Genomic DNA, 72,089 nt, shown 5'->3' on the forward strand with positions numbered 1-72,089 from the left:
AAATAGTATAAAAAGGTGTCTTAGCGAGTCTAAGGGAATGAAGGAAGAACTGAACAGAAGGGGATTTTGATATGTTAAGAGTTTTGTACAATCTTTCTTTGTTTTGGCGAAGGGGAAGGCTCCTGCAACTGAGTGCGCGGAGACCTTGGTAAGTCTGCAACTGAGTGCATGGGCCCCTGTAGCTGTGTGTGCAGGGTCTAGAAAGTCTGTATAAGGAATATCTTAAGTAATAAAGAATATTTGAAGCAATTATGTGTCTATTTTTGTATATGTGTTTATTTTATGTATTTATGTACTTGATTAGATATATTATTTTATATATGATTATATGCATGATCAGATGTTACGCGAAGTTTATAACTCTGTTTAACTAAAAATCACTTAATTTCATGAATAAGGGTTCGTGAAGGTCAAATCAGAGTTGAAACTGAATAAAATGCCTTAACCACATCACATAGCCTTATGGATGTAGAATCCTGGTTCTACCATCCCCCAATACTACCTCGGGTGAGACTGTAGCCTGTGCTACACGGATTTTTGTGGAAAGGGCCAGTAGTGTAGGGTTTCTTTGGTTAGCACAGCTAAATCTGAACCTGGGTCCAATCCCCCTCAAGCTAACAGTAGGAGTCTGAATAGGAACTTGAGTCTAAGTCTTATTTATCCTCTTGATAATTTTGGTTCTGCCTCTTTTTCTTTTGGTAGGAACCCTCCCCAAAAAAGGAAATGGTTCTATCAAAATTTTATTCAATGCCTTATGATAAACAAAATGTGAAGAAGGATTAACCCTGGCCCTAAACCTAGCAACCATGTGCTTGAGGCTTTCCAACAAGTAGAAGAAGGAATTAATCCTAATATGCCCATTTAAATGTGTTAAGAAGTAAAAATGATACAAATTGACCCTATTATAATGTCCTTCATAAATAAAAGATTGTTGGCAAAGCCATACGGGGACATACAATTTGACTTGTAGCCAATCCTTTTGAACCCCAACCTTCCAGTTCTCTACTCTGTGCTCTTCTTTGAAGAAAGACGAAATGTCTACGCCTTCTAGAATATGGCTGCGAAAAACCCTGTCACCATCCATGGGCAGAGTTTTTTCTTCAGCAAGTATGTTCTCTATAACCTCAAACATTAGACCACTGACTTCTACCCAGCTCACATCGAAATTTTCTGCAAATTATTGAGCTACCAAATTGTGGTAATCAGAACGCCGATAGAAAAACTGACTCCACCCTGCCTGTTGTAACAAATGTAGGAGATCAGGATAGACATCTAACAGGTCCAACGCTTTAGGTTCATATTTTTCTATCATGCCTCCCTTTCCTATTATGGTTGATATTATTTGTGGGATTCAATGTTGTGCCCCTTTCATGAAAATAGTTTCAATTTCCAAGTGGAAACTCAGATAACTTACCCACATAAATACTTACAGAACATAAGGTTTAAGATACAATGAATGTAATTATGTGTTAAGTTAAAACTTAACGTCACCCTTAGTTATTATTGTGAATCATAGTTCGTTTGATACGAAGGAATCAATCACATGGCATTTTCATTAATTACATTGGTAAGTACAATTAAATTTGTACTTTACACTTTTGAACATGACAGAGACATTAGCACTCAAAATACTGACGTTGACGTGGTCAGCATAGTCCACACTTCAAATATTTAAAAATAACTTAATCATTGACAATTGGCATGTCAAAGAAATGAGAAAACAATGTTATCCTCATTGTCACCGATATTCACTTTTCCAACTGTTAGGCCCCTATACTACCAGTGTAACCCCTTATTATTATTAGTACAAACCACTTATTATGTTGATGTACCCATGTAGTGCCCATATTGTTACACTAGTAGTATAGGGGCCTAACACCAACTATATCAGTTTTCGAAACATTACTAGGGGCATTAACCTATTTATTACAACCTTAAATGCTCACAACGCAGTTGTCAACATTTTTATAAAAAATTACAAAAAAAACTATTTTGATGATAATAGAACAAGTGCCAATGAACTTTCCTATCTATGTAGACACACAGTTGTTTGTATAGAAGGACATGAAGATTACATGGCAAGAAATAAAGGACATATTTGTAGGCAGATTCAAGGAAGATATGGAAGATCAACAATTCTATGTCAACATCCACAAGTTAGGCTTGTACAGGGTTTCATGCAGGTACCCTACCTTCCCATGTGTGGATATCATTCGCTAGATTGTCTCACATACAAATCCTAAGATGATGACATTGAGTAGTGCCAGTGGAACACAACTTGCCACCTTCAGGTCAGAAAAATACCATCAGATGTATCACTTGCCACAACTAATGAACTACATGGATCCACTCTTCTATACTCCCAGTAGCAATGTGAATGCTAGAGATGTCATGAAGCATTGGGTAAAAGAGTGATCAAAGTTCATGGTGACACCCAAATAGGTCTACAAGACAAAGTCACTTAGGAAGGCCTACCAACTCTTGGTCATCTTTCCCTATTTCTTGTAGGGTCAAGAGAGCATGGAGACCTTTCCACAAAGTTGGGTGGTAGTATTAGATCAGTTGGAAAATGAAGGAAGGCCTTTTAAATGATTGGACATGTTGGCTCTTTAGATAAATGTGCATGTGTCTAATGCCTATAATATTCCTAAGGAAGAGCAAGCAAGATTCTATATGCACTACAAGAAAAAGGTCATTGGTGAGGGTCATGCTTATGACAGACCTTTAAGGTCCGTCATCAATGTCACATATCGTGACGATCTTTAAAAAAGCATTGTTGTAAGTGTAGATAGTGATGGTCCTTTACGGTTTGTCACCAAAGCCATTTTCTATGACACTTTTGGTGAGGGTCGTTAAAGGTCCGTCACTAATTCTCTCTTTGGTGACACTTTTGGTGAGGGTCATTAAAGGCCCATCACTAGTTCTCACTTTGGTGACACTTCTAGTGACGATATTTTACTGACCGTCACCAAGGATATTTTTTGGTTACTTTTGGTGACAGTCAATAAATGTTTGTCATCATTTATCATTCCAATGAGTTTTTGATGATGCTTCATGCTTGTGACGAACCTTTAAGGTCCATCATGAATGTCGCATATGGTGACATTATTTAAAAAATCATTGTTGTAAGTGTATATAGTGATGGTCCTTTAAGGTTTGTCACCAAAGCCATTTTCAATGACACTTTTAGTGATTGTCGTTAATTGCCCATCACTACTTATCTCTGTGTTGACACTTTTGGTGAGGGTTGTTAAGGGCCCATCACTAATTCTCTCTTTGGTGACACTTCAAGTGACGATCTTTTATTGACCCTCACCAATGCTCATTTTTATTGCTTTTGGTGACGATCAAAAAATGTTCATCATCATTGATCATTCCAATGAGTTTTTGATGATTCTATGTACCTGTTACTATATTTTTTGTCAAAATATAATGATTTAATACCATTGTTGTGGGGTCTTTTTCATTATGTGTCCAAGGTCATAGTGGTTATAATAGCCAATGTTAGGCCCCTATACTACTAGTGTAACTCCTTATTGTTATTAGTACAGCCCCCTTATTATATTGTTGTACCCATGTAGTCCCCATAGAAGCCCACTATTGTTATTATTGTGCCCCATAGAAGCCCAATATTGTTATTATTGTGCCCTTACATTATTATTGTTATGTCAGCTCTGATCATATTATGACACCTTAGACTCCTATATATAGAAAGGAGGTCTTATCATTTGTATCATCCAAGAATTATTCATTTGTGTAATGTAAAGGAGGTTTCCCCCTTGAAGAGGCTGAATTCTAAGGCGTCCAACTATCTTTTCTATCTTTTTGTGAGCTAGTTTCATAACATTTGGTATCAAAGCTTTGGATTCTAGGGTTTCGCTGCTCCAAATAGGTCATCGTGGCATTTTCGCTATAACTCTTTTCTATGACATTTCAGAAGCGAACAAAAAACCCCATTTGAGATGAAATCGCATTGAACCTTGGGTCCAAATTTCATAGTTTTTCACGCTATATTTGCGGAGATATGATCTAAGGAAGTGTTGAGGCCCCGAAAATCGGGTCGACAACAAGGGGGATACCTCCCCGGTCCGGACCTTGGTTGGCAGCTCCTTATCCGTTTGGTATAGCGGGTCCGACTGGGGATAATGGGACCAGTTTTCCAATCTATGGGTGTGTGTGTGTAGAATTAGATGTTGCTGATCTAACAGTAACTATCTAAGCTATTCTAATTCAAACTTTAATCTAATTCTATGCTATGGTAATCTAATAAAAACAACACATATAATCTATGCTAACCCAAGATGTAATTCTTCTATTATGTGATCTAAAGAGATTTCATATAACCACTGGTAATAAAGATCATTCAACGATTATAAGAAAGGAAATCAATTAAGATGAACTATTTCACATAAGAAGTTAGGCAAAACAGTTGTGAACAACATATCGCATAATAAGCTATTCATACATTAAACATAAATAAATAGTTCCACCATACAAAAGTGCCAAATGGTAACTCAAGCATTCATGCAATAACATATAAACAACTAAAAACTGTATATCACTTTAACATATAAGCAGAAATGGTCAAGAGATAAAAGTACCATTTATGACTGGTCCTACTCATAAGATTCAAGCAATAATGATTTATTTCTCCTTGCTCTAACATCTACTAAGAGTATAGAAGTGCAACATCAGTAGCAGATATCAAATGCAAACATCAACAAATCTTGATCCATTCATTCACCAAAACCTCCTCTGAGGGTGCAAAAGTGCATGTTCTAAGAACAAGTTTTTGATAAATTTCTAGACCCTTCTCTAAATGCATGAGAATGGTTTAAATACTACTAACTAAATAACTTAATTACACATATTCAAGATACGGTTTAAATGACCGCCCTTTTTCTAAGCAAAATTATTTCTAAAAATTAAATCTAATATCTAACTACTTCTGCGTTTGCTCCTTAATCTTGCGAGCATTCAATATTTGCCTGGGTAGAGTCGGCTGACTGTCTTCCGCTTTTGGTTGAGCTAAACAAACAGAAATGGCAAGTGCTGGCACCATTTTTTCCAACAAAATAGCATATATGATTTAGAATCATCTCTAGCTATGTGGATTTACTGTGTATGCTCAATAATAACCCAAATTCCACTTGGTTAACCCTTAAATTGTATCTGCCTTTGCTTTCTTGCGTTTCCAGGCTTACGAGTGACTAAGAAGTTAAGGACTTTGCTTTTTGAGCAATTTTCTCAGCGATGCACGATTAGCGCCTAGAAAACTGCCTCCGTTCTTTGATATGGGCCTTTCTGGTGCGTTTTTCCCCTTTAGCGCCTTTCCTTTATCGGGTATAAGCTTTAAAATTTTGCAAACATACTGCTTTTGTGAACTTCTACCCTTGAGCATTAAAACACCTGTTGATATCAACATTGTTCAACCATTCATTGAACCATGGCTCTGACTGATAGATCTGTAATGAATAGCTCAGTAGTGATTGAAATTTGAGGCTCTGTTGCATGCAGTATCCGTTCATGAGGGCATTTCTTTGCTTCTGAGCTCTGGAGCTTTACCTTCTTCCTTAATCGCTCCCTGCACATTGCTTCATATTGTTTCTATCCTTCCTTCCTGCAGTTCACACATAAGGACAACGTAATGATAATAAAAATTGACAAGAAAGCTGTAAGCTCTACGGATGTACAAAAACATGCCACCTGACGTGAACTAACTCTTCGAAAAACACAAAACTATCTTTCATTAACACTTGGCGTACATTCATTAATTTTCATTAACGCACGTATTCAACTTTTCTTGAATGTTGAGCCGGGGAAAATCTGCGATGGACGATTTCTGTGATTCGCATCGCATCATCGAATTATCGCATTTTTATCAAAATTTGTTATCGTAGGGTTGACCGATCACGCCGATCGCAGGATTGCAGGTTGCTATTTCGCGCGATCACAGGATCACCGATTGCAGTATCGCATTATCGCAGATTATTACAATTCGTCAAATAGTTATGCGATGTTGCGATATGCGATATCGCATATCGGTCGTCGGCGATTTCTTAAAGTTTTCATTTATGAGCGTTTCTTAATGCATGAGATGCGTTGGATTTCGCGTCGCATTCTCGCAGTTTATCATTCTACTCACAAGGAAATGTCCTATCTTCTTCGCGCGATGCGATATTTTCTTAAGGAGCATAATACATGAGTTTTTATTACATTTTTTGAATTTTTTACTAGGGGTCCCCACTTATCTAGTGTTATTGCTAATACTAAATAAGGAGGGGGGTTGTTGGTGGCCACAATAGGAAGTTAGGGTTTCTGCAGACTCCCAAATTACATTCCAAACAGGTGACCTTAAGAAAATCGTCATAACTTTTTTTTTGAGCATCAGATTGCAATTTCATAAGAAGCTACCGAAAGAGGATGAACTGTAGTTTCCTGTTTATATTTTTTAGACCTGAAGGTCAAAATAGTGACACGTGGCACTTCATATAAGTTCACTCTTTTGAAAAGGTATATAATCAGGTCATCTTGGGAGATTGTGCACAACACTTTCTTGGAGAATCTAAATTCGATCATACTGGTGGCATTAGAAAGAGGACGCAGAGGGCTACCATAGGATGAAATTGCAGAACTGGAAGATCCGAAATTACAGAGTTATATTCATTTCAAGATCGAGCTCCTAAAATCAAGAAAAGGTGATATGACGAAGTTTGATGGCAAGGATTCGGTAAATTGGATACTTCAGATGGATTAATATTTTGATCTACATGGTGTACCACTGTTACAAAAGGTATCTATTGCATCTTCATATTTAGAACTAGATCAATTTTTATGGTATAAAGGGCTTTTTTCTCGTAAACAACTTGTTACGTGGTAAATTTTCACGGAGGAAATGATAGCACATTATGAGGATACAAAGAGAAACACCTTCTTTAGCCAATTGATAAATCTCAAACAAAAGTGTTCAATGGAAGATCACATTGAGGAAATTGAATAGAAGGGTAAATTATATTCCAGAGAAGCAAAGGATTGATGTCTTCACAGGGACTTTAAAGGATAACGTTCAACATGAGGTTCGTTTTTGGGAACCTGATTCATTGGAGGAGGCATTCGAGTTGGCAAGAAAAATTGAAAGCGAAATTATGGAAACAATGAATTATACCCCTCACAAATATAAACATGGAAGTGTTGTTTCTCCTAGCCTTCCACAACCTACAAGGGTGACACCACGACAATTGGAAGAAAAAATAGAAAAAGGGCTTTGTTACAATTGTGATAGCAAATACACTAAAGGTCATAAGTGTCCTGAGAATAAATTATTTTACATAGATTATGAAGAGGAGGAAGAAAAAGATCAATAAACATCAAAAGAAGAGGATATACACTAGGAACCAACCCCAGAGAAAGAAAAATGAATCCGACCATATCTTGTAAAGCATTGGAAAGAATTACCACTCCTCAAACTCTTAATATAGAAGGACATATCAAGAAGAAAAATGTTCAAGAAGTGAAAGATCACATCAAGAAAGAAGAAATGAATCCAACCATATCTTGTAATGCATTGGCCAGAATTACCACTCCTCAAACTATCAAGATAGAAGGACATATCAAGAAGAAAAATATTCAAGAAGTGAAAGGTCGCATCGAGCATCAAGAAATGAATCCAACCATATCTTATAAAGCATTGGAAGAAATTACCACTTCCCAAACTCTCAAGATAGAAGGACATATCAAGAATAAGAAGGTTCAAACAGTGAAATATTAGGAAGAAAAGTATCAAGAAACATCAAAAGAAAATGATACTCACCAGGAACCAACCCTGGAGAAAGAAGAAATGAATCTGACCATATCTTGTAATGCATTCATCGGAATTACCACTCCTCAAACTATGAAGATAGAAGGACATATCAAGAAGAAAAAGGTAATAGTGTTGACTGATTCAGGTAGTACCCATAATTTTATTAATTGTAAGATAGCCAAGGACTTGAATTGCTTCCTAGATCCAGCACCAGAGTATCAAGTGATGGTTGTAAGTGGAGGAACCATAAATTTCTTTGGAAAGCGCTATAATATCAAGCTATCCATGGGAGAATATTTATTGAATAGCCCAATGTTTTCTATTCCAATGGGTGGTGCTAATGTTGTACTGGGGGTCCAATGGCTACAATCCTTGGGTACAACAGCTTTTAATTTTCAAGAACGTTTTATGAAATTTTCTTTGGAAGGAAAGGAAGTTGAATTGAGGGGTATCACAGGGAAACAAGGAAAGATAATCAACTCTGACGGAATGACAAAGCTTATAAAGAAAGAACAACGAGGCGTAATTGTACAATTATGTTCGCTAACTATTCGCACATCGAAATCATGTATTTCTCCAGATCTCCAAAAAGTCTTGGACAATCATTCCAAGGTATTTGAGAATCCCGAAGGTCTCCCACCTATTTGTGATCATGATCATGCTATTCATTTTATTCTAGGATGTGTTCCTCCAAACGCTAAGCCTTATAGATATCCATATGCCCAAAGGAGTGAAATTGAACATATGGTTGCAAAAATGGTAGAGGTTGGTACAATTATCCAACCAAATTTGATAAACAAAGGAAGGTATGAATGGAAGAATGGCGAAGCAGGGTGGGAACTCATTCAAAAGTTGTTGAATATCTTAGTTCCAAAAATATTGCTAGAACTTGACAAGGAAGGAAAAAGAATATTGGAACCTGAAGCATTTACAGAACTGAGAAGTCAACAACTACGAAATCGATCAATTTCAAAGCATCTCATCAGGTGGAAGAACTTACCGGTTGAATATTTCACATGGAAGGACAAGAATTTTATACAGAAGCATCAAGAACTACTCAAGCATTGAGGACAACACTTTTTTAAGGAGAGGGGCATGTTAGGCCCCTATACTACTAGTGTAACCCCTTATTTTTATTAGTACAACCCCCTTATTATATTGTTGTACCCATGTAGTCCCCATAGAATCCCACTATTGTTATTATTCTGCCCCATAGAAGCCCATTATTGTTATTATTGTGCCCTTACATTATTATTCTTATGTCGGCTCTGATCATATTATGACCCCTTAGACTCCTATATATATAAAGGAGGTCTTTTCATTTGTATCATCCAATAATTATTCATTTTTGTAATGTAAAGGAGGTTGTCCCCTTGAAGAGGTTGAATTCTAAGGCGTTCAACTATATTTTCTATCTTTTCGTGAGCTGGTTTCATAATAGCCAGTCAATTTGTTAAGAAGTAATTAGTGTGTATCACTTCCCTCAAGTCATAAGAATATAGTCTTCCTATGAGTCAAAAAATGATTAATCTCTATTAGATTTATGATCTAGCAAATTTCATTTAAATAAGGTTCCACTAGTGTGTGTAGGAACTATATTATTTAATACATAATCAAGCTCTATCAATTCTATTAATGAGAGAGACCTAGCACTCCTCAACACTCATGGCACACCTTAACATGCTTTGGAACAAAACAATAACATTCCTTGGCACCTCGCATATCTTGGAAAATATTTGTACCTAGAACATCTTTCCATGAGTAGGACGCAAAAGCACATGTTGGCATGCCATAACATAGCATAACACTCCCCTATCATGTGTTGGTATTCCCTGTAGTCCCTAGCATGCCTTAGAACTCCTTGGCATAATATTGCATTGACAAAAATTAGCACTTGGCATGTATTGGAACATATCATTAGTGTGCCTAGCATGCCCCTTTTGAAAAAGATAAAGTCCCGAATTATTAACCCTCTTATGTGTTCATTTCCTTTCATTTTAGCTTGGTTATTCCTTTTGTTGCCTTAAAACTCCTTGACACATATTGGCATACTCTGGCACCCTACACATCCTATCATGTCTTACCACCTGGAATGCCTTGGCACTATTTGGCACATGTTAGCGCACCCCGAAACTACCTAGCACACTCTAGCACTTCTTGATATTCTCTGATATTCCCTGGCATGCCTTATGCATTCTTAGCATACCTTGTCACTCCCTCCTTGGCATGACAACTAGCACTAATTGACACTCCCCATCACATCCTCATATTCATTCACTTCCATGCATTTTGACCTAGTGGTCCCTTGTGTTGTCATAGTACTCCCTAACACTCCTCAGCATGCATTGGCACTATCTAGCACACCTTAGCACTCATAAGTGAAAAATGAAACTTGTAACCAATGTTACCAGACTCGGAATAGACAATAAATCAATGAGGCAAAAGAGCTAAGAGTTTTAATCAGATTGGGGAAAAACCGGAAAAAATCTGGAAAAAATCAGTGAATTCAATAAATAAAAATATGCACATATATTGAATTTAAAAAAAAAAAACATTTTTGATTGATATTTATTAAAGCCATGTCAAAACAACTCATAATATAAATATATGTCCAAAATATCATGAATGAATAAGCATCTCATATATGTTATGGGTCCAAACATGATCCAAAGTACTGAGTCATGACTCCTAACTAGTGACTACATAGAACTAGAAGAAACTTCTTCTAAAAGTTTACAAACAACTACATACTAATTAAAAAAAAAAATCAGTAACTAAGAGTCTAAGACTCTTAAGAGTGAGAACTAGAAGTGATTCCTCCCACTCCTCCGCTTGCTTGACTCTCAAAGTTCTTCAAGTCATGTAGGCTTAAAAGCGGAGCCTCCTCTAATTGGACCCAATCTGTTGCATTTGTAGCTTGCAAATCTATCTCTTCAAGGTCTATTAATGAATGATCCAAACCTATCATTATCATGAGACATTGAAATGTGAATTTAAGTTTGACTTTGAACTTTAAAGTTTAAACTTTAAATTCCAAATCAAATTATGAAACCTTTAAATTCAAGCTCTCACCTAGTATTTTCTTGTTGCGTAGTTGTAGATTGTAATGGAAAAATACAAGGTCATTTAACCACTTTTGTTTCAACTGGTTGTGCTTCTTAGAATGTATTTTCTCAAACATGCTCAAGTTGCACTCACAACTTGAAGCACTGCATGCTTGGTTTAAGATTCGAATGGAAAATCTCTTCAAATCTGGTGTATCACTACAAAAAATTTTCCACCGAAGACCTAGCAAGTGGCAAGGGTTCGTGAGTAGACATACTAAATACTAAATAGTAAAACTTGAAAAGACAACAAAATTTAATAAAACATTTAACATACAAAATAAATTTTAAGAAAATTTAATGAACTGATAAAGCCTTCAAGCCTCAAAGGGTACTTGGCAACACCTTAGACCTTTCTCATATAACACTGGTATAGGAAAATAATTTAGGTGGTGCTCTATAATCCCATAGTCAGGAAAATACACGACTTTGATATTCTAGATCAAGGAAGCACCTTTCTATGCATGTCATAAGTCCTCTGTGAACCTCCCCATCCTCATTAAATTTGCTCTTATCATAAAAATACTATGGGTTTAAGAAGTACCTAGTAGCATGTAAGGGGGAATGAAATTTCCTATTCCAATGTGCATCAATAATGTCCCAAAGAGGCATATACTTTGCCTCCTCATCCCCATATCTTCTTTTGATGGCCTCCTTTACGAGATCTATCGCCTCATAAATGTAACCCATAGCGGGTTTGTCACCATCAACCATCCTGAAATTTCAAGCTTTCAAATTTAAATTAATATGAAACATTGAAAATAAAAAAAATCTTGAAATGAAATTTAAAACATGAAAAATTTAAAATACATGAAGTACCTGAGAACTCTAACAAGGGACTCCATCACAGCAATAATCTCTTCGGCATCTTTCTAGAAACCGTCTTTAAACACAAGTGAAATAACGTCAATGCCTTCAAGGGTCTTGGAATGTTTATATGCCATCCACTCAGGTCCCAAGGACACCCTCTTTAGATTTATCTTTTGCTCAATCACAAATTGCAAATATATGAAATTTGTTGCAAATCTAGTTACTGCAAGTAAAACAATTTCTTTACCTTCAGTGTATTTTCTCATGGTGTTTAGGACAATAATGTGGTTTTATAGGTATTTGGTTATGGATTTTTCCTTCTCCACAACCTAATGTATCCAATGAAGCTTACAAATGTCGTAAAACATTAAATCTATACAATGGGCAACACAATAGGTCCAAAAAATAGTGGGGTGCCTAATCTCAAAAAGTCTACCTGCAACCATATAATTAGCTGCATTGTCGGTGATCATTTGTACAACATGTTCTTCTCCCACTTCTTGAACGACTTCCTCCATAATTCTATAAATAAGTTGTGCAGTCTTAACCCTGTTTGAGACATCCACTAATTTGAGAAACATTGTACCTACTGGACAAGATACAAGGAGATTTATTAAAGTTCTATTCATCTGGTCTGTACATCCATCACTCATGATCGTACACCTTATTTATACCCATGATGAACGAAACTTAGAGAGCACAAACATGGCATCTTCAACACTTTCTAATAGCAATTTGTTCTAATTCTCTCCAATGAAGGATCTTTAAACCTAGGACCTACAACAGCAACTGCATCAATCATAGCTTGGACTTATGGCACAGTGGAAAGGTATGTCACAATAGTACCAAAAGTTAGCAGTGGCCTTCCTTGCCTGACTATGGATATTATTTTTCCAACTAGTGATATCCAAGGTAGGTTGGGAATCGAGTTTTGTGCAAGGAGAATAAAAGGTGTTTATGTTTTCACCTCCAATGTTGAATGCAGGAGGATTAATTTGACCTTGAGTCTGGCTTGGACTTGGAGGCATGTGTGGGAAACTTGGGAACTACATTGAGGATTCAACAGAGGGAGATGAAAATGGGGTAGTGGAAGAAAAATTGTCACCTCCAGGAGTTTCTATTTCTTTTTTTTTTCTTTTCTTTCTTTGTGTTATGCTGACTCAACATATCAATGGCAAAGGTTGCTTGGTGTTTGAAATTTTCATCAATGTTTTTGCAGATACCTATATCATGGCAGGGTATTTGTGCAAGGTGGTACTTGCATCTATAAATGTGTCCGCTACATTTCACTTTACAAAATTTACAAAGGATCTTAGGGTCTCCAAGAATCTTCTAATAATAAGCCCAAGAAAAGTCCTTCTCCCTCGGTATTGTTTTTGTTTTGGACTTGTGTTTAAATTTCATCTTCTATTTAGATTTGGAGTTTTTCCTTCTATTTAATTTGGCTCCTGTAAAGTACAATAAAAAATTAAAATTAAAAATTCCATATATAACTTTGCAAAAAAGAGGGTTGGTTTTAAAGGATATGAGGTTTTGTTAAGGATCAAAGAGGATTATGTCCAGCAACACAAGCACATTTCGACCTAATATATCATATGACCTTAAAACACAATTATGTATATATGAGGAAATGCTACCTAAAGGAAATATTATCAACATATATTGCATTGTAATATTGAATTTGCAAGTTCGTTTAGCATAAGACAATTGAACTAATACATCAATAACAGATTCTGGAAGAACAAAAATACCCAAAGTTGTGAATGCATGGTTAAAGCCTTTGAAGTCGGGAAGACATTGACCAAGGAAGGAATGCTTGATGACTTGGTCGATGGTTGGTATGAAACCATTTCTTAGTGCATTTTTAAAATCTATTTATGCCCCATTTATAGGGTTCAAAAGTCATAACCAAAGGAATACGCCGAACATTCGATTTCTAAACAGTGAAACTTGAAACTTGCCATTGAAAACGACATTGAAACTTCAATATAGTAATATACCTATTATTTAAGCCAAGTGCCAATGTACCTCGATTGTTGAATAGTGAAGCGGCTAAGCCTAAAGGTAACACACACTGAAGGTGACACGTGACTGCCCGAGGTTCGATATGGAGTATGGATAGAGCACACATTGTCAACTTCCCAATATGGAGTCATGAATTAGGCTCACCTTGGCGGTTCTCGATATTGAGTCTGGATTGTGTAATAGTGAGTAGTGATTGATTACTGAAGGTCTCGACATATGAGTTTTGGGCCTGAGAAATGAGAAATAAATTTTGGAATGACTGACATTTAGTTTTTAGCAATGCAAAATACCTAAACTTGAAAAACTTGCATTGATCATGAGTTAAGCTTGGCCAACGTCAGTTTGACTTGCAAATATTTAGATTGGATTGTTTGGAGATCGAGCAGATTCTAACTCATGATTAATCATGATTGATTGGCGAGTCCTGTTTCACTGCTGGTAACTGAAATCTGAACTGAAAATAGGAGATCTTACAATTGAACTAATTGTGAATTTTCTAAACTGAAATTGGCCCATCGGCATTGTTTCTATTTGCAGCTAAGCTCATCAATGGAAGAGATTCATTTTAAATCAAGTTCATGGAGAAAATATTTTATGGAAGATGTTTCTTTTATGTCAAGGAAGACATAGTAATATTTTTTATTAAATTTGAATAATAACAGTATCTACTATGTATCTCCCGTGTCTCATTATTTTTTTCTCCTGTAACTCATACAGAAAGTGGGGTAATAGTGGACATGTCGCATCAAGCTCCACTCCTTTTAATCCAAAGTTCTACATGCAAAGCTTTGTGTCACTTGCGCCGCAAAGCCTTCACTATAGAGTGGGGAGTTAACACCTAGCTTTGCATGACAAAAGCTACACATACCTTTTGACTTGGTTTTTTCACCTTTTGTCCATTCTTTGTTTGGAGTCTAGGACAACAAGCTCCACATATTTTTTTTCCATACCTCTATGTGAGTGTAACTTTGCACATTTTCTTTGCTTCAACCAATATCAAAACCATTTGTGAACTTCTTTCAAGGCATGAATACATGCTTCAATCATGGAAATTAGTAAAGTTTCTAAAGAAAAAAATAACCATGGAGTTATCCTTTTCCATTTCAAATATGTTAGGATTATATTAATAGTTTTTTAGAGATAATTATTAACTGGCCCTCTACTTTTCCCTTTTCCTTAATATAAATTGCATCTCTTATTACATTTCTAATCAAGATATTTACATCAATACTAGATCAAAGGGCCAAGGACTTTTCATAATTGCTTCCTTGTCCAGTAGAAGAATAAATGGTCAACATGTCTACTTGGCTCCAATTTCTTGGGAATTAATAATTGTTTTGAAAAATGACTACTCTTGTTTGAATCTAGAACTATGTTTAAGCTTTGAAAATGGATTTTCCTCCAAATTGATCTTGGAAAGGTCCTTATTAAAGGCTTCTCTATATCCCCTCCACTAGAATGAATGGCTCGTATGTTGAAAATTATAGCAGAGCTCCCTTCTAAAAATCCTGAACATCCCATTGTCACCAAGAGCTCCTCCTTTTTCCCTAAATTGGACCTAAAACAACATTGAGTACTTAATTATGATCCAACCTAAGAAATTTTGGTTGACATTGCAACTCAAGAGCTATTAAATTTAAAGTGTGCTAATTGTAGAGCATTGGGAAGGTATGTTTTAATAAATAATTTAGTGATGTTTTAAGCAATAGTTGTAATCTTTTCTTCATTATAAAGTAGGGAAAATGCAACGAGAACGAGTCTAAAATAATCCAATCACTAACAATTGTCTTCTCTACGCAGGAAAAGGTAAAAGCAGGAAGGCGCAATACAAAACGAGGATTTGATGAGAAGATAACGGCTGTCCCTCCAATTCTAAATAAGGTTCAGACCAGGTCGAGTAAATCAAGGAAGATCAGTCCGGAACGAGACGAAGGACTGCCAGTTCGGAAATACAGGCCGAGTGAAGGAAAGCGTTAACACTTTAGCGGATCCCTCAGGATCTTCGATCCTGAGGGATCGCTATGATCAATCGTTTTGTCGACCGATGAACTCCGCCGTTAATTGTATAAAAGGAGGGTAGCATTGGAAACTAGGATGACTTTTGTATCTTTAACTTTCTGTTCATGAATTTTATTGTCAGTTGAACTCAGACTATTGAGTCTCTCTGAGACTTAGTTTTGTACTCTCATTGATGCGTTAATATAATATCTCGGTGTTAATTTCTCCGTGCGTCTGAAGTAGTTTACGGCAGTGCGCCATTGGAAGCTTTGGGCCCGGCTCCAACGGACACTGGCTGATTGTACCATTACAATTCTGCTTTGTGTGGTTTGTTTCTCATAATCTGTTATGGTTGCATGTTGTTTCATATTTATTCATCTGTAGCTTTCCTGTTATAAATCTCTGTAACAAGTTCATATCATACTTTCAGGATTCTTCGCATACTGTTGATCTGAGTTGTTTGCATTAATTACAGGATTCATAAGTAGAATATTTCAGCTACAGGTGATTGGGGTTAATGGATTGTTGGTGACAATTGCAGATCGTATACATATGATTGACGTTTCCTGTCTTTAATGATTTGTTGTTCCATTTGATATATATATGATTGACGTTTCCTGTTTTTAATGATTTGCTGTTCCATTTGATTAAGCTGCAAACCTGTATAAACGATTGCTTCCCTTTTTGTATGCAAGTGTGTGCCAAGGATTGGAAGTGTAGACCTCGCGAGACTTAGTTTCTTTACTGTCGTTCCATTTACTGCCGTTCCTTTTATTGCTGTTCCATTTCTGAAGTTGCTGTTTCATTCTGTTTTCTTGCTTGCATTTATTGAAGTGGCATGAGAGGAGGTTCAAGACTGTTGTGAGATACAGCAGACGCTATAATGCTCCCAGATCATGATCCATACTCCTTCATCAGTTTCTAGGGGGATAGGTTACTAATTCCATACCCTCGACCGACGAAGTTGCTGCGTGTGTGATTTCTTTATGCAAAAGTAATTTAGCATTAGCATCCGTTTACTCTTGTATTCTTTAGATCTATACTACGAAGCATTATCCTGACAAATAGCCTCAAATTAAGATGTCCTTTACAATAACAAAACGCTCCCGGATTGACTTGTAATGTGAGATAACTAGAGGTGAAAAAGACCCTTGTTACAGCTCCACATTTTGGCGCCGTTGCCGGGGAAGGGGCATAGCCATTTGTTTTTTTAACAGGGTAGTGTGTGAATCTGTTAGGGGAGAACTGGATTTTAAAAACGGAAGGTAAGAACCTACGTGCGGAGCATGTAAAAGCCCTGCTCCACCGTCCGCTTTCCTAGCAGAATTGATTTAGTAATTTAATTGGAGTGCATGACTAAGCAGAAAAAGCTAGAAAAGAATCAAAAGCCTCCATCCAAAATCGAAAAAGCCAAGGGGTCGGCGACCCTTGGACGAAAGACCTTTATAGACGAAATTTACAAGAAAGCCGGATCTCCGCCATCAGTAGGTTATAGGAAAGTAAACTCTAAACAACTTGCTAGTTCCCTTCAGGCCTCAGAATCACCATCTGAAGCCTTTGCGGAGGTGCACAGTCAGACAGAGGGGCAGGACTTTCAAGAATTTGACAATTCGACTCCTGGACCAGTGCACGAAGGAAATTTTAGCAACCTTTGCGAAGGAGAAGGAGAAACAGGGGAAATCGAGGAACCTAGATCTCCTATTGAACCAAACCAGCCTTTAAATAGTCCGGATAAAGGAAGCGCTGCAAAAATCCTTGTTGAGGGAATTCATTCACCTCAGACCGTAGGGGCCATCATTATCCCTGATAAAGGGAGTGCTGTAAAAACAGTTCCTGCTAAAGTTACCCCTCCGCAACCAAGGAATACACTATTGGAAATTCCTGAAGATTACTGGCATATATTTGATTCCATGGCGCAGAATCAGCCAAATACCCAAACCTCTACTTTGCAATATCCCATAGTAGATTCTGCTGCGAATGCACCAATGAAGGCAATTCCGCTTCAACATATCCCAACGTTTCATGGACTCACATCAGAAGATCCTGATGCATTTCTATTCGAATTTGATGTGTTATGCAGGGGATACGATTACACCACTGATCCCCAGAAGCTAAAACTGTTTCCCTCTACCTTGAAGGGAGCAGCTCTGAGATGGTTCATGGGTCTAGGTGGTGGAGTCATAAACAATTGGGACGAAATGAAAGCGACCTTCTTAAAAAAATAGCAGGATTATTGTAGATCAAGAGAACTAAAGGATGAAATCTTTCAAATGTCTGCCAGACCAAATGAAACTTTAGAAGAATATGTAGAACGTTTCCAATATAACTTGCAGAGATCTCCATATGCATCGTTACCTCTGCCCGATAACGTGTTGAAAACTGCATTGATTAGAGGTATGAAGGAGCAATGGATTGAAACGTTGAATATTATGGGAAAAGGAGACATTTATCAGGAAAATTTTGCTGACATCATTGATCTGTGTATCAGGAGCTCAAGAGGCAGCACAAGGATAAAACCAGCAGAATATGATCGCTTCATTAGAGACAATCGAACATCAACAGAAGGAGTATCACGAGTGGAACTTGGAAATCTGTTAGAGAATTTTAAAACTGATATCATGAGGACATTAACTACACAGCTTGATATTGTGCAGGCTAAACAGAAGCAAGCAGAGGCGGAACAGAATCTGGCAATTTTCTGCCCGCGGTGCAGGAAGAAACATAGCCAGAAAGAATGCCCGCTTGATACAGTTCAAATATGTGCTATTTGTACTAAGGACCATCCGACTGAAAGCTGTCCCTCGCTCCCTGGTTTGAAGGCAGTGTACAAAGAAGCAGAAGAGGAACCAGAATCAGCATACTTTATTAACCAGCGTCGTCAATGGCAACCTAGGCAACCTGGTATGTTTCAAGATCCCTCCTCTTCTTTTCAATCGCCGCAATTTAATGCTCAGCAACAGAATATGTGGCAAAATCAGTCTCAGCACCCGTTTTCAAATTGGCCGCCTCAAATGTTTCCTACTCCGAACCCTTGGATGAACCAAGATGGTTGGCCAAACTTTCCTTATCCTCTGCCATATTCGCCAAATAGTTCATATCCTCCGCAGTGGACCCCTTCCACTTCGCAAAGTTCACCCTGACAGAGCAACTGGCCAAGATCGACATATCAAACGCCAGGATCAATTCCGCTCCCTCAACCAACTCTGCCAGCCTTGCAACAAAATCCCCAGCCCAACCTAAGACCGCAGCTCCCAGCCCAACCCAACCCGAACCCAAATAATCGACCAGTTCAATCTCTTCATATTATAGAATCTTCCGAGATTGAATCTGCTCTGCAGGAGTGCAATGATCTTCAGTTGAGATCTAGGCGAATAATAGAAACTGAGGGACATAGAACCGCTCATATTGAAAACCAGTTACCGATAGAACAACCGTCACAACAACAAGAAGTAAGTAAAGACCAAGTTCATCAGCAAGTACTTACATCTTCTCCACCTTTCCCAGAACGATTGGCCATTCCGAGACAAATGCAATATCCGGATTTTGATATTCTGGGAGAACTCCAAAACTTGTATATAAGAATTCCATTCCTTCAGGCTATACAGGATATCCCCATATATGCAAGAACCATAAAAGACCTGTGTAGCAGAAAAACAAAAAGAAATATAACCCCTAACCCTAGAGTCCAGGTAGTCGGCACCTTATCCGACCTCTTATCAGGGAAAGAAACACCAATTAAATATGAGGATCCTGGAAACCCAATTGTCACTGTTCAAGTCTGTGGGCAGACCCTGACCAACGTTTTAGTAGATCTAGGGGCTGCGATTAACATCCTGACAACATCAACCTGCCAGAAGCTTGGAATCACATCGGTAGAGCCTACTTCCACTTTACTAGAACTAGCTGACCGATCAGTAATAAGACCAGAAGGCACCTTGTATGATGTCATGGTTTCAGTGGACTCTTGGGAATACCCAACCGATTTTCTGGTGATTAATCCAAAAACCCGACTAGATGGACATCCGCTAATTCTAGGTAGACCATGGCTCGCTACTGCTGACGCCTACATTGGATGCCGGCAGGGAAACATGACCATAACCAGAGGACCGGATATCAAAAATTTAATCTTGTACCCGCCAGCCCAGCCAAGCATCACACCTCATATATCGATGACCAATCTGCGCCCTGCCTCATATATTACTGATAATATTAGACCACCATTAACAGTTCAGGAAGCGCTAGATTTTAAAGATCAAACGGAAGATGATGCCATCAATAAATTCATTAATCAAACAGAATCCACATCGTATACACAATGCTTTATGATAAAAGCGGCATTTGATAACGAATTAGAGGAAGATCCTCTAAAAGATGACAATGACCCAAATATACCTGTAACCTCTGTTGCTAACAGCAAAGTAATACAAATTGAACCGGGAAAAACTTTGAACATTAACGCTAATCTGACATCTGAGCAAGAGACCAAACTCATCCAGCTCCTACGAAAGTATCAGGAGGCATTTGCTTGGGACTATCCCGATATGAAGGGGATTGATCCCCAGCTATGTACACATCGTATCTATATCGAGAAAGATGCAAGACCAGTTCGCCAACCACAGAGAAGACTCAATCCCCATTTAAAAGATGTTGTAAAAGATGAGCTGCAGAAATTATTAGACGTTAATTTTATTTATCCTATTTCTGACAGCAAATGGGTCTCCCCACTTGTGGTAGTACCTAAAAAGAACGGGAAATGGAGGATCTGTGTTGATTACAGAGAATTAAACAAAGCTACACAAAAAGATCACTTCCCTCTCCCTTTCATAGACCAGGTATTGGACACCTTAGCAGGCAAGAAATTTTTTTCTTTCTTGGATGGCTTCAGCGGATATAACCAGATTCAGATTGCCCCTGAAGACCAGGACAAGACTACCTTTACTTGCCCCTGGGGAACGTTCGCCTACCGAGTCTTACCCTTTGGATTATGTAATGCTCCAGCCACATTCCAACGAGCTGTTCTTAGCATCTTCGCAGATTTAATTAATGATGGATTGGAAGTCTATATGGATGATTTCACACCATATGGAGATGACTTTGATCCAGCCCTGGACACTCTCGAAAAAGTTCTAGAACGTTGCATTGCTACCAGGCTTTGCTTGAGTCACGAAAAATGTTACATGATGATGACAGAAGGACTCATTCTGGGACATCACATCTCAGTAGCTGGCATTCAGGTAGACCCGGCTAAAATTCAAATACTCATGCTTATCCCAATCCCCACTAATCAAACAGAGGTACGCAGTTTTCTTGGTTTTTCTGGGTATTATAGACGATTTATACAACATTACTCACGTATTGCCGCACCTCTACATGCATTAACTGGAAATGTTGATTTTTTGTGGACAGAAAAATGTGATCAAGCCTTCACTGAATTAAAGAAGTTGCTATCTACAGCTCCAGTTCTCAGAGGACCTAATTGGAACTTACCATTCCAAATTTCAACCGACGCCTCAGACACAGCAATCGGTGCAGTGTTGGGCCAAGAAGAAGAGAAAAAACCATACGCTATCTATTACATCAGCAAAAATTTGGCTCCGGCTGAATTAAATTACATTGTCACCGAAAAAGAATTTTTAGCTGTGATACATGCTATTAATAAATTTAGACACTATATTACAGGCTATCCCGTTATTTTGTATACAGACCATTCTGCTATTAGGTATTTAGCAAATAAGCCTGTTACAAATGGAAGAATAACCAGGTGGTTGATCTTGTTGCAGGAATTCGACATTACAATCAGAGACCGACCAGGGAAGGAGAACCCTGTAGCTGATTTTCTTTCACGAATACCAAAATCAGTTGAAACAGCAGCAGTTGAGGACCAATTCCCAGATGAACACTTATTTGCAGTCGCTGTTCAGACTCCCTGGTATGCTGATGTGGCTAATTATCTTGCAGTAGGTAAGCTTCCAAAACATTTAACTCCCAACGAACGGAAACAGATCGTTGCGAAAAGCAATCGATTTTCGTGGGTTGGGGGCTATCTGTTTCACACAGGCGCAGAAATGGAAATCAGAAGATGTATTCGAGAAGACGAAATCTTTGATATCCTGAAAGCCTGCCATGACGGGCCATGTGGAGGACATTTCGCTGAATGAAGGACAGCACACAAAGTATTACAAACGGGATATTACTGGCCTACAATCTTCAAAGATGCCAAAAAATTTGTCCAGGCCTGTGATAGTTGTCAGCGTGTAGGACGACCTGGCCCAGTAGACGAAATGCCTTTGCGGCCTCAATTGGTGATAGAACCTTTCGAACGCTGGGCTCTGGACTTTGTCGGACCCATCAACCCCCCATCAAACCAAAAAACCTACATTTTGGTGGCAACTGAATATGTTACCAAATGGGTTGAGGCGGAGGCATTACCCAGCTACAGAGGAGTCGGTAATTCAGTTCTTGTTCCATTTGTTTGTACGTTATGGCCTTCCAAGGGAAGTGGTTACAGATGGAGGACCACAATTTGTGGGACATAAATTAGCTGCAACACTCAATAACCATCACATCCATCACAAAATTACTACCCCATACCATCCGCAGGCAAATGGGCAAGTCGAGAACAGTAATAAGATAATAGAGTCCATTTTGACAAAAACTGTTGCCTCACACCGCCGCGATTGGGCCGCCCGACTACCGGAGGCACTGTGGGCTTATCGAACCACATGGAGAAGTACCACTGGCCATTCACCATATCACTTAGTGTTTGGAAAGCAACCCATTTTTCCTATAGAATTTGAGATCCAAACCCTGCGAACTGCCCAAGAAGTCGGATTAGATTTAAGTGAAGCACAGAAAAATCGATTACAGCAAATTAATGAGTTGGACGAAACAAGGCTCGCTGCATTACAGAATACAGCACTCATCCAGCAGCAGCGAGCCAAATGGCATGATGCGCTCATCAAAAACAAGATATTTCACGAAGGAGACTGGGCTCTGTTATATGATTCTAGATTTCAGGATTTCCCGGGGAAGCTTCAGACTCGATGGTTGGGACCATACGAGATTCAAAAAGTCCATGACAATGGGACCCTTACTTTGATTACAATCGATGGATCTGGATATACATTTAAGGTAAACGGCCACCGAGTTCGTCTGTATCGTAAACCGCTCACTCGGGAATCATTTTGCCAGCAGTTATGCCAAGATACTAACATCAAGATTATGGGAGAGGAAGCAAAAACTTCCTCCCCTATAGATGAGTAAGAAGTTCATTCTTTATTACCACATTTTGTATATAAGATTGTACATTTTGTATATATGTTTCAAGTGTGTGTTTTGCTGTTCCTTTTCAAAAGGAACAGCACTTGTGTGTTTTGTTGTTCCTTTTCAAAAGGAACAACATTTGTGTGTTTTGCTGTTCCTTTTCAAAAGGAACAGCACCCTTGTGTTTTGCTGTTCCTTTTCAAAAGGAACAGCACTGGTGTGTTTTGCTGTTCCTTTTCAAAAGGAACAGCACTTGCGTGTTTTGTTGTTCCTTTTCAAAAGGAACAGCACTTGTGTGTTTTGCTGTTCCTTTTCAAAAGGAACGGCACCCTTGTGTTTTGCTGTTCCTTTTCAAAAGGAACGGCACCCTTGAGTTTTGCTGTTCCTTTCCAAAAGGAACAATACTTTTTGAATTTTTGCTGTTCCTTTCCAAAAGGAACAGCACTTTTGAATTTTTGCTGTTCCTTTTCAAAAGGAACAGCACTTTTGAATTTTCTTATTCCGTTTTAAGGAGCAACATTTGTGTGTTTTTTTCAATTTTTTTTAGCAAGCAGCATTTGAGTGCTTTTGTTATCTTAGGACATTGCATCAAAAAGAACCCTCCCACCCTCCCTTGTAAGAAAGAAATAGTATGCCCTCGTCCTTTCTATAAGAAGAAAACATTGTCCCGAGGCCATAAGTAGCAGCTATATATTTATGCAACAAATATAAAAGGCATGATATATCAAGATCAGCACATCATAAATCGCTATCTATAACAGCCCTAGTATTGATGCAACAAAGGAGGGAACCATACACTCATCATTCTTTCAGCCATAAGTCTCACCTCCTCTGCCCTGTTGGAAAACTTCATCATGTTACGTTCCTACAATTTTCTTTATTATTACTTGGAAATAAGAATAGAAAATTTATATCTTCCTATTGGGATAACAAGACTTCTTCCGCCATTCCCACTCTTAAGGAGGGCTGAACCACCCTTATGTGTAACTATACAAGAGCAAAAGTCCATCTCAAAAGAAAAAAGCAACAGCAGAACCAAAAGAAATTATTTGTCAAAGCAGGATAGGGGGTTTCATTAAGAACCAGCCTACTATGATCATAAGATTGGAAGCGAAGTGGCATTCCCATCATGGCCACCACACCAGGGATATGGTCCAACAGGTTCATTATATAAACAAACCTTGGAACAGGGGGTCTCATCACGAGCCAGCCTGCCCACATTTCGCGCCTCTCTGGTGAATGGCGTCATGGTTATCTGGTTACCAAGCCAGCATGATGGCCTGCATGTTGACAAGAATTGCTCTTCCAAACTACACAAAGGACTATGGTTCCGGGGTGAAATAAACAACTCTGCCACGGTTATAAACACCGGTCGGCAGCAAAGCTCTGTTAATGGTATCGGAGTCAAAACATATACACCAATTTGGATCTTATTAAATCTTCCTTTCTATCCTCGTAATAATTATATCTTACACCTTAATGGATACGTCACATGAACATTTATCATTACCAATTATGGCAAAGGCATTGACTATGACAATCTCAGACTTTCCATGAGTGCTAGACGTCCTATCCTTATGTTCTGCATCACATCATGAAGGCTTATGTTAAACGCGATCTATCTGTCGCATCGATCTCGGTATTTCTTTGTCTAATCTGAAACATGGCAAAATTTTAAAAGCTGCTCCATTATGACTCGGTGATGGAATGACCGCCTTCTTCTATTTGACGGCTGGGGCAGCCTATCATTTCGCGCGGGGGGGAGGTGACTTCATTACTCCGCCGGCCACGTGTTAACACATCATTCGGAAATGATATGATACGGAGGTACGATATGCGTTAACGGCATGACAATGCTATTTTTTGAAAAAGTTGTTATTTATGATCAATTATTCATGCATGCTCTGTATCTTTTCTTTTTGCTGCAATTACGTTCTTTGCATTGCTGTTCCATCTAGACCCTGAAACAGAACCATGGGGGGAAAGTCTATCAGAAGTGAGCCGAGCGAGCTCATAGTCTCCAAAGCCGCTCGGAAGATCTTAGAAAAAGCAGGGTGGTTAACTTATTTTGGCCGCCTGCGCAAATCAAACGAAATAGTGGCCATGGAATTCCTGCAGAATTTGTAGGAAGAACACTCAGTGGTAGGTGGGAAGCAGATAGCAGTCACGAAGGAAATAATCGCGGAAGTAACTGGATTACCAGACTTAGGTCCAATATGGACGACAAAGAAAGAAAGACTGCAAAAGATCGTAGAACTCTTCCAAGATGAAGGGCAGGAGCTGACAGTGAAGGGAAAAGGAGTGCTGCCGGCAACACTGGGAGAACCTTGGAGCGAACTGGCAAAGGTAGTACAGAGCTACATCACCTGCGAAGGACGAAAAGATGTGGTAAGGCCGCGTCACCTTAAGCTCTTAGCTGTGTTAAAAGGAAATTGTGCTGTGAATCTCCCTGCATTGTTAAATTCATTGTTGCATGATACCTCTCGGAGCCTGAAAAAGGCACACCATGAAGACGCAGTGGTTAGCCACCATGGGCTGATCCGCCTGATAGTGACATATAGTCTCGCTCGGCAGCAGACTAGCTGGCGGGAACTTATTACAGCAATTGAAGGGGAAGTAGAATCACCATCCCCAAAGACGAAGCACCCCGCTAGCACCTCTGAAACACCTAAAAAACCCAGAGAATCGCCAAAACCTAAGCAATCCTCGGGCACAACCGAGCAAGCGAAGAAACGCATAAAGCTAGGGAAACAAAAATGCACCCCGGAAGCAACTAGACATGCAGAAAAACGTAAGGAATTGGCCGCAGAAAGACCTGCTACCTTAAAGCGAAGGTATTCCTCGGGCACAGAAGAACAGGTTGAAAAACGCAGAAAGGTGGAGGTGGAGGAACAGGTGGTCAGCACACCCGAACAGCCCGGGAGGCCTAGAAAGTCAGTTCGGTTGGCAAAGATAAGAGGTAGGCTAGAGAAAATCCAGCCAAACATAGGCCAGCCGATTGAAATAATAGAGGACCCTCCAGCACCAGAACAAATACCTGGGGGAAACCTGGAACAAACAGAGAATGAAGTAGGAGCTGAAGAAGGAGATAGGGATGATGACTCTGCGGCCGAGACCAGCTATCCAGAGGCAGCTACTGAGCAGCCAATTCGGGAGAAGGAGATGGAACAATTGGGGGGTAGCCATCCACAAAACCCTGTGGAGGAAGAAGAGATGGCCACCATCTTGGCCAGCCTTAGAGGTTATCCTTCACCCTCCAGTCCGGCAGAGCCTCCCGAAGGACCATTTGAGGAAGAGACACGTGATGAATTGCATGATGGAATGGCAGGGGAAGAAAACCCCCCTGTCATCGACAAAGAAAATGTGAATACCAATCAGGAACAAGCCGTTCCTAAAACACCAGAAGGAAGTCCACCCGCTGATGGCGGGGGGGATGAAAATGTTTGTCGGGAACAGGACGTTCCTCGAATGATGGAAGAAACCCTCGATGAAAGAGGAGCAGAACTGAGGGCCGCCCATGTGCCCACAGCCGAGGCAAAAGAAATTAAGAAGTTGAGAAGAAAACAGCAGAAATTGCTGAATATTATAGCCCAGCTTCGGCGGAAAATTCGAAGTCTGAAAGCCAGTTTGAGAATAAAGAGGACTGTAAGAAGAAAAAGAAGGACAAATACAGCTGGGTCCTCTCAGAGAGGAAGACAGAGCACCTATAGGCATCTAGTAGGTCGATACTCTGCTAGCAAACCTGCAGCTGTTCCAATTAATACTGAGGAACAAAATGCTGTTCCATCTGGAACAGAGCACCAGAATGTCGTTCCTATTGACATAGAGGAGCAGGCTGATATTCCAAACAGCCCATTAGAACCAACTGCCGTTCCAATTAAAGTTGAGCCACAAGACGACATCCCAGTTACAGAGGGACCACCGTACCCCTTTGTACATATCAAGAAGGAAGGGGAAAATAGAGCAGTTCACACTGAGACACCACCTTCAGGGAGAATTAAGCGATGAAATGTAAAGGTCCAGGCGAAACTTCCGGCCTCCAGGGAATTATGGGAAAGGGATCCAAAAACCAAGGCCTTGCACCGTGAGATAAGACAGGCCCAACAAGAGGCTGAACAGCTACGGGAACAAATGATCCCTCGAGAGAAATATGAGGAGCTGCAACAGGAGGTTGAGCAGAGGATTCCTCGAGAAAAATATGAAGAGCTGCAGCAGGAAGTTGAGCAGAGGATTCCTCGAGAAAAATATGAAGAGCTGCAGCGGGAAGTTGAACAGAGGATTCCTCGAGAAAAATACGAAGAATTGCAGCAGAGGGCTGAGCAGTTAGAGGAACAAAGAATCCCTCTGGAAAAACATGAAGAACTACAACAGCAGCTGAGAAACATGAGTGAATCGGAGAGTCGGGCTTTTGAAGGATGGCAGAAGGAGCAGGAAAAGGTTGCTAAGGTAACACGTCGACTAGATGCTGTTATTAAACAATTGGACACTGTATGTTCGTTGTATGATGATGTTTTGACTTGCAGGGCCCCCGCGAAGAATTATGCTTTATTCCTCCTTGAAAGATACTTAAGATTGAAAATAAAAGCTGTCAGGGCAGGTGCCCCCATTCAGATTAACACTGTTAATGATTTTATTGATTGTTGCAAACATTATGGGGTTAAGGTCCAATGATTATTATGCGAATTTTATTTGTACAATATGGTGCTTGAGCAGGAAACTGATCTAAACCCTGGTCCCTTTGTGGGGGATATACAGCTGCAAGCCTTTGTTTCATTTGGGGTCAACCAGTTAAAATGGCTCAGGGCTTACAATGCCTTTCAGAGGCAGGAGCACAGCCTAGATCTATGGGTCAGGGCTGAGCCTCGAGATCCAGTTCGCCTATGGCAATCACACAAAAGCCTTATGAGAAACCCTGGCGTTATGAAACTACTAGGACCCATGCATGACGAGTTGATCCGAAATAGCTTAGAATACTTCCTGGTTATTAAAGATTCCGCCTTGGAGGCTGCCAAATTCCGTTATCGGATTTCCACCCCAAGCATCCAGCTCAGGGAGCCCTTCAGATATGAGAACTTTGAGCTGGCTGCTGAATGATTGCCTTTTTATGGCCAGTGCATTCTGCAAGCTGGACCATCATGGTTAGGATATCGGTTCCGTAGCCCAATTATCTGGCACCCTGCACCGAGGTACCAGGCCTTGTATGATATGCCTGCAGATCAGTTGCATTACTTCTTTGATAATCTGGTTGCCTATCATGGTTGCAGACCCCCTCATGAAGTACCCTCTCCAGCCTATTCTCTTACTGCTCTCCATGTTAATTATAACGGTTTCATGAGGCCATGAAATAGAGTAAGTCGGGGGGTGTGTAGAGCATTGGGAAGGTATGTTTTAATAAATAATTTAGTGATGTTTTAAGCAATAGTTGTAATCTTTTCTTTATTATAAAGTAGGGAAAATGCAACGAGAACGAGTCTAAAATAATCCAATCACTAACAGTTGTCTTCTCTACGCAGGAAAAGGTAAAAGCAGGAAGGCGCAATACAAAACGAGGATTTGATGAGAAGATAACGGCTATCCCTCCAATTCTAAATAAGGTTCAGACCAGGTCGAGTAAATCAAGGAAGATCAGTCCAGAACGAGACGAAGGACTGCCAGTTCGGAAATACAGGTCGAGTAAAGGAAAGCGTTAACAGTTTAGCGGATCCCTCAGGATCTTCGATCCTGAGGGATCGCTATGATCAATCGTTTTGTCGACCGATGAACTCCGCCGTTAATTGTATAAAAGGAGGGTAGCATTGGAAACTAGGATGACTTTTGTATCTTTAACTTTCTGTTCATGAATTTTATTGTCAGTTGAACTCAGACTATTGAGTCTCTCTGAGACTTAGTTTTGTACTCTCATTGATGCGTTAATATAATATCTCGGTGTTAATTTCTCCGTGCGTCTGAAGTAGTTTACGGCAGTGCGCCATTGGAAGCTTTGGGCCCGGCTCCAATGGACACTGGCTGATTGTACCATTACAATTCTGCTTTGTGTGGTTTGTTTCTCATAATCTGTTATGGTTGCATGTTGTTTCATATTTATTCATCTGTAGCTTTCCTGTTATAAATCTCTGTAACAAGTTCATATCATACTTTCAGGATTCTTCGCATACTGTTGATCTGAGTTGTTTGCATTAATTACAGGATTCATAAGTAGAATATTTCAGCTACAGGTGATTGGGGTTAATGGATTGTTGGCGACAATTGCAGATCGTATACATATGATTGACGTTTCCTGTCTTTAATGATTTGCTGTTCCATTTGATATATATATGATTGACGTTTCCTGTTTTTAATGATTTGCTGTTCCATTTGATTAAGCTGCAAACCTGTATAAACGATTGCTTCCCTTTTTGTATGCAAGTGTGTGCCAAGGATTGGAAGTGTAGACCTCGCGAGACTTAGTTTCTTTACTGCCGTTCCATTTACTGCCGTTCCTTTTATTGCTGTTCCATTTCTGAAGTTGCTGTTTCATTCTATTTTCTTGCTTGCGTTTATTGAAGTGGCATGAGAGGAGGTTCAAGACTGTTGTGAGATATAGCAGACGCTATAATGCTCCCAGATCATGATCCATACTCCTTCATCAGTTTCTAGGGGGATAGGTTACTAATTCCATACCCTCGACCGACGAAGTTGCTGCGTGTGTGATTTCTTTATGCAAAAGTAATTTAGCATTAGCATCCGTTTACTCTTGTATTCTTTAGATCTATACTACGAAGCATTATCCTGACAAATAGCCTCAAATTAAGATGTCCTTTACAATAACAAAACGCTCCCGGATTGACTTGTAATGTGAGATAACTAGAGGTGAAAAAGACCCTTGTTACAGCTCCACACTAATATGATTTGTCATTCTTTCATTGAATAAGTATATTTTTTTCGAATTTGTCATTTGTGCTTGTAGTATGTGGTACTGACCTTATTTCACCTGAAAGGGTTTTTATTCTTGGACTATGACAATGCTAGTAAGATTTAGGCCTTTTGTAGTATTTTCACCCCATGATCATTTTTGCAAGATGTATGTCCTATGTGGAAAGAAATAAGAATTTAGTTATTACCTCCTAAACTAAAGAATTGTTTCTTTTATTAGGTGCCATGTAACATCCTCTACAAATTGAGGATGAATGGGACGTAATATCCTATCCATCCCCATAGACTATAGTCCTCCATAAAGGGGGAAAACCCAAAAATACCCAATTTTGGACAATTTTTATGGAAACTAGGCTTAAAAAACCCAAATTTGGCGTTTGGAGTAAGGTTTACTCAATCACTTAAGAATATGAAACCCCTCTAGAAAATCTACAAATAAAGAAGGATTCAATTCATTTTGGATCACAAAGTGTGGATTAATTCATTTTTTCTTGAGCATTAGGTCTGATAGTTTTTTACCCCTTCTATCTCTTGTCAATTTAGGTGGTGAAATATTCCACCCTAGTTGACATTCCCTTCTTATCTCATTGTTTGAGCACAAGGGTCTCTGGCTGGTCAATGAATTTTGTTGGATATTGGTCTCGTCTTTTTCTGGGGACAAGATTTCTGTTAAAGGTGAATGAATTTGGAGGATAGTGCATGATAGCTTAGTTTTGTTTGGCATACACCTCTCTTGAAGGAAGCAACAAATTTTATGAGTCCTTAATATCGTGTTCTAGGCAAAGAACTTACCTTAGGTAGTGGATTCATTTCTGGCACCTGGAGTAGCAAAACTCTTTGCTTTATTTAGTTTTGCATGCACAGTTAAAAGGAGCACTTCCCTAGTTATTAATTCTCAGCCTTAGCTAAGGAAGCATGTTTGCATGTCTCATATCATATTCACTAGCGATATACTTTAATTGTCTTGTCTATCCATGCAAGGAACGTGCATTAGGATTAGGACTTAAGAAAGTTGAAGCATTGTTGTACATGTTTCCAAATACATTGTATCTTCTAAACTAAAGGAAAAGAGAATAGCAGTGTTTGAAATTTTTAGTTATTTCTTGTTTCAAAGAGTAATAAATAGTGATGTGATTTCAGTTTCAAATCTGTGTGCTTGTTGTTACTTTCTTCAATGGCATGTGCTTCCCTATTCAGAACAAGGGTTTTTTCTGCAGTATCTAGCTTCCAAAGCTTATTCAATGCAAACTAAATATCAAATCATGCCCTCGTACTCCAAATCATCTAAGGCATCACCCTAGAGAAGTTCCAAAGTAGACCAATGAGCTTTGAGAGGCCAACTCCAACCCCATGTCACTATACAAGTGTTGACATAAATACTACAAAAATCATTCTAAAGTGTTGCATCCTATACCAAGATGGGTGTCCAAATGGGTTCTAGAATGAGGATCAACCTTCATTACCACATTTAAGACTTTTCAAAGGGATCGGTCCCTTTAAACCATACCAATTTTTACACTTTCACAATTTGGCCATGTTCCTATCAATTTATATTTTTTATTGAAAATTGAGTCCTATTTTACATCTTTATTAAATTTAGGAACAATTATAGGCCAGATCTAGCAAAATGTCAACAAATTTGTGGGTTAGGTTGGAATTTCTCCAAATACTATCACACAAGTATATATAATCACACATTTTCCTTTTTAGATCTTGATTGGTTGAACAAAAAGGTTTGTTTCCTATGTAATTTTGTCCCATACCTCCACATCAGCACTCATAGATAACCTCTTCATCTGTATGCGTAGTAAGGTCCCTTTGGTTGCTATTTTTGATGGAGAAACCTCTGATAGTATATCTTTTACCACATAGATGTTGTTGTTAGATAGAAATCTCCAACTATGTCATACACCAGACATATAAATGGTTATTGTATATCACAATAATAAGCATTAACAAGATCTTAAGGCTTGAAGTGAATTATATTTATGTGGTTTGATCATGAATCTAAATAACTGGCACATGTTGTAGTCTATAAATATGATGATCTAGGTATGACTAAAGTTTGGAATTGTTGTAATGTTTAAATCATCATTTACAAATCTGTACGCAGGTTCACTTTAGAAAAGAAGTGTATACACATAGTTTCTGCATACCAAAGTAGCTTATACATCATAAATTTGATTTGCATATCTGTACGTTGGTTCGCTTTGAGGAAAGCGCGTATGCATGCAGGTTTGACACATGCAAGTAGTGTATAGCTTATAAGATATGTTTTAGTTTCTTCTGTTTGCTGTTGCAGTGTTCTGGGTTCTGACTTGGGTTCTGGTTACTGTATTCTGGTGACATCATTCTAAATGATCAGATTGATGGGTTGTCAAAGTGATTGATTGATTCGGTTGTGGTTGGTTCAAAAGGAGATTGGTTGATGTAGATATATTTGATGATTGAATGATGTTTTTGATGGATCTAGTCTAAAAATTTATGAAATGTGGTCCCTGGTAGAAAAGAGAAGGTTGTAGCTTTTTATAGGCCAACACCTACATACTAGTAAAAATATCAGCTAGTACAAGAGCTAGGGGGTTGTATCTCCCTTCTAGTGGGAGCTGGAGAATGAGAGAAGGTTGTAGCCTTCTACAGGTAGAAGCCTATGTACTGGTATAAGACTGCACCAGTACAAAAATTGTAAACAGAATTTTCTTATTATTAAAAGAAGATAGATACGATAGCAGCAGGTGTTTTTTACCCACATTGAATTTCCACCTTATATCTTGGTGTTCTTGCATGTTTCTTATGTGTGATGCTTTATTATGCTTTTACTGCATTGTCTAATGAATTCTCGATATACTGATTAAAGTTCAATAATGATAATATGGGTAAATCTAAAGATCTCTGCATATACGTTGGTTGCATTAAGTACAGTTGTGTATACACACTAGTTCACTGAGCTGAAGTAGCGTATACAAATCAGTTTTTGAAAATTAAATTATTGATCTGATAATACTGATTCACCCCCCTCTCAGTATTATTTCCAACAATTGGTATTAGAGCAGGTCCTTTAGAAGAAGCTTTATTGCTTGAAGGATGATCCATTATCATGAGTAATCAAGAAAGCGAGGGATCCATCAGACCGCCAATCTTTGATGGAAGAAAGTTTGTTTATTGGAAGGTAAGAACCACAACCTATCTTCAATCACTTGGAAGAGATGTCTAGGAAATTGTGGAAGGAGGATATACATTTCCATCAGAAATTCCTACAGATTCGGTAGGTAAAAAGCAATATGAAACCAATGCCAAGGCTATCAATACATTTTTGGGAAATCTATCAAAATCAGTGTTTTTCAAAGTTATTCAGCTGAAATCCGCCAAAGAAATATGGGACAAAATTGTTCTAAGCTACGATGGAGACTCTCAGGTAAAACGTGCTAAACTGCAAACTCTCAGAATTCAATATGAAACTCTCAAGATGCATAATGATGAAAGTATAGCTAGTTACTTCTTACGTATAGATGACATTTTTAATTGCATGAAGAATATGGGAAAAGAGATAAAGGAAGTTACCTTAATTGAAAATTTTTTAAGATCCTTGTCTGCTAAGTTTGAATCAAAAGTATCTGCCATAGAAGAAAAGCAGGATCTATAGACTATTACTATGACACAGCTGCACGGAATCTTAAATTCTTTCAAGATGAGAAAAGGAGGTCCATTATATATGAGAGAAGCCACATTTAAAGCTTCATCAAAAGTAAAAGAAGAACTCAATGAATCGGGACATCTTTTAGAACAAGAGGAAGAAGTAAACTTTGTCAAGAAGCTTCAACAGGGTTCCAAAAGATTAAGAGGTAAACTACCTTTCAAATGTTTTGCTTGAGGTAGAGTTGGTCATTATGCTACCAAATGTCCCCATAAATATAAATATGATAAAGGGAAGGAATCTGCAAAATTGAATATAAAACAAAGTGTAAGTAAAAAGAGCTACTATACTCATGAAGATAGCGATGGTTTATCAAATAGTGATGAAGATGAAAATAGTAATGACTATAGACTTCTAATGGCTTATGAAGATGATGATTTTTTGGATGCTTTAGATGAAGATGACCTTTATGAAGAAATCCCTAAACTCAAAATATATCTAGAAGAAAAGAATATGATTATAGATACCTTGACATACCAACTTGCTGAAAGAGAAAAACACAATGAAAAATTAGAATGTGAAATTGTGGGTCTCAGAAAGGATCTTGAGAAAACAAAAGCTCTCAATATTAGATTTTCTAAAGGATTAGAAACCTTAATGAAATTATCAAATTGCAGTGTTCTCCTCTGATAAAGACAAGTCTTTGATATACTAAAGAAGCACCTCAAACACAGAAGCCGTCAACCTCCATTAAAATCTATCTTGATGCAGTAAAGAGCAGTGAACAGGTTGACAATCATAAGCAAAGGAATAAAGCATACCACCAAGTAAATCAGGCTCAATTTACTTCAAGGATGAACAGAAGCCACAACCAACCTCAGGTGAATCATACTCAATTTGCTTCAAAGATTAATAGAAACTACAAGCACCAGGTTAGTAGATTCGATAGTCGCAGTAACTTCTATAATGGTCAATGTTTCTCATGTCATAATTTTGGACACAAAGCTGCTCAATGTGTTGCTTACAAAACCATCATGACCAGAGAAGAAAAAAATCAAAGGAATGTGACAGGGATCAAGAAAAGTTCCTATAATAACTTTTGTCTTCTTGAAAATGAAATAGAATGCTCAATCTATAACAACTTTTGCCATGAAGAATCTAAATGCAAGATTAAATTTCGACAAATATCTCAAAAGGAGAAAAACCCATTAAATCCCAACACATGGAGAAAGAAAGAACCGCAAACAGAAAGATGTGGTATAGCCTTGTATGTATAAGGACAAGAAAACCAATGGTACATTGACAGTGGATGCTCAAAACACATGACAGGTGACAAAGAAAAACTACACTCATATAATGCCTTAGAAAAAGAAAAGAGTGTCTCATTTGGAAACAACACTCCTACTGTCATAAAAGGTAAAGGCTCTATTTTCTTGAAATAAAAAGTTAAAGATGGGAATGTTATGTATGTTGATGGCTTAAAGCATAACCTGTTAAGCATGAGTCAAATGTGTGATCAAGGAAATGAAGTAGTGTTTTGATCAAATGGATGTGTTGTTCGTGAGCTTGATATAGAAGAAACCGTTATTAAAGGCACAAGAACTCCAAACAACCTATACATACTGAAGGGAGGACAACAATAGTGCTATCTAAACAAAAATGATGAAAACTGGCTATGGCATCGAAGATTGGAACATCTAAGCTTTTCTCAAATAAGAAAAGCATGCAGATTCCAGGTTGTTCGTGATCTTCCAGATATCAACATTCCTGAAAATACTCTATGCAAATCATGTCAATTCGGTAAGAAAACCAGATCTCAATTCATCGAAAAAGAAGGGTGAGCTAGTAAGCCTCTTGAACTTGTTCGTACTGATTTATGTGGACCATCAAGGAAAAAGTCACCTTGTGGAGAAGAATACTTTATATTTTTCATTGATGATTTTTCTAGAATGTGTTGGGTAGGTCTTATAAAGCATAAAGATGAAGCATTTGAAAATTTCAAAGCCTTCAAAGACTTGGTTGAAAATGAATCAGATTGCAAAATAAAATGCCTCGGATCTGATCGAGGAGGGGAATTTACCTCGGTTGAATTCTTTGACTTTTGTGAAAAACATGGAATAAAAAGGCAATTATCCACCACAAGGACTCCTCAACAAAATGGAGTGATAGAAAGAATGAATAGAACTATTCAAAAAATGGCTTGTGTTATGCTAGATGAATCTAGAACTCCTGCAACCTTTTGGGGTGAAGCTGCATTCTCCGCTATCACTATTCTCAACCAAGAAAATTTTCGGGTAAATAGCACTCAAACTCCACATGAACTTTGGTATGGTAAGACTCCTACTGTAAAATACTTCAAAGTTTTTAGAAGAAAATGTTACATAAAAAGGACTGATGAAAAACTTGGTAAGTTTGAACCCAGAGTAGATGAAGGTATTCTGCTTGGCTACTCTTCCTGAAGTAAAGGATATAAATGTTATAATAAAAGACTTGGGAAAATTATTGAAAGTACTGATGTTGTGGTTAATGAAGCATGCAAAAATCCAAAATAGATAAAAACCGAATATTATGACAATGAAGAAGATGAGGATCATTTTCTCACATCAAATCACATTGATTTTGAAGAAGAAACCAATGAAGCACCAGAAGAAGAGATAACAATATAAGAAAAGACTCCATCTAGGTATGTTTAGAAAAATCATCCAGAAACTCAAATTTTAGGGGAAAAATGGGAAATTGTGCAAACAAGAACCATTACCGAAGCCTCAATCTATCTAGTATTACTATCTTCCATTGAACCTCAAAATGTAAATGAAGCATGCAAAGATGAATGTTGGGTCAAGGCCATGAATGAATAACTTAAGAAAATTGAAAAGAATAATACTTGGGAATTAGTTCCTAGACCTCATGATAAGAATATCATAGGAACCAAATGGATATTCAAAAACAAGCTGAACGAAAATGGAGAAGTTATCAGTAGCAAGGCCAGACTTGTCTGTAAAGTGTAGAATTTTCTCTGCAAATCAGCTAGCTCACTGATATCATGTATAAATTTCACATGCATATCAAACTGATATATGCAATGTACTAAAGCATAATACTAGATCTACATCTACCATAAACTTTGCGGAAGCTTAATTGAACATGAGCAACATCAAGCATGAACAAATATAACTGAGAATGAGAAGTAATCAACCATAACACAGAAGATATAACCTAGGGAAAGCACCAGCCTAAAACCCCATCTCTATATTATCAATCAAGTGGAAATCCTCAACAACATACAAAAAGAATCAGCTCAAAAGCTATCCTGCTCTCTCTGTACTCTGATGATGATGAAGGTGGAAATACACTAGGATTACACAAAGCCTTAGCTCTCACAGCTAGCCAGCTCTCAGTGCAATCCTCCTGGATGCTCACAGGAAATCAAGACTTCTCCTAAGCCTTCTCCTCTGCCCTCCAAGCCTCCTATTTCCTTGCACAGTTTCTCCTAGGTGATCCTCCTGTTACCAAGTGTAACACTGATCATTCACACTGATCTCACACCCTGCTCTAACACACTGTCAGAACTACACAATCCTCAAGGAACCTTATTCCTTCTGCTTGGATGAGTTTCCTTTATAGAAAAAAACCATCCAACTGATAGTACATTGTCCCTCCTCTGATCTCAACTGGGTCTTTCTCAAAACTGACATGCATGAGTTATTTATGAGAGAATATTCAGTTATCTGAAATACAATAGTTACATGCATGCAAGCATTAACTAACTGAACTCTAATTAATTTAAACAAATTGTTAAATTAATCTAGTTGGACTTGACTAAGTAAAACTAAGTCAATTGATCCTCTCAATATAGAACTCATCCTTAATTCCTCAATCAGTGGAGAAATTATTGCATGTTCTCACAAAGACTTCAAGTTTGATTTTCCTTAACTAATTAACTCAAATTGAATTAATTAATTAATATTAAAACTGTTGGTAATACTAAATTCGAATTTTACTTCCTATTTCTAGTCCAGGGACTGACAAAAATAGGAATCCACACTGCACTGCTAGAAATAGAACTTCTATTTTTAGCACTTCCATTTTTCATTCCCTGTTGCCCAATCTAGCACTGATGCCCAAACTGCTATTTTTAGCAATGTTATTTTTAGCACTTCTATTTTTAGCGATTTCTTGTTGCCAATTTTCAACACAAAGGATATGCTCAACAGGAAGGTATAGATTTTGAAGAAACTTTTGCACTTGTTGCTAGACTTGAAGCCATAAGAATGTTTCTTTCTCTTTCTAGTTTTCAGAAATTCAAATTATACCAAATGGATGTAAATATGCCTTTCTTAATGGAGACTTAGAAGAAGAAGTCTATATTGAACAACCAGAAGGATTCATTCTTGGAAATGATGCTAAATTTGTATGCAAACTCAGAAAGGCTCTCTATGGTCTAAAACAGGCTCCAAGGGCTCGATATTACCGTCTTGACAAATATCTCCATCAACAAAGTTTTTCAAAGGGGTCAGCAAATAGCAATCTATATACAAAGATGGACACTGATAAATTGCTAATAATTGTTGTGTATGTTGATGATATCATTTTTGGTAGCAATGAAGAATCCATGAGTCAAAATTTTTCTTCAATAATGCAGCAAGAATTTGAAATGTCCTTGCTTGGTGAGCTTACCTATTTTCTTGGTCTACAAGTTCAATAAAATAAAGATGGTATGTTTCTCTCACAAACCAAATATCTCAAACCGATCCTGAAAAAGTACGGCATGGAAGATTCTAAACCAGTATGTACCCCAATGGTAATAGGATGCAGTCTTAGCTCAAATGATGAATCAGCAGCAGTACATCAACCAACTTACAGATCCATGATTGGCAATCTACTTTATCTGATAGGTACCTAACCAGACATCATGCATGCAATGGGAATAGTTGGAAGATTCCAAGCAAATCCAAAGGAATCACACCTTCAGGCAGTCAAAAGGATTTTCAAATATCTTCAAGGAACGCAGAACTTTGGTTTATGTTATCTTAGAGATACAGATCTTACACTCCATGCATATATAGATGCAGATTGGGCAGGAAGTGTTGGTGACAGAAAAAGCACTAGTGGTGGTGCATTCTATATGGGTTCCAAGCTAGTATCTTGGTTCAGTAAGAAACAAAGTTCAATTGCATTATCTACAGCTGAAGCAGAATACGTGGTTGCTACATCTTGCTACACACAACTACTTTGGATGATTCAAACATTGCAAGGCATTCAGATCACATGTACTCCACCCATCTCCATTCTATGTGATAATACAAGTGCCATCGGTATTTCAAAGAATCCAGTCATGCACTCCAAGGCCAAGCACATACCCATCAAATATCATTTTCTACGTGAACAAGTGCTTCAACAAAAGGTCAAATTGGAGTATGTTCCCTCCAAAGAATAGGATGCTGATATATTCACTAAAGCATTGCCCAGAGAGACATTTGAATATCTCAGACAAAATTTGGGAGTAGTCGCTGCATCATCTTGCCATTAAATGCTATCTTCTTCAGAGAAAGGTGGTTATACATGAGTTTCATGAAGCGTAGTCATGTATATACGCTGGTTTCTGTGGTTATAGCCATGTATATGTTGGTTTGAGGAAAAGCAATGGGCCAGACTCAGGAGAAAGGGGTCTGATATGGTTTAGTGAATTATATTCTTTACCTGATGATGGTTACAGTCTGTTGATGACATGTGGAAATATGTTGGCTCTCATAAGTTGTTTATAACTTGATGTATATCTAATTGATGATGATGCCTTGATAACTCTTCTGATATATGAAATGATCAGATCTGACAGTGAACATCTGACACAGGTTCAGGGGGAGCATATGCTTCTAATAATGCATTGTTGGCATTATCTTAGAAGATTTCGGTATAGATTCACATAGTTTTTTTTTATTCAGGTGGAACAGGTTCAGGGGGAGAACATGGTTGTGGGTCTAGATGTTGATTAACAAATGCTGTTGATGATAGTTGTTGATGACTATCATGGTCTTGTTTAAGATATTTGGTCTCTATTATATATGTCATATATATCTTTTAATATAACAATGATGAAAAAGTCCTAATTTGTAACCCCACTATGCATGGGATGGATAATGTAATGTTTCTTGTTTTTGACATGTATAAACAATTGATATATCCCCACTTGGTTGGGTGGATGAGTCAAATTTGGTATATCCTCACTTGGTTGGGAGATGGATGTATGTATGAGTCATTGGTGATAGGAAGGTCATTTGTGATGTATGTATAGAGTCATGTTCTTCTTTCATAACATCTTTTTGCAGACCTTGCTTGTGCTCAGGGGGAACATGGACTCGATCATAGGAGCTCAATCAACACACTTCAGCATATCAGAGAATTTCAGCATGTACTCAGAGGGAGCATGACCCTTAGCCCTTGATGACATAAGGGGGAGAGTGAATTGGTGTTTCCATTAAGTCCAAAGGGGGAGATTGTTGGCATTATGACACAGGTGTTGTCCTTGATGGAAACTCATTTAGATGACAGATCACAGTACAACAGGTTAACAGCACAAAGTTACAGATCATACTTCATAGAATGAAGAAAGAAAGGTATACTCAGGTTCACCATTGGCCAAGCCACGTATACACGTAGGTTCACTGTATACAAGTCGTGTATACATACACATGCACTTTCACAAAAGGAAAAGCATGTATACCTTGGAAAACTAAGTTTTTGGTCTGAAGTATTTGGTCCATGGTATTGGTCCAAGGTATCGGGTCCGAGGTATTGACCCTAGGTATTTGGTCCAAGGTATTGGTCCTAAGTGGTTTTGGTCCATGGTATTCAGAAAGGCCTAAAACTATAAAAGGAGGAGAATATCATTAGGCCAAAGTGTGAAAGTATCGAATATCTGATGAAATGTGAGATCTAATATGTAGGTTATTGGCTTATGGTGTTGTGCTTGATCTGAACCAAGGATGAACCTTAGCGTTTGATGAATGATAAGATATAATGATGTATCAGGATCTTAAGGCTTGAAGTGACTTATCTTTATGTGGTTTGATCATGAATCTGAATAACTGGCACATGGTGTAGTCTGTAAATATGATGATCTGGGTATGATTGAACTTTGGAATTGTTGTAATGTTTAAATCATCATTTACAGATCTGTACGCAGGTCCACTTTAGAAAAGAAGTGTATACACGAAAGTTCTACATACCAAAGCAGCATATACATCATAAATTTGATTTTCAGATCTGTACGCTGGTTCGCTTTGAGGAAAACGTGTATGCAGGTAGGTTCGACACATGCAAGTAGCGTACACCTTATAAAATATGTTTTAGTTGCTTTTTTTTTCTGTTGTAGTGTTTTGGGTTCCGGCTTGGGTTCTAGTTACTGTATTCTAGTGATAGCATTCTGAATGATCAGATTGATGGTTTGTCAAAGTGATTGATTGATTCGGTTGTGGTTGGTTCAAAAGGAGATTGGTTGATGTAGATATATTTGATGATTGAATGATGTTATTGATGGATCCAATCTGAAAATTTATGAAACGTGGCCCCTAGTAGAAAAGAGAAGGTTGTAGCCTTCTGTAGGTCGCACCTACGTACTAGTAAACATATCAACTAGTACAAGAGATAGGGGGTTGTAGCTCCCTTCCATTAGAAGCTGGAGAACAAGAGAAGGTTGTAGCCTTCTACAGGTAGAAGCCTGCATACTAGTATAAGACTGAACGAGTACAAAAATTGTAAACGGAATTTTCTTATTATTAAAAGAAGACAGAGATGACAGCAGCAGGTGGTTTTTACCCACATTGAGTTTCCACCTTATATCTTGGTGTTCTTGTGTGTCGCTTATGTGTGATGCTTTATTCTGCTTTTACTACACTGTCTAATGAATTCTTGATATACTGATTAAAGTTCAATACATGATAATCTGTGTAAATCTAAAGATCTCTGCATATACACTGTTTGCATTAAGTATAGTTGTGTATACACGCTAGTTCACTGAGCTAAAGTAGCATATATAAATCAGTTTTTGAAAATTGAATTATTGATTTGATAATACTGATTCAGCCCCACCTCTTAGTATTATTTCCAACATTCAATCCATTACTTTTTCTTTCATGGCAGATTTCATTCTGCATAGTAGATGTGTTGTGGCACTTGATGTGTTCGCATAAAAAATTCTAAGGCCAAACCCAGATTCTCATGTGTCATGGAAATTCAACGTATGCATTTTTCACCTAAGGATTACTTGTAACTCATCTTAGGGTACTCATGTACAATCTCACTCATCCCACTTAATAAGTTACCAAGACAAGGCTCATCACATCCAACCTTGGTCTAAAACAATTAAGCAACACAATTTACATCTTGACATGCCATAGCACCTGACATGTCTTAGAATTACTTGGCATTATATGGCATGCATTAACATCCCCTACATTCCTTGGCATGCTTTGACACTCCCTAGCACACTGTGGCACTTCCTGACATGCCTTGGTAGTTTAGCATACCTTGGCATTGCCTAGCATATAACCTTGTCACTCCCTCCTTAACACACCTAAAACTCATTGGAACTCCCTCTCACACACTCTTTTTCATTAATTTCCATGCATTTTGAAATAGTGCTTCTTTATGTTTCCTTGACACACCCTAAAACTCCCTAGCTCACCCTAGTACCTGACACATCTTGGCCTACCGCCTTAACACTCTAGCATTCCTTGTCACTACATAGTATACCTTGTCACTCTCTTCTTAGCACACCTTGACATCGCTGACACTCTTGGTCACAAACTCTTATTCATTCATTTCCATGCATTTTTACCTAGTTCTCCCTTTTGATTCCCTAGCACTCCTTATCACTCCTCCACACGTGTTGTTACACCCTAGCACCTATGACATCTTGGCATGTCACCCTAGCCTATAGCATGCCTTAACACTGCCTAGCATACCTTGTTAATTTGTCCTTAGCACACCTAGAACTCACTAAAACTTCTAATCAAAAACTCTTATTTGTTCATTTCCATTCATTTTGACATAGTTATCCCTTGTGTTTCCCTGTCACTCCCAGCTAACACTTCCTTACACGCATTGGCACATCTTGGCCGCATGTCGCCCTAAAACTCTAGAATTCCTTAGCATTGCCAAGCATGCCATGTAACTCCTCCTTAACACATTTGGAACTCACTAACACTCCATGCCACACACTCTTATTCCTTCATTTCCATGCATTATGACCTAGTGCTCCCTTGTGTTTCCCTAACACTCCCTAACACTCCTTGGCACACATTGGCAGACCATGGCACTTGTCGCATCTTAGTAGGATTTCCTAGCACTCTATCGTCTATTGGAACTGCTTATCATATGTTGTCACTCCCTCCTTATCACACCTATAACTTGTTAAGAATCCCTATCACACATGCACATTCATTCATTTACATTTAATTTAAACGAGTCCTCCCTTGTGTTTCCTTGGCAATCCCTAGCATGTGTTGGCGCCACATCCTAGAACCTAGCACACATTGGCATGCCTTAGCACTTGGCATGTCTTGACATGCCTAACATTCCTTGGAACTTTATAACATGTGTTAGCACTTCCTGAAATTCCCTGCACACCTTGGCACTCCCTATTTTTCATGCCCTCATAGATAACCTTACTTTTTTTGTGACTTGGGAACCCAACCAAGTCATTGAAAAAATAGTGTTGTGCCTAGACCAAAGTCTCCCTTTGTCTCAAACTGATTTTTCCATCCTCTTATCACAATTGTAGGCTTTCCTCCTACAATTCCTAATATGAAATTATCCTAACACACTTCTTCCATGGAACACCTAGAATTCACTGACACTCCCTAGCATAATCTCTTATTCATTCATTTCCATGCACTTTGACCTAGTTCTCCCTTATGATTCCCTGACACTCCCAAACACTCCTTGACATGCATTGACACTATATGGCATATGTCAGCATGCCTTTTCATTCCTTGGCATGCCATGGCACTCCTTAATTATCCTTCCCTCATACCTACCCTTATTTTCTTTTAGACTTAGGAACCCAACCGAGTCCTGCCCCGACTACAACAACTTTACCAAGCTACATTTACTACAACTAGACTATGCCTTGTTCCCCTAATGGACTATAAATCATCTTAGGCTTCTCATGTCCAATATTAACTCATACCATTTAACAAGTTAACAAGTCAAGGCTCACATCCAACAGTGCCCATAAAACAACTAAGCAACATAGTTTACATCTTCACATGCTACAACATCAAGCACATATAACAATCCATTGGCACTACATGGCACACATTATCATCCCCTGCATTCCTTGGTATGATTTTCCACTCCCAAACAGACCCTACCACTCCCTAACATGCCCTGACGCTCTAGCATGACTTGGCACTACCTAGCATATACCCTTGTCACTCCCTCCTTAATACAATTGGAACTTACTGACACTCCCTATCACACACTCTTATCTATTCATTTCCATGCAATTTGAACTAGTTCTCCCTTGTGTTCTCATGGCACTCCCTGACACACATTGGCACACCCCAGGACTTCGCACATCTTGGCATGTCGCCCTGGCACTCTATCATTCCTTGGAACTACCTAGCATACCTTGTCACTCCCTCCTTAGCACACCTATAATTCATTGACAATCCCTATCACACATTCTTATTCATTCATTTCCATGTGTTTGAAACTAGTTCTCCCTTGTTTTTCCCTGACACTCCATAAATATCCTTGGCATTCATTGGCACACCTTAGCACCTAGCACATCTTGTCATGTTTCCCTGGCCTCTAGAATGCCTTAGCATTGCTTAGCATACCTTGTCACTCCCTCCATAGCAGACCCTGAAATCACTGACACTTCCTGTCACAAACTCTTAATCATTCATTTGCATGCATTATTTTCACCTAATGATCCCTTGTGTTTCCCTAACACTTCCTAGCACTATTTGGCACACCTTGGCACCTAGCATATATTGGCTGCATGTCGCTCTGGCACACTAGAATGACTTAGCACTACTTAGCATACCATGTCACTCCCCTCTTACCACACTTGGAACTCATTAACACTCATATCACACACTCTTATTCATTCATTTTCATGCATTTTGACCTAGTGCTCCCTTGTGTTTCCCTAGCACTCACTAACACTCACCAAAAATTGTCACACCTAACTGCAATGAGTTTCACTAACAGTCAATCCAAAAACCCTTCCAGAGTCTAGCTAGTTACTTGTTCTTCACTAAGATATTAGGGTTAAGTTTATTGTATAGTGTTCAGTGTGAAAATATTACTTGGTTTTTTTATTGCATAGAGTAATTATGATCTTCCCCATGTACACAAGGATAACTGAGAAGTGTTTCCCATAATCATGCAAGTGGAAATTCAACAAGTACATCAGGGTAACCACAAAATATTTATCATATTTACACAATGCAAGGTGATAGGAAAATATTTACATTATATACGTGAATGTGCTAAGATCAAGACCGTTAGCATCATATCTAAATATTTACCACAAGACGAGGGTCATTACAACCCCTTAAAAATAGCCATAAGGCCTTCCTCTTTTGCAGCTCTTTGACCACAAGGGTTTAATTGAAAACACATAGTTCCTATAAAGATTTGTAGGTTGAGGCAGCCACTTCAAGCCCTTGAACTTAAATATAATCGAATATTTGCAATTTGTTACAATAATAAGTCCATTATGCATACTCCTCATCTTAGAGTTGGGTAGAGAGGGAGAATACTTGATTGATTCCAACCTTGTAAATGAAAAACTTTGCCTACTCATTGGTTGGACAATCCACCACTAGTTGACACCACTAACACACACCAAAAGTCCAAGATACCCATAATATATTCCCTACACCTAAGGGCTTAGACTACACCTCCATAAAATGTACCTTGAACTTTAGATGTCCCAGAATAGTAATATCCTAACCCTAGCCTATTTGTTAGATTTTTGTAACTTTCTCCTTAACTAACATTTGTTTTTAACTATTTAATCCACTTACCATATACTCTCTCTTGTTTACACCCACCTAATATACAAGAACACTTATGTTTTTAATACAACCAAGTTAAGAGGGCATGTTTCTTTCTTACACTTAAATGTTTTCAATACAACCAAGTTAAGAGGGCATGTTTCTTTCTTACACGTAAATGTTTTCAATACAACCAAGTTAAGAGCACATGTTTCCTTTTCAAATTCCAAAAGTATAACATGTCTATCTCTATAAACTAACAACAAAATCATTGCATAAAAAAGGTAAGCTTAAAATTAAATTAAAATTAGATTATTATTATTATGATAAATACACCAAATATGGAAAAATTGTTTTCAAACACAACCATAAAAAAAAGGTGTTAGTTTATAAAATAAAACAACTAACTTATTAAGCCAGCCTAGATCCATCTTAACTCAGATCTATCAAGTGCCGAGAGGGATCCAATCTCTCGATGCGCAAACCTCTCTTTTGGCATTTGATAGATCCAGGTTAAGATGGATCTAGGTTGGTTATATAATACTATATAATATCTATATTTTTATCTATGTGTCTCTTTCTTATTCCCTCTCTCTATCTCACCCCCAAACATACACAGTCTCTCTCCATATCTATCTCTCTCTCCCTCCCTCTTCCTCTCTGCCTCTCTCTCTTCCCTCTATCTCTCCTCTCTCCATCACTCCCTTGTCAATCCCTCTCTCTTTCTACCTTTCTCCCTCTATGTATTTCTTCTTCCTTCCCTCCCTCTCCCCCTCTAACTTCATCTCTCTCTCCTCTCTCTTAGTCCTCTCTCTCCCTTTCTCTCTCACCTCCCTCTGTCCCCCCCCCCATCACTCTCTCTCTCCCCTCCATCTTTGTGCCTCCCTCTCTCTATCTTTCCATTCTCTCCCTATATTTATCTCCACCTATTCTCTCTCTCCCCTCCTCTCTTCTCTCTCCCTATCTCTATCCATCTATCCCTTGTCACTCCCTCTCTCTCTCTCCACCTCTATCTCCTTATGCCTTAGTTATTTCCTCCCTCTCTCTCCACCTCTATCTCCCTGTGCCTTATTTCTTTCCTCCCTCTCTCTCCCCCTCCAACTCCATATCTCTCTCCCCCACTCTTCTTCTCTCTCTCCCCTCTCTCTCTTCCTACCTACTTCTCTCTGTCTCCCCCCCATCAACCTCTCACTCTCCCTCACTCTCTCTCTCTCTCTCTCTCTCTCTGATCTGAAAATGGAATGTACTTGTTTAAGGGTGCAAGGTATCCATTTCCCATAATTTCAAATGTGAGCTATACACTCCAAGTGACCTCTGAAATTGTGAAAACTTCTTATTTCTTATACAGAGATAGACTGTAGGGGCATTCACCGGACATGTGACCTCTAAAGAGAGGATGAGTTCCAGAGGCTACCTGGCCCTCTACAGGCTCTGCCTAAAGAAATAACAAAGTAAACACTTAGAAGTCTTTGACATACACATACTTGAAGTTTGATGTCTTGCGGAATAAAACAAATAACTTTCTGCAACTGAATAGGTGATTATGTGTGTATGCAAGTTATGTATATTTTATGCTTAACACTTTATATCAATTTTGTTTAGCATATCATCTTCAGCAAATAAAGACATCAAAATGATAAAGCAATTCACCCCTTCTGGGCTACATCTGCTGGACCAAGCCTCTCAAACTAGGCTTGTCCTCTTGTATTAAAAATGCTACAAAGGCTAATACAAGAATATGAGTGTCTTGAAATATAGATCTAACTGTAAATACAGAATCAGAAGATAGGAATTAGCTAAACATGCTATTTCCCAAACACTAAATAGTGAAATTGTACCTTCTACAGTACTTTCCCCAATTGGCCCTAGTGGCCCTTTAAATTTGCATGGAGAATTTCGAGGTGAAGATGACCTCAAATGGTTCTAAAACCTCTGCCATTAGACTCAGAAAGTCAAAAATAGCAGACATAGGCTTTTGAATCACCAAAAATGGATGAACATAGCCCCCAAACAGCTCAAGCACTGAAATGGCCTTGATGGCCCCGAAAGCTTCCTTGAAGCTAAACAGTGAGAAGAATGCCTCAACAGGCAAAACGAGTTGTAGAAATGGATTTAGAATACTGATAACCTTCAGGAATGACCTTTGTTCCACATTCAATGGCTGCACATATCCCAATGCAGCTCTCAAACTGATTTGGCCCCTATGGCTCCTAGAACTTCCACGAAGCAAAACCACCTGTAAATGACCTCAGATGGCTGTGAAACCCGTGCCAATGGCTTCAGAAGGTCGAAGATACCCAATATCCAAAAAAAAAATCGTCCAAAAAGGACTTTCCTAGCCAAAGTTATGGCTCATTGAAGATTTCCTCCAGTTTGGCCTAAAATCACTTTAGCTAACTGTAGTGGAAGTTCAATTAGCTCCGCCAATTATGGCGGGACCGCCCAAATTTGGCAGTCCGCCAAACATACCGCCAGACATACCACGCATTAAATGGTTAGTTGCAACTGCATGTGAATGGATTTAACATCTGGCAGTTTTTCTCAGATTGCGCGCCCAAAATTGTGGTTGACAGGGAGTCTAACCATTGTTTAACCTAGAATTTGGGGACATGTGACCACGTATATATTATAACCGTTGAACGGTTTAATACCCAGCGGTTTAGGGTGGAGCAACATGGTCCCGATGGATGGGTATATGGTATGGGGGTTGGCCCCCTTTGGGCCCTACCCAAAGTAATTTTAAACTTCAAATATAGTTCCCGCCAAACCCATAACAAGTTCTGTTGCGCTGGTGCATTGGTAAGGCATATGGCTTGTGGCAAGGAGGTTGTGGGTTCGATCCTCTGTGCCTACCAAAATTTTTATATGCACCAACAAGCTGTTGATGTCACCTTGGGCCACATGGTGGCCTCCGAGCCTGCCACATGGCATCCTGCCATTTGTTGCCCAAAACAAAATATTCTCTGGAATATTTTGGGAATATTCTATTTTAAATTTTTTTTGAAAAAAATTCAAAATTTCAATGTTATTGGGCAATTTTTCTTTTTGGCATAACTTCCTGATACAGAGACCATTTTTCGATCCATTTGTAGCACCAGAATCAGAAAGACGAGCTCTATCCATTCGTTCAGGTTCAAACCAGTTCTGAGAACTTTCATTTTTGACTATTTTACGACACTTGGTCCTGAGCTCCTGATCACACCTCCCAAATGAGAAGGATTTTGGTCGCCAAAAGCTTACTAAATCTTTGAACTAAACTGTACAACACTTGAGGAATAGAAATATCCTCTTCCGTTCAGCCGAAAAAGCATAATGATGCCAAAATGTCTTGCCTTGCCAACTGTCGTCATGGCAACTTTTCGCTGCATAAGCCAAGTACTCGTCGAATCCTGACCAAGTTCTTTCGCCAGACAAATCTGAAATTGCAGGAACTAGAAATTAAACTTGCTAATCTATGAGCTGAAATCTTCCTCTGAACATGTGGGCTTGCCAACTGTCACAATGCCCATCCATGGCACCTCCGCTCCAGAAGAAGAGTTGCCTCCCAAATGAGAAGGATTTTACCAGCTGTAGCATGCTGAAGATACTGCAAATGCTCATCCCAAACTCTTGGGATACTTGCTGTAAAAACTTCTCAAAAGAAGTAGAGACCCATGCTAAAATTTGACCCCTATTTGCATGCATGCTTTTCCAGCTCATAGAATTGTGCACAACTTTGCACCAAATTCTTTCCCTGCACCAAATGACACCAAAGGTATCTTGTGCAACAAGACAATCATCAACAACAATTTGTCCAAAAATATGTTGAAAAATGGACTCAACCATTAGCATAGCAAATGTGTACACAATCGACACAAGTTGACAAAACATGTGCACCACAATCGACACAAATCGACAACATAAGTGGCACAATTGACACAAGTCGATGAAACATGTGACACAATCGACAATGTAAAAGTGTGCTCATAAGCGACACTAGTCGACTGTCAACAAGATACATTTACAAACACATGTATGTATCAAAAACAATGAACTATATACAGTTTGATAAACACCCTACAACATCTATGTACAGGTGTAACTTCAACTCTTCTTTTGCAGAGACCAGCAGGTACATCAACCCAATAAAAACACATATGGGTGACAAGAGTTGAAATGAAAACATTGTTGCAAAACTAGTGAGTATCATACTCATCTTTTACCATCGTGCAACTTGCATTCCCTTAACAAAGAAATGCATTCAATCAAAAGACATGCAACTTTAATTGGATAAGAATTCTAACCATTTCTTACTAATCCATTTCAAAGGCGCTTCCTTTAACTGCACATCGATATCAACATGTGTATCATCTTGACACATATCAATGATGGAAACTTCTTTCCCATTCTTGCCATACTCTTTCTCCCATTTCTTCAACTTTCGTGGAAGCATTGTTGGATTCAGATTCCAACACCTTTCAGCAGTATGTCCATGCTTATGGAAATAAGTGCAACACATGTTCATCTTCTTGACAACATGATTTTCATTGTTCAATGGAACTTTGGCTTCTTGCCTCCTTTCCTTCAAAAGTTTCCTGTATGTTGCCATTCTTTTCCAACATCTAGAAACACTATGGTTAACCAAACCACAAAAATAACATACAATTCTTTTCCAATGCTTATGTGGAAATTTACCATGCTTTACATGATCAAAGGAAATATGATTGAAATCAGATTTATACCTTTCTCTTTCACCTTCATTACCTTCATAAGGAGGTGAATCAAATGAAGAAGAAGCTCCTTTTAGAACACCATCAATCCCTTCAATGGTTTTAGAGCTTTCACAATTCTCTTGTTCAAGTGCATTCTTATGCACACCTTCTTCTTGCAAGGTATGTTTCAAACTATTGCATTCCTCAAGGATACAACCTTTATAACCTTGAGATAGAGAACTTGAAATGAAACTCCTTCTAGGAACTGTTCCAATTGCCTTCATGGCTGCTTTGGAACTTTATCCATAAGATTGTCCATAGCCAAGACCCAAATTCTTAGGCCTTACCTCAACCATTATTGGCTCAACTATACCCTATGCATGTTTGCCAATCCTTTTCCTTCATATCCCATTTTGGACGTCAACTTGGACCCTATGCCTCTGGCATGTTTCTCAAAAGAACCAACATAAACATTCTTATAAGAATTTGAAGACAAGCTAGAATTGTTTACCTCTTATTCAAGCTAATACTTTTCTAAGGCTTCTTTGGCAACAAGGAGTTGTGTCTCCAACTCATGCATCCTTTCCAGCTTCATGTTTGCAATGTGAAGTTTGCCTTCCATTTCCTGCAATTGGTCAGAAAGCAACTGCTTCTCTTCCCTCATGGAATTCAACTGCTCTTGAAGTCTAGAGCTCTTTCTTTCATCCTCATACATTTCTCTCACCATATTCATCATGATGAAAAATTCTTGCTTCAAGCCTTCATCAAAAAATCTTGTGAAGGAGGATGATTTTGAGAACTCACTTATGGAAGTTGTCATTATAAAAATGAACAAAAGAGCTTCAACAAACTCAAACAACAAGTAGTTTGCAGAATAATAAAGCAGTCAATCTTCAACACTGCTTAAGACACATTTCAAGCTACACAATCAAGCTAGTGATGTCAGTCAAGCAAACCTAGTGCTATGATACCAACCTGATCTGAAAATGGAATGTACTTGTTTAAGGGTGCAAGGTATCCATTTCCCATAATTTCAAATGTGAGCTATATACTCCAAGTGACCTCTGAAATTGTGAAAACTTCTTATTTCTTATACAGAGATAGACTGTAGGGGCATTCACCAGACATGTGACCTCTAAAGAGAGGATGAGTTCTAGAGGCTACCTGGCCCTCTACAGGCTCTGCCTAAAGAAATAACAAAGTAAACACTTAGAAGTCTTTGACATACACATACTTGAAGTTTGATGTCTTGCGGAATAAAACAAATAACTCTCTGCAACTAAATAGGTGATTATGTGTGTATGCAAGTTATGTATATTTGTTGTTTAACACTTTATATTAGTTTTGTTTAGCATACCATCTTCAGCAAATAAAGACATCAAAATGATAAAGTAGTTCACCCCTTCTGGGCTACATATGCTAGACCAAGCCTCTTAAACTAGGCTTGTCCTCTTGTATTAAAAATGCTACAAAGGCTAATACAAGAAAATGAGTGTCTCGAAAGATAGATCTAACTGTAAATACATAATCAAAATATAGGAATTAGCTAAACATGCTCTTTCCCAAACACTAAACAATGAAATTGTACCTTCTATAGTACTTTCCCCAGTTGGCCCTGGTGGCCCTTTAAACTAACATGGAGAATTTCGAGGTGAAGATGACCTCAATTGGTTCTGAAACCTCTGCCATTAGACTCAAAAGGTCAAAAATAGCAGACATAAGCTTTTGAATCACCAAAAATGGATGAACATAGCCCCCAAACAGCTCAAGCACTGAAATGGCCCTAATGGCCCTGAAAGCTTCCCTGAAGCTAAACGGTGAGAAGAATGCTTCAACAGGAAAAGAGCTGTAGAAATGGATTTAGAATACTGAAAACCTTCAGGAATGACCTTCATTCAACATTCAATGGCTGCACATATCCCAATGTAGCTCTCAAACTGATTTGGCCCCTATGGCTCTGGAACTTCCACGAAGCAAAACCACCTGCAAATGACCTCATATGGCTGTGAAACCTGTGCCAATGGCTTCAGAAGGTCGAATATACCCAAAATCCAAAAAAAACATTCTTCCAAAAAGGACTTTCCTAGCCAAAGTTATGGCTCATTGAAGATTTCCTCCAGTTTGGCCTAAAATCACTCCAGCTAACTGTAGTGGAAGTTCAGTTAGCTCCGCCAATTATGGTGGGACCACCGAAATTTTGCGGTCTGCCAAACATACCGCCAAACAGACCACGCATTAAACGGTTAGCTGCAACTGCATGTGAACGGATTTAACATTTGGCAGTTTTTCTTGGATTGCGTGCCGAAAATATTGGTTGACGGGTAGTCTAACCGTTGTTTAACCCAGACTTTGGGGACATGTGACCATGTATATATTATAATCGTTGAACGGTTTAACACCCAGTGGTTTAGGGTGGAGCGCCATGGTCCCGACAGATGGGCATATGGTATGGGGGCTGGCCCCCTTCGGGCCCTGCCCAAAGTAATTTTAAACTTCAAATATAGTTCCCGCCGAACCCATAACAAGTTTTGTCGCGCTGGTGCATTGGTAAGGCGTATGGCTTGTGGCAAGGAGGTTGCGGGTTCGATCCTTCGTGCCTACCAAAATTTTTATATGCACCCAACAAGCTGCTAATGTCACCTTGGGCCACATGGCAGCCTCTGAGCCTGCCACATGGCATCCTGCCATTTGTTGCCCAAAACAAAATATTCTCTGGAATATTTCGGGAGTATTCTATTTTAATTTTTTTTTGAAAAAAAATCAAAATTTCAATGTTATTGGGCAATTTTCCTTTTTGGCATAACTTCCTCATACGGAGACCGTTTTTCGAACCGTTTGTGGTGCCAGAATCAGAAAGACGAGCTCTATCCGATCATTCAGGTTCAAACTAGTTTTGAGTACTTTCATTTTTGACCATTTTACGACATTTGGTCCTAAGCTCCTGATCACTCTCTCTCCACCCTCCATCTTTTTCACTATCTCCCTCCCCTTCTCTTCCCTTCACTTTGCTTGTTATCATCACTTGGATCCTTAGTTAAGATATATCTATGTTGGTTCTTACTAATATTTGTATTATATAAATTTCACATCTTTAAATACAAAAGTATTCTCATTTTTAATTTTATTAAAACCTTAATTTAATTTATATGGGAATAATTTTAGTAGTCATGAGGATAGAGAATTTATATATATCTCAAAACTAATTACAACCCTTTTCCTATTAGCTTCAGATAAAAAATGTTATAAAATTAAATTAAATTAAAATATTTTTATTGTGAAATAAGTTATGGTTTTTGGGCATGTGATATATGGTATTGGCCCATGGTATTGTAACAAAGTCTATTTCAAGTTAATAATGTCCATGGTAAAGTGAGAATGAATATCCATGGTTAAGAATATTTTCATATTCTTATAAAATATTTTGATTGTGAAATAAGTTATGTTTTTAGAGCATGTGGTATTGATAAGCCATAGTATTGACCCATGGTATTATAACAAAACCAATTTTTTACAAGTTAATAATATCCACTATAAAGTGGGATGTGACTATCCATGGTTAAGGATCTTTCCATATTGTTATAAAATATTTTGGTTGTGAAATAAGTTATGGTTTTTGGCTTGAGATATTGATAAGCCTTGGTTTAGCTCATGGTATTGTAACAAAACCTATTCACAAGTTAATAACAAAATAAAAATATAACAAATTGAATTTTATTATTTTTATTATTAATTGAGCCAACATTTAGATTTTTGCATTGATCCCCATAATTTTGACTTTTATTATTATTATTACTATTATTCTTTAACTAAGCCCATATTTAAAATTGTTTACATACTTACATTACACCTACACGTCTACTCTATACTCTATAAATATTGTAGTTATTGTTTTTTAGGGAGGGAAATTTTAACATTTTTGAAAAAAATCAGCCTTAATTTTGATGTAACAAAGCCCTCCTAATTCCAATCTTCATTTACTTTCTAAAACAAGTAATATGTTTTCACTTTTCATAGGGAGGAGGGAAAACTAGTAGATATTTTCACTTTTCATAGGGCGAGAGGGAAAACGACATTGAAGAGAGTTGTGAATTAAATTTTCACTTTTCATAAGGTGGAGTGAGGGAAAACTAGTAGCATATTTTGACTTTTCACAGGGCGGGAGGGAAAATGAGATTGAAGAGAGTTTTGAATTAAGGTTTTATCAGTAGCAGATTGATATCGAACCCCCCACCATTAGATCTTCAATCCACTAATGGCACCCAGATATGTTTCATTTCCAACCTCGCTACATTTACACCCCACTTTTAGTCTTCTTCCACATAGGGAGTACACACACCTCAGATCTTTGGTTCAAAATTCACTCTTTTTTTTCATCCTTGGTTTTAAGTTCACAAGTAGCATATTTTCACTTTTCACAAGGCGGGAGGGAAAATGAGATTGAGGAGAGTTGTGAATTAAGGTTTTGCTAGTAGCAGACAATATGGAACCCCACCATTGGATCTTCAATCCATTAATGGCTCCCAGGTATGTTTCATTTCGAACCTCGTTGCATTTCCACCCCACTTTTAGTCTTCTTCCACACAAGGAGGACTGGTTCAAAATCACTATTTTTTTAATCCTTTCTTTTAAGTTTAAGAGTAGCATATTTTCACGTTCTTTTAAGTTTAAGAGTAGCATATTTTCATGTTTCACAAGGTGGGAGGGAAAACGAGATTGAAGAGTGCTATGAATTAAGGTTTTACCAATAGTAGATTGATATCAAACCCCACCATTGGATCTTCAATCCATTAATGGCGCCTAGGTATGTTTCATTTCTATCCTCGTTGCATTTCCACCCCACTTTTAGTCTTCTTCCACATAGGGAGGAGTATACACACCTCAAATCCCCCACCATTGGAACTTCAATCCATTAATGGTGCCCATGTATGTTTCATTTCTAACCTCAGTACATCTACACCCCACTTTTAGTCTTCTTCCACACAAAGAGGAGTACACACAACTCAGATCTCTGGTTCAAAATTCACTATTTTTTTCATCCTTGCTTTAAAATTCACTATTTTTTTCATCCTTGCTTTAAAATTCACTATTTTTTTCATCCTTGCTTTTAAGTTTACGAGTAGCATATTTTCACTTTTGACAGGGTGGGAAGGAAAATGAGATTGAAGAGAGTTGTGCGTGAAGGTTTTACCTCTTCAATCCATTAATGGCACCTTGGTATGTTTCATTTCTAACCTCATTGTATTTCCACCCCACTTTTAGTCTTCTTCCACACAAGGAGGACTGGTTCAAAATTCACTATTTTTTTCATCCTTTTTTTTAAGTTTAAGAGTAGCACATTTTCACTTTTCATAGGGTGGGAGTGAAAATGAGGGAGCATAGGTAAAATCGTATGTATTTTTCCTTCTTTTATGGTTTGTCTCTATAAAGTTGATTTTACTGGGTGTACGTTGTATGCATCTCAAAATTTCTCTTTAGGAAATCCTACTTTTATTCTTTCCAAGAAAAACACTCTGGGGAATCCCAATGGATGTTTCCCCACATTCATGGATGGAATCCCTGGTAAACCCATTGGCATTGACTAGTGGACCTCACCCAAGGGATTTCAAACAGGGCACCTGCCAATCATAATCAACTACATTATTTTCCATATTAACATATTGATCCTATTTAACATTTTGTTAGAGTAACCATAACAATCCAAGCCTGTTCCTATTTTTATTTTGGTTTTTAATTCCTTATTTGGTGTGGTGAAAACTTTATATGACTATATAGATGTTTATTTTTGTCAGAGTATATGTTGAAAAGTAGATGCTCTCTTACATTCTACCTTGTCTGTTATGTATTGATGGAGTTTAGTTTCATTAGTTGTGACCAAAGAACTGTGTCAGGCATGTATACAAGGATTCTTGTATCACTATTTATAAACTGAACATTATCCTTAAACAAGAAAAGTAGATCCTTAATGCTACATGTTTGTATCTCAGGGATCTTCCAATCCTAATAAATGAGGTGAAATTTAAGTGTTTCTAGAATCCAAATCTCAGGTTTTGTGAATTCAGTCATATATGGTCCTAGAAAAGCAAAGTGAAATTTAATTAATTCCAAATCTTAAGTTTTGTGAATTCACTCATATTTGGTGTTGGAATCTTTTGAGCAAACAAGAAGAATTTCTTTTAGTTGCATTCAAATTTTCCAAAAATAATACTAAATTTCTCCCTGAATAAAATTCTCCCTGAAATGGCTTTGGGATTGAAATTTTTGTAAATATTTTTAGGGAAACAACCCAAACTACTTTTTTCTATTAGAGTTTTATAACACTAGGTACTAAAACAATCTTCTATTTTCTGCTGTAAATGTTAGATAGAGTCTTCCCAAAAACTTATCAGAAAATTAGGTAGATGCGCTGGATGGACTAAATAATTTTTAATGAATAGTCACTTAACATAAATGATATATTAGGTTGCATAAATATATAACTTAGAAGCATGAAATGAAGAATAAATCTCAACGAGATTGACATATTCTTAATTGCGTTGAATGAGGCCAGGAATAACTTTTACTAGAGGGTGTTGAAAATGGCATAATTTTGTTCTGGTTGGATAGATTTAGAACTAAAAATCAACAGTTTTCTTGCTTGCATAACTTGGGAAGATTTTTTTTATCTCAAGTCTCAACCTTATTGAATAGTATGATTTATGCCTTGCCGTGTTGAGATATGTTGTGATACCACTTGCTAGTATCCTAAACACTTTGGATGAAAATTTAGTTGTGAATTTTACTTGCAAAAGATATAAGTGAAAATATAGATTAATTGTCCCTTGTGTAGAATTTCCTTGAAATTCTGCTACTACTTGAATGAATAAATCTGAAACTAATTTTTGCATGAATACAAAAAATATCTCTACCAATTTGTAGTGAAATAGAACAAAAATAAAACACAATCACATTATAGCAAAAAAAGCCAAAATTTTCTAGGGAACCCAACTGGGAAAACCCTCTGCTAGTTGTAGAAATTTAAAATACTATCCATAATAAAATTTTAGACACCTTCTTCAAGACCAGGTTCATCAATGCTTATTGCTTTCCATATTCATCTTCATAAGCATTAGGGTTGTTGTCCGTCAACTTAGAGTAGCTAGAAAGTGTCTCTTTGATTTCAGAAAGCTGATCAACATCAACTTCATCCAAGAATCCCCTAGAAGTCTCATTAGTAGCAAGAACAAAGGTCCTTTTTTATTTTATTTCATCGCATGCATCTATCATAATCACTTATTTGTCTTCATTTCTTTCACATTCATTTTCAATGTTAGATGCAAAGGGTAATTTAGTATGATATAATCCTTAGGTAACCAACCTCGAACATATTGTTGGTTAATTTATGTTGTTTGAAGTTTATTGAGTTTGATTTTTATCATGGAACTAATAGAAGCGTACTAGAATGGGTGAGTTGATTATCTTGATAATAATGTTATGGTTTGATCTAGTCCTTGAAAGGAATTTATAGTTGATTGTCAAAATTTCACATTCCTTTCATTTTTTTATCTTCACATATAACAAATATCTTTATGTTATAGCCTCTAGCTAGATATATACAATAATTGCCACTCAGAAGTTGCATGCCATCATTTTGGAGCTTGAGCTTACTCAACTTACCTTTGTTTGAGTTTAAAATGGCATTAGATCTCATTATATCATCTATTGCAGAGCATGAATCCAATTTACCTTTGTTTTAGTTAAAAATGTAATTAGATCTTGCTATATCATCATTTATAGAGAATGAATCCAATTTCTCATAGTCCATTTGCTTGAGGTATAACAAAGCTACTTTAATTAATTAAACTTACTTTTCATATTCTATTTGCTGATTGTGATTCTGCAGGCCACATCTGCATTGGAAAAGGGGCATATTTAATGAAGTGTGGAAGGAGAGGGAAGCTTCAGTTATGTCCTTTCAAACTTTCTAAGGTATGTAATAAATTTTTAAAAAAATTCTCCATAGAATGTTGTGCTTTAACTTTTTCTTTTGATAATGCATTATTTATGTGATTTGCCCTCTCTTACACACAACCAGAGTCCAGACATACATGGTTTTTTGGGATATGTGGACAATGGATAGATTTATGCTAAACATTTATCTAGAAATTTACATTGTAGAAGGTCAAGCATTTACAGTTGAATATTTCCTTGCCACTAAATTAGAGTTGAAGAGTCAGACTCCTATTTTTCAGGCATATACCTCACTTTTAAATCAATTTATTGCTGACTCTGTATAGACCTTCCATGGGAGGGAAAAGAGTGATCACTACCATTGCTTAATATTTCTGTAGACGAAGTAAAGATTCCAAATGTGTATAAATTAGTGGCTCCTTGGAGAATCCCAAGAGTGGCACTATTGTAGCAACAAGAAATTCGTTTATTTTGAGTTCTTCATTAGTGCATTGATAGTATATTGTTTATTCCATACAATACCTCAACAGTGTATGATCAAATTACAGTTAAGCCTGTCATAATATTTTGACTTACCCTCTTTTAGAGGGAAACTAGAGTGTATTTCAAGCTTTCACATCACAATTATATCATGCAAATTTTACCTGGGACAATTTTTGTGGATCTAAGCAGCAAGATACCTATTGGAATTCAAGAGGCAATGATACTACAAAGTGGGAAAGAGGTTTCACAATTAACCTGGATTTCACATTATGGTTGGAGTCAGTTTGTTGGCAAGATGCTAGATACCTCAACTTCCTTTTTATGACTGAGTGCAAGATTGAATCCTTCAACATATTCCTCGCTCAATTGTCATTAAGTGATGGGTTTTCTCAGAAGTGTTGCACACCTATAAAATTTACTAGAGTTGTTCTTGAGTCTTCAGAGGTGGTTAGCTTTTCAAAGCACACACATACAAGAAGAGGAGGAATAATATGCCCAACTAATTTGAAGTTATCTAGCTATGAATAAGGTGTTCCAATTAATAAACCTGATTACTCACTCTACTTCTTTCTAGTGAACAACTTTGGGACATGCCATGAATCATGAGACAATTCCAACCCCATAAATATAAATTTCTTATTTATATCTATACCCAATAGATTAGAATCTGCATAAGGAGAACTCCATTCTTGTTTCGAAAGAACCTGCAATCGACTTGTACCATGCTATTTAATCTTTTCTGTATTTATTCTCATCCTTGGTCTGTGACATAAAGATGCAATAGGATACCTTGCATTTTCTATACTAACACTCCTAAAAAATAATAAAGTATGCCCAAATCTATCATTTCAAATGATCTATGTAGCTCACCTTTTGGGTTTTCAATTATCGAAGTTATTACCTATATTGATGAGAACTTCTAAAACCGATACCACAGTGACAATATATGTTATAGTTTTATCCATGTTTCTTTGAAGGTGTTTCTCCTTCAGTAGAGTAGCAATACACTGTAGTTTCCATTTAGGGGAGGAGTGTACCCAGTAGAAACCTTGGCCTGTGTGTAGATGGGTTGAATGCACATTAGACTCTATCTATTGTTTTGAAGGCGTTTCTCCTTAAAAAATACTTCATCTTAGTAGATACTTTCGGTCTGCACCTTTAGTATATGCATGCAGCCTTGGGACACATGTTGTAGATTATAGTTTTCCTATGAGGTTATAGCAGCAATGAAAGAAGTGCATCGATTTTAGGCATATTTAGTATGCTTTTATAGTTTGACTTAAATGCTCACTTTTCTTAATTTAGGTGTTTTTCTTAGTTTTGTTTTATGCACATATTTATCTTTAAGAAAAGTGCACAGTAGAGAAGGGTTCTATATTTTTAGCAGGGGACACACTTCTAGGTAGGAGGTACTCTATTCTAGGAAGCTTTTGCCATGTAGGTTAAGTGCTTTATCCGAGAATCCTAAGAGGAACTATTGTAGCAATAATAAATTCATTTATTTTGAGTTCTTCATTAGTGCATTGATAGTATATTATTTATTCCATGCAATACCTCAATATTGTATACATCCATATTTAGTATGCTTTTATAGTTTGACTTAGATGCTCACTTTTCTTAATTTAGGTGTTTTTCTTAGTTATGTTTTATGCACAGATTTATCTTTGAGAAAAGTGCACAATAGAGAAGGGTTCTATATTTTGAGAAGGGGACACACTTCTAGGTAGGAGGTACTCTATTCTAGGAAGATTTTGCCATGCAGGTTAGGTTCTTTATCGAAGAATACCAAGAGGCACTATTGTAGCAATAAGAAACGCGTTTATTTTGAGTTCTTCATTAGTGCATTGATAGTATATTGTTTATTCCATGAAATACCTCAATATTGTATGATCAAATTACAGTTAAGATTGTCATAATATTTTGACTTACCCTCTTTTAGAGGGAAACTAGAGTGTGTGCCAATCTTGCACGTCACAATTGTATCATGCAAAGTTTACTTGGCATGAGTTTTTTGGATCTAAGTAGCCAAATACCTGCTGGAATTCAAGAGGGAACAATACTACAAAGTGGGAAAGAGGTTTCGCAGTTAACCTGCCTTTCACATTATGGTTGGAATCAGTTTGTTGGCAAGATTTTGGATACCTCAACTTCCTTTTTATGACTGAGTGCAAGATTGAATCCTTTGACATATTCCTCGCTCAATTGTCATTAAGCAATGGCTTTTCTCATAAGTGATTCACATCTATAAACTTTACCAGAGTTGTTATTGAGTCTTTGGATGTGGTTATCTTTTCGAAGAACACACATATAAGAAGACGAGAAATAATATGCCTGACTAATTTCAAGTTATCTTCCTGCGAATAGGGTGTTCCCTTCCATAAACCTGACGACTCGCTCTATTTATTTCTAGTGAATAAATTTCGAACTTTTCATGAATTATGAGACATTTTCAACCCCATAACTATCAGTTTCTTATTTAAATTTATACCCACTAGATTAAAACCCGCATAAGGAGAATTCCATTCCTGTTTCAAAATAACCTGCAATCGACTTATACCATGATATTTAATATTTTATGTATTTCTTCGCATCCTTGGCCTGTGACATAAATACGCAACAAGTTACCTTTCATTTTCTATACTAACACTCCTAAAAAATAATAAAATATGACCAAATCTGTCATTTCAAATGATATATGCATCTCACCTTTTGGTTTTTCAATTATCGAAGTTGTTACCTATATTGATGAGATCATCAACAACCGAGGCCATAGTGACAATATTTGTTAGAGTTTTATCTGTGTTTCACTAAAGTTATTTTTCCTTCAATAGCACTACAATACATTGTAGTCTCCATTCAACGGAGAAGTGTACCCAATAATAGCCTTAGTCTGCGTGAAGATGGGTTGAATTCACAATAGACTTTATCTATTGTTTTGAAGGTGTTTCTCCTTCAATGGTACTTCATCTCAGCAGATCCTTTCAATCTACACCTTCAGCAAATGCATACAGCCTTGGGGTACATGCTATAGATTCCAATTTTACTGTGAGGGTATAGCAATGATGAAAGAATCACATCAAATTTAGGCATCTTATTGTTTTTGTATGAAAGCACGCTTGTCTAGTGTTTCCCAAACTTATATAGAGTCATATTTATTATACCTTTATAGTTTGACTTAGATGCTCACTTTTCTTAATTTAGTTGTTTTTCTTAGTACTATTTTATGCATAGATTTATCTTTAAGAAAAGTGCATAGTAGAGAAGGGTTCTATATTTTGAGCAGGGGACACTCTTCTAGGTAGGAGGTACTCTATTCTAGAGAGCTTCTATCATGCATGTTTTATCATAGATAGAGTTCCAATTCCTTGTCTCCTTGACAAAGTCCCAGCCAGGGAAGACATCGGTTGATAGAGTTCCAAGTCCCTCAATTTTCCAAAAACCCACCTAACCCTAGCTATATAGCCTAAAATCCTTTACATTCCAGTCATCTCTTGGCTGTGATTTCATAGAGAGAGCCCTCTCTGGTTTGGTAGGGCTAGCTACTAAACTAAAAGCTTGGTCTGTGGTTACCTCCATCGATCGCTTCATCAGTCTGGGACATTATGGAGGATAATAGAGGGCATGACAACTAGGGAGTGCCAAGGTGTTCTAGTGAATGTAAGGTTCCCAAGTCATGGAAAAATGCAATGCTAGTTGTGAGGTCATGACTACCAAGGTGTGTTAGGGAATGCTAGGGCATGCTAAGATGTGCCAGATAGTACGAAGACATGTCAAAAAAGCTAAGATGTTCCAAGTGCTAAGGCATTCCAAGATGCACAAGCGTTCCAAGTCCCTGCCTCCTCTTCTTCCATATGATATCCACTTATGACATTTCCTTTGCAATATTTGGTGCATTTGATAGTTATAGGTCATTTATAAGTTATAAATGTCTTCATATTTTCACTTCTAATTGAATATTCAACTGAACATATTGATTCTCTTATGCATAACTATTTGCCCCTCCACCTAATTTTCATAACTTCAATAACCATTAGGTAGGGACCTACATCTTTGATGTTGCTTTGCTTGTTTAGTAGAATATTATTGAGACTTTAATTTATTGAAAGTTGTAGAATTTACAATTTATGAAGTTTCAAGGTCTAATTTAAAAAAAAATATAATTCTTTAAAGGGTGTTATCTCAATGGAAGAGTACCTTCTTTACAAACAGGAGGTTGGTGGTTCGATTCCATCACACCCTGACATCCATATGGAATGGCGAAAATAAATTTTGGTGACGGCGGCTCTTTTGACCATCACTAATGAGCTTTGGTGACATTTTTTGACCCTCACCAAAAATATGAAATGGTGACAGTCAATGAATGCCACCATATATATGTATCAATAGTGACGACCCTCAAAGGTTTGTAACCATAAATCACTATGGTTGATATGAAATGGTGGTGGTCGTTGTCCATCATAATAGTCATTATTCATGATGGACATTGAATGTCACCACAACACATATACTTCTAGAAATGCGGCTTTTGGTGATGGTCAATGAATGTTTATATGCACCAATAGTGATGACCATTAAAGATCCATCACAATAAATCATTATTGTTCATATGAAATGGTGACGGTCACTATCCGTCATTATAATCAATATTTGTGATGAACCTTGAATGTCACCATAACACCTATACTTTTGGTGACACCACCTTTGGTGACATTTAGTTTTTGGTGACCGAGGTTATGGTTCATCACCATTGCTCATATGCAATGGTTACGGTTGTTATCCATCATTATAAATAATTATTGGTGACGAACTTTGAATTTCACTACAACACCTATACTTTTGGCGACCCCACCTTTGGTGACGTTCAGTTTTTGGTGACGGAGGCTATGGTCCATCACCATTTCTCATTTGAAATGGTGATGGCATTATCTGTCATTATAAATCATTATTATTGGTGATGGACTTTGTATGTCACTACAACACCTATACTTATGGCGATGCCACCTTTGGTGATGTTTAGTTTTTGGTAATGAATGCTATTTTGACCGTCACTAATGAGCTTATGGTGACATTTTTCGCCCCTCACCAATGTCCTTTTTTCTTGTAGTGATGTCAACATACCTGCATGATGCAATATGTGCCCAACAACAGTTCCCTGGCATGGGTTAGACATGGACACCGTTAGATGATGTTGTGAACATCTATTGCAAGTTTCTCTCTGAGTGCAGCTACCGAGGAGTCATGGCAAGGTTGTCTAACCACTACATCACCCCGCTTTACCAGATGATCTTCGAACAAGATCCACCTTGCATGTCCTAAGAAGTAAGGCAGGCATTTCTTAACATTATATATTGGTATGCCTCACCTGGTGGCATATTCATTAGGATGTTTGGTGGAGAGAATCCTTCTACTATACAAAAAAATGACCTCCTCATCAGCTCAGAGGATAAAGACATGATGGCTGAAGCAATAGCCAAGATCACAAGCCTTATTTCCACACTAACTCTATGTATACAATGACAACACGCTTTATAAAGCTTCTCTGTAAGCCTAAGAGAGTGTTAGTGACCCCACTAACTCTACTTGTTGGTTCGGGGACAGCATTAGTGGACCCTAATGAGAATCTAAAGGTCAACAAAGTGAATTGACTCATAAATATCTCTATATTCCCTCCTAAATCTACTCAGAAAAGCAAGGAAACATCAAAAGTTCGACCTATTTGTGGGATTTCTAACCCTAATGAAGGAGGAAAATGGGAAAGAGCTCAAAAGCATGGCAACAACATTGCTTTTACCTAAAGAAACTCATGGAGGAACTTTTCAACCCTAACTTGAATGTTACATAAGCAGAGCTAGGGATATTGTGATAGAGGTCAGATCATTTGAAGGGATAGCTTACTCGATTGTCGAGCATAGTCTCAAATCTAAGCATAAGAAGCTGGTAATAAGGGAGGGAGAGAGAGAGGAGCTGGAGGGGTAAGGGAAGGCTGATGCAACAAATGGTTGTAATCACTCTTTCGACATTAATATAGAATTGCAGTTGTATTGTCTACTCCATGGTGTTGGTACTATCATTCATTTTAGTTGTTTGTTCAATACCTTTTAGCATGAGTAGCTTAGTTATGTGTAACTAGATGTCTTTTATATATACATGTATTAATTATCAAGGTTTTATGATGTGATTATGCTTGTCTCTTCTATGTGCAGGACTTGATCTAGAGCCGGCTTAGGGTACTTCCACCTAGTTGCATTGTGCTCTCCAGCAAATCTACACAGAGATTTGAGGTAATGAATATGTTTTGATTTGAGAGTTAGTTATTGAGTATGGATATGCATGTAGCTTTGTGACAGCTGCAGATAATCGTACAGTCTACCAAGGATCCTAGGAAGACCCTTGAGGGTATCTTCATTCTCCATACACCATGCATTTTATCCTATAGCAGAAATGGTGACTCCACGGGGGACTATACTTCAGTTCTCGGTTTATCTAGAAAGTTCCTAGTTTCCTCCTCCTTCTAGACCTTCCTATACTTCTGCATTCCTTTTCTGACCCATCAAGACCTTGCGACACTCTTCTTTCATGTACTCAACCCTGGATCTGATCCCCAAAGCCCTGTTTTGAAGTGTTTTCCCACACTAATGCAGGTTAGCAGTGTAAATAGAGCTTTATAAAGCTCTATGTCTGCACAAACAGAGCGTTAGTGCCTCTAGTAAATCTTTGTGTCCTCTAGCACAGAGTGTTAGTCACCCAAATTTTGATATGCAACTGTGTCTGTGACCTCAAAGGGTTGGGAAACTTGCTTCTAGACTGATAAGGGATCTATGCAAGATCTATGTTTTAAAAGATTTTTTTTAAGAAAATAGCTTTTCTTCTTAAAAATTTTTATTTTCATAAAGGAAAAAATAAAATAAAATAAAAAAATTATTCATTATTCTGCTTAGCTGTTTAAGTTCTGCATTATTTTTGTTTCAGTAGTTGTTAGAGAGCATTGAAAAATTTATGTCGGTTATGCTAGTGTTGTAATGAATAGGATGAATGGAACGAATATTGATGTATGAAAGACTCTCTCTTGTATAATACAACTTATTTCATCGAAATTGAAAATTTACAAGCATTGTCTTTTACATGATCTTGAGTTAGAGTCCCACCAAATATCATACGTCAACGCACCTACCGAAGACACTAAAAATGTACACTTAAAATCTACCTAAAATCAATCAATAACTCTTTCTAGAGCAAACAAACATTAGTTCAGGCTAGGATCTTGGGATAGGCATTGGGAGTAAACTGCCCAAGATCAGAAACCAAAACTAGTGTCATTAAAAGAGAGAAATCCTTCTGCACTCACACTACTAGGACAACTCCAGTCAAAGTAGAGCTAAATACGAGACAACATTGGGCTATAAGTGAAGGTAGTCTGCCTTTTCTTGCAACTCCTTTGGGTATTCTGTATATCGGAGATATCGGAGCTGAGTCGGGGACCCAGGTGTCCTACCCACATAGTGTATTATCTGCGACTATGTCCCCCCCGGTAGTGTCTGTGATCTGAGGTATCCTTAGTGTCCATACTTTTAGGGACTTACATAAGGTGACTAGGGTGAGCTTCCCTAGTACCTAACACAGACGGACCTACTCTATCTTCAGCTTATGGGAGGGTGCTCGTCTTCATGAGAGTACTTGGCCCCTCAATCTCAGGTTCAGGAGAAGCTCTAGAGTAACCGTAATTGTACATTTGGCCAACCCTCTTTGTTATTCATTATGATACTGGGTTTCATCTCTAATGATCAATTCTTATGAGACAGGGTTATTTCCCTCTGTTTGTTGATTGATTCACTTAGTGTATTTTTTTATTTTTTTAGTTGTTAGAGTGTTATCATTGAGACTTTAATAAACATCACAATAAAATTTATTGATAAAAATTATCATCCATCGTGGCTACATCTAGCCCTCATCTTCAATCTAGACGACTATTAGGACTTCCCCTACTCATTGTGGAGGATCCGCCAAGCTCCAGTGAATTGGATTCCCCATCATCGGGAAATCAGTCTCTGAGATCTCACATAGAATCAGTTTGGACAACCAACGATTCAAGCTTACCAGAGGATTTCTTTACTGCAGGATTTCTTCCTCCATACAATCCTCCGATCATGAATCGTTGGACCCACTCTTGGTTCCTGTTGCATTTGTACCTCCTTTGTATCCAGTTGGAACACTTCCACCCATCCCGTCGATGACTAACGAGTCGTGGGACTTTTTGGACAGTCACTACCACACCTTTGATGGTGAACCCTGCTATGCCATTTGTCCTAGGTACAAACCCTGACATGACACCCTCCACGAGTGGAACCCAGTCTATGTCGAGTTCCACCCCTTTAGTGTCAAACTCTATACCTTCGACAAGTGCTACATACAAAATTCCTTATAACACTCAATATAGCACCATTAGCGTGGGTCCCTTCAACCAACAATATGGTTGGAATCCATTGTATAGTTCTAACCCCCAGATTCATGTATCTAGGGGCACTCCCAATATGCATATACTGGTCAGGAATGTAACAGTTCCCCCTCCATTTTTAGGCATGCATGGTCAATCACAGAATGACATGAACATTCCTTAGTCACATGTCATCGCCTTGGTCCGATTTGGGGGCATCACACACTCTACCTTTCTTGGCAACATTGGATATCCCTGACTTGTACAAACTTACAAATGACCCCATCTATCATAAGTTACTCTGGCTGCCAATCCCACATAAAATACCGACAGACATCCCTAAATTAGAAGGGAAACAAGGGGATGATCTGGGTACCCATATCACCACCTATTATCTTTGATGTGTTTCTAACTCCATGATGGATGATAGTATCCGATTACATATTTTTCCCCGCACCCTGACTGGCAACGCAGCCAAGTGGTACATTGAGTTACCACGTGCATCAGCTAATACCTTTGACGCTCTAGCGATGGAATTCTTAAAAAACTTCTAGCTACCCATCCGCTATGAGACTGGGACATAACTCCTCACTTCATTACATTAGTATACCGCCACCCACATCTCTGATCATATACATGAATGGAGTTGTAAGCAGAGGTTAGTCAAAGCTCCCCTCCCAGACTATCTCTTAGCGGATTGGTTCTGCAAATCTCTACTCCCCCAAATTGCTAAGGATGTCACCTTAGGTGGTGTGGTCACAGAAGACAAATCCATATGTCGTGCCTAGAACTTAGATCTAATATATTCACAACCTGGCACTCTTTACAATGTAATACCCAATGCCCCTGCAACTCGAATGCTCCCACTACTCAGCAACCCAGAGTGCACGTCGATGGGGTTATCGGTGCAACCTCTGGGGTGGCTGTAAAACAACTCAGCAGTCACAATGCCCAGATGTCAGTGGACCCCTCTACTAAAGTGACTGCTCTTCCTGCCATCGCGATAAACTCTATGTAGTCTACACAAAAACCCAGTGGTAAGAACAAGAAGAATAAGAAAAATATTGCTCCTTCTGAGGAGTAGTCAACAAAGCAGCAAAACCCAAAGAAGAAAGTTGTTGTGCCTCCTAACGATGGAAAGGATAAACTTGCCATATTCCCTTGCAAAATCTATGCTGAAGACCACATGACCTATCGTTTCCCGCGTCTTCAGGAATGCACAGATTTCATTTCTAAAAAGGATACTTGTAGGACCCTTGTTGTCCTGAATAATCCTTTCCCCGCTCAGCAATAGCAACACCTTATTGAAAACCAACCCCAACCCCCGCAAGGGGGCAATGGTGGTTCACAACATCCTTCAGCTAGTAAATGACCCTCTATCATTTACACCTTTGAAACGGTAGATCTACAAACCAAAGCCAAATATTGTGGAGCTCCTGTTGCTCATGTAGAGGAACCTTCCTCAAGTCAAAATCCACTGCCGCCTAATGAATTACATATCGAAAGGCCAGTTGCTAACCTTGTGATTTTCCCCCCTAAAGGGGCACTTCGATGCACAATGCACAATACATCTGCACGTGCCACCCAAAACTATAGTGCAAGTGCCATCAGCTATGTCAGTGCTAAAAGTATTACAAACATGTCCAACACAAAGGAAAGCTTTGCTTTCAACATTGGTGGCATCGACCCACAGGATTCCATGCTTGCAATTTTTGACATGGAAAATTGTAAACCTCCCCTTTCCCACCAGCTTGCGTTTCAAGTGAAAATCTTTTTGAAAGTTAAAGGTATACATAGAACTGTCATCGATGAAGGTTCTTATACTTGCATCATGTTGGCTTCATGTTGCCTCACTTTGGATTCTCCAACCCTATCCCTGTCATCGAATTCCCTTAAAGCTTTCAACGACCATACTTTCATCCCAAAAGGTTACCCAGCTAGCTACCCCATCACTTTGAGTGGGAAAACGGTAACAGTGGATATTGAAGTCATGGATCATAAACTCGACTATAATCTGCTTTTGGGCTGCAATTAGACTTACGCTATGAATTCCATTGTATCTTCAGTCTTCTGTATCATCCTATTTCCCTTGGATGGAAAGATTGTCACAGTGGACCAGCTATCCTTTTTCACCCCAGATTACTCCCCATTACCTAGTAGCTTTATACCCTTAGTGGGTGGTGTAACTAACTCTTACATTAGTATCGGTACTGGTCTATTGAAGAGCTCTTCCCTGATGGGTTTTTTCCCTCTTCTGCCACCAGCAGTTCCACAAACGATCAATATGGTTTCATGCATTCCTCACGAACTGACCGATCCTTGGATCCTACTGGCCCCTTCAAACATTGACACTTACGGAGAATAAATGCTATTGTCACCAACTAAATTGGCCAATGAGTCCATTCAATCTGCATCTAAGTCTCCGGTCACTTTGGTCATTACCAGCAATACCACTGCCCCTCCCATAACTTCTCCTTCTTTTGATCCCCTCAATCAAGTCCTACCCATGGATGAAGCTATTAGAGAGATCATCAGTTCAGAAGAGAGACCTTGGGAGGACTTGCAGCATCATGTTTCGAGATCTGATTTAGACATGATGCCTCTGCAAATCCTGTCATTTGACGCACCTGAAATCGTTTCCTCACCTTATATGAATATCCAAAATTTTGAATTAGAGGGAAGCATGGGCAATATTTCAAAGACATTGCTCATTGATATTTCAGTCAAGACAGGCGTCGTGGAAAACATATAGATTGGAGCCAATCGCAATGCTGAGGAAATTGCGAGCTTCACCTATCCTTTTAAGGAATTCCGCGATTTTTTCCCTTGGTCTTATGAGAAATGTATGGCATAGACCCTTCTATTGTCAAGCATGAGATCAAGAAGCATCGAGCATTATTTTTACGGTATTTTTCTTGTTCGTTAATACGAAAAATCCTCGAGTCTCCTTCTTCAGGCTCATTAAACTACCATGAAGAAGATTGAGCATTATTTTTACGGTATTTTTCTTGCTCGCTAATCTAAAAATTCCTCGAGTCCCCTTCTTCAGGCTTGTTAAACTACCACGAAGAAGATTGAGCGTTCTTTTTATGGTATTTTTCTTTCTTGTTAATCCGAGAAACCTCAAGTCTCCTTCTTTGGGCTCATTAAACTAGTACAAAGAAGATATGAGCGCTTTCTTTTATGGGATGTTTTCTCACTCTAAAACTAAAAAATCCCCGAGTTTTTCATCGTTGGGCTTGTTAAACACATACAACGATGGTCTGAGCAACTCTTTTTCGCTCCTTTTCTAGCTCATTAAACTGAAAAATATCATTAGAGCATTCTTTTTAGGCACTTTTCTCTCGCTCATAAAAAAAAAAAAAAAAAATCCCAAGTTTTTTCTTTAGGATCATTAAAATCTTATAAAGATGACCCGAGAATTATTTTAGGTACTTTTCTTGCTCATTAAACTGAGAAATCCTGAGTTTTTGTCACTAGGCTCATTAAAAATCTACAGCAGCAACAAGAGCACTTGCTTTTTTGGGAACATTTCTCACTCTTAAATCGAAAAATCCCCGAGTTTTTCCCTTCTTAAGGCTATTTAAATCTACGAAGAAGGAATGAGCAGTTCTTTTACCTCTTTTTCCTTTCTCACTAAATTGAAAAAGATACCTTGAGTTTTCTTCATTTGACTCGTTAAAATTTGATGAAGGTATTGAGTTTCTCATCGCGTGACTCATTAGAAATTCATAACGAATATCGAGTTTAGTTCGTCTCCTTGTACTCGTAACAAAATGAGGTCAACATCTATTGGGCATAGGTTTCTCTTTATCTGGACTCAATATATTAACTCACGGAAAAGTAACCTATCCGGGTATACTGTTAAACTTATGTCGCAACCAGTTAAAAACTATGACAAAGGGCCACCCTAGAGTCGTTCTTTACAATATTTTGAGAATCTCTAATTATGAAAAGTCCACCGAGTTATCTCATCTGGACTCATTAAATTACACAAATGAATGATAGATTCACTATTTTTATGATCCTTTTCAGACTCTTAAAACATGAAAATATTGACAAATTTTCCTATCTAGACTCACTAAACTAATCAGATAAGGCATAGAGTTGCTCTTTTTGCAATCCTTTTCAGGCTCTTAAAATATGAAAAGATTGATGAGTTTACCCGTATGGACTCACTAAACTAATCAGACGGGGAAAGTAGACAATACAATTGTATTCAGTATTAGAAAGCGTGGTTTGGCAGCAATCGTTCCCTTCAAAATGGCACCCCCTCAGATAAACATTCCTTGTGACGGCCTCTCAATATGAATCCTACCATCCTATGAGTTTAGCCTAAATTCCCAAATGTTCTTGCCTCTCTATATCCTAACACTCTTTGGTGTTCATGAGTCTAGTGCTGCATGGTTAAAATCGATGTCATGCCTTCTATTGTTCAAGGGTTAACCTTTTGTTTCCTCCCTAAACCCATCAAGAATATCCTTTCATCATGCCCTCTATCATTTTGACCCAATGCTCAAAGATTCCTCAAAAAATAGATCATTCTTGTCTCGTTTCATGATGATTGATGTAGGACACATTATTGTCAACCTTTCAACAGGTATATTCCTATCAATTTCAACACTCTATCTAGGAAGACAACCCAGAAACACATTCAGTGCCTTCGTACTTGCAAACATTAGTGGCAGGTCACCTTGTGTTTGATCAGGGGTTCTCATTATTGGCTCCTGGTTAAGCGATTCTACGGTGTTCGACGACAAAAACATTTTTCACACTCGCTAGATTTTACTGTACATCTTGGAGACCATCACCATTATTGGTGGCCTTCCTTGCATCTATTAACGGTCTCCATTATTGACTAGTAATCATACAATTTCGTGCATGTTCGACATCAATGCATATATTCACATGTACCAATCTATGTTGTTCGATGAAGTGGAAATCAAGACCTTGGGTAGAGGCTTACATCACTCAGCCTT

The sequence above is a fragment of the Pinus tabuliformis genome, chromosome 1_1 (assembly GCF_031772625.1).
Source record: "Pinus tabuliformis cultivar Carrire ecotype Pingquan chromosome 1_1, CPIR1, whole genome shotgun sequence".
NCBI lineage: Eukaryota > Viridiplantae > Streptophyta > Pinopsida > Pinales > Pinaceae > Pinus > Pinus tabuliformis.